The following is a 72089-nucleotide window of genomic DNA, read 5'->3' as shown; positions in this document are numbered from 1 at the left end:
CTCTGGCATCAGTCAGAGACTGAGCAGAACAAAAACACAGAGGCACAGTCCCACCACAGACATGACTGGTGTGTTACTAGCTAGCTTACTACTAATGTCTGTACAGTTGATATATTACAATGGCTGTTCAGGGTGAAAAATCCCAAATGGTGTAGGGGCCTCATTTATAAAAGGCAACAGGTATTATTCGGTGGACTAAATTTGGTGGACTAAACAGTCGGTTTACACAAAGCCAAGCACATGGCTTGGGACTGATAATTCCAATCACATTGTTCATTAAGCTAATGCAAAGCTCACCGCAGGCTTGGGAGCATATCCGTCCCAAACTTCATACCTACATGACCAGTAGGGAAATCACTTCAGGTCTCAATTCAATTCAATTCAATTTTGTTTATATAGCGCCAAATCACAACAACAGTTATCTCATAGCGCTTTTCATAAAAGAGCATGTCTAGACCGTACTCTGATGTTATTTACAGAAGCCCAACAATTCCCACCAAGAGCAAGCACTAGACGACAGAGGCAAAGAAAAACTTCCTTTTAAGAGGCAGAAACCTCGAGCAGAACCATGGCTCAGGGTGGGCGGCCATCTGCCTCGACCGGTTGGGGGTGAAGGAGAGAGAGAGAGAGAGAGAGAGGGGAACAGAGAGAAAAAGAGAGAGGGATGGAAGGAGAGAGAGAGGGGAGGGAGGCTGCCTACATAATATACACACAGCGGTACAGACAGTAAAGGTGATGTTGCTATAGACTAAATGAAAAATCGTAATGTTAATGATTATAATAACAATAAGACTAGTAACAATAGTTGTTGTAGCAGAGGGTTCGAGCAGGAACACCGGGGCAGCAGGTGACCCGCAACCACAGATCCAGACTCCACAGCTCCAGAGCCAGAAACACCTGCAGGAAGTGATAGGAGGAGAGAGGAGAGGGATGAGAAAGCACAAGACTACCGGAAAGGGAAGAAGTTGAGTTAGTAACATGCAATAATGGGATGAGGTTGCATACAGAGGGAGAGAAAGTAGAGGAGAGACAAGCTCAGTGCATCATGGGAAATCCCCCGGCAGTCTAGGCCTATAGCAGCATACCTAAGGGCTGGTTCAGGACTCACCTGAACCAGCCCTAACTATAAGCTTTATCAAAGAGGAAAGTCTTAAGCCTACTCTTAAATGTGGAGACAGTGTCTGCCTCCTGAACCCAAACTGGAACCTGGTTCCACAGGAGAGGAGCTTGATAGCTGAACGCTCTGGCTTCTAGTCTACTTTTGGAGACTCTAGGAACCACAAGTAACCCTGCATTCTGGGAGCGCAGTGCTCTGGTGGGGTAGTAAGGTACTATTAGCTCTTTAAGATAAGATGGTGCCTGACCATTTAGAGCTTTGTAGGTAAGAAGAATGATTTTAAATTCTATTCTGGATTTTACTGGAAGCCAATGCAGAGAAGCTAAGACAAGAGAAATGTGATCTCTCTTCCTGGTTCCTGTCAGAACACATGCTGCAGCATTCTGGATCAGCTGAAGAGTCTTAATGGACTTTTTCGAGCAGCCTAGCAATAAAAAATTGCAGTAATCCAGCCTAGAAGTAACAAATGCTTGGACTAGTTTTTCTGCATCATTTTTAGACAGAATATTTCTGATTTTCGCATTATTACGTAGGTGAAAAAAGGCGGTCCTTGAAATTTTCTTAATGTGAGACTTAAACGACATGTCCTGATCAAAGATAACTCCAAGATTCCTCACAGTGGTGCTGGAGGCCAGGGCGATGCCATCAAGGGAAACTATATCTTTAGATAATGCGTCACGGAGGTGCTTGGCCCCAGAACAATAACTTCAGTTTTATCTGAGTTTAACATTAGAAAATTACAGGTCATTCAGGTTTTAACATCCTGAAGGCACATTTGAAGTTTAGCTAACTGATAAGTTTCATCTGGCTTGATCGATAGATAGAGTATCATCAGTATTGCCTAAGGGAAGCATATATAAAGTGAAGAGGATTGGTCCGAGGACAGATCCTTGAGGAACTCCATGACTAACTTTGGTGTGCATGGAGGACTCATCGTTAACATGTACAAACTGAAATCGATCTGAAAAATAGGACTTAAACCAGCTTAGAGCGGTTCCTTTAATGCCAATGAAATGTTCCAGTCTCTGTAATGGGATCTCAGGGTCAATGGTATCAAATGCAGCACTAAGATCTAATAAAACCAGTACAGAGACAAGTCCTTTGTCTGATGCAATAAGGAGGTCGTTAGTAATTTTCACCAGTGCTGTATCTGTGCTATGATGAGCTCTAAATCCTGACTGAAAATCCTCAAATAAACTATTGCTCTGTAGAAAGTCACACAGCTGTTTAGCAACTGCTTTCTCCAGAACCTTAGAGAGAAAGGGAAGGTTAGATATAGGTCTATAGTTGGCTAAAACATCCGGATCAAGTTTGGGCTTTTTCAGAAAAGGTTTAATTACAGCTACTTTAAAGTACTGTGGTACATAGCCTGTTGATAAAGACAATATCTATCTAGTATAGAAGTGCTACCGAAGGGTAAAACTTCTTTAAGCAGCCTAGTCGGGATGGGGTCTAAGAGGCAGGTTGATGGTTTAGATGAAGAAATTATTGAAGGTCTAGACTGTGCTTAAAGATAAGATAATTTCCACATCAGAGTAATGTTTTATAAATAACTACTCATACATGGTTTTCTCCGTAAGTTATAGTTTGGATAATAATGTATCGTAAGTCAGTATTATAAATGCGCAGAAATGACATGAGGCGTATGTTTGCTTCATTTCAGTCAGAACAAGTGATTATTATTATTATTATTTTAGAAACAGATGGAAGCTACTGCTAGCAACTAACATAGTGTCTCCACAACGCTCACAGCTGCGGGTGGACCTTGGCTAAAACTGTTGCCCTGGCTCTGTGGCACACTACTCAATCCCTCTGCAGCTGTCTAAGCTTTTGGGATGACTCACTTCTTTTGTGCCCCAAAATGAGGTCAACACCCTTGCCTCTACATTTGACTGTCCAGTAAAACTATATGTATTAAGTTTAATAAATCCTTGCACGTGGAGTTATCTTCATGCTTATAAGATCCTACTCCTCAGAGTGAGTGTGCAGCCAGTTTCATCCTCAACACCCCTGTGTCTTGCAGGATATGTAGCCTATAGCTATACTAACTAGGGGACCACTTCAAACAGTAGCGCTGAATTATAATATTCCTATTGTCCCAGAGGAGTGATTTTTCTCTTGTTGACTGGACTAGGTCAAGGGCTATACTGAAGCTTTCTTCTTTATATTTGTCAACTCACTCAACCCGAACCACGTCCAAGTAATATATCACGGCTTGGACAGCGTAAATCCTTTTGAACTGGCCTTCACTTTCCTGTGGCTCATGTTTAAAAGGTCTGCAGCCCACCAGTGTATGCACGCTATCTCTCTCCATATCTCTGAAGGTCTTTTAGAAGTCACCACTAACTAGAAGCAGGGGAATAGACTGTCTGGCTTGACGAAGAAGGCAGCGGGATCCCCCCAAGAGGCTCCGTCAGTCCCCGACGCTCACACCTCATACAGATTCTCTTTCATGTGGACTATTAGCATCAGGTAACGCTGCAGCCCACCGCTTTGAAGTCAAAGCAGATATGAAAGGATCAGGAATAGATGGGGAAAGGGGACGTAGACGTGGAGCACGTTTAGATATGACTGGTACACTGCATGTGAATGAGCAGAGTGCAGCGTAAAACTTGCATGGACACACCATTATTATAAACACTGACAGCAGTCGCTAGTCTGTGCAATGCTCTCATTAGAAAAGTCAATTTTTCCTGCAAAGTTTTACTTTGCATAAAATGTGGACAGTGAAAGCTGGTTAAAATGGTATTACAGATGGATAGAGTGTAATAGAAAACACAAAATGTAGCAGAACAAACTAAATATAAAATAATTATCAAACTCAAATCTAAATAAACTGAAAAAAATGCCACATAAATCCAAGACACAGTCACAAAATGACAACACTGGCAGAACACAACAGTGTGGAGGGACAGCTGTGAACATGTCAGATATGCTGCTGTCACTGTGAAAGTTGATCTGCCAGTATTGCACATTCCCCGTGTTAAAAAAAAAAGAGGCTCATGACCTAGCACTCCAGATGATTCTCACACACCACTTTGTGCTAAGACTCTCCTCTGTGTGGAGAGCTTCGATCCAGAGCAGTCCAAGCAGCACGAGCACTGCAGGGGAGGGGAGATTTAGCTGAAGCGCTTCCACCCTGCTATGTTAATCCTGTGACTGCAAAGAGAAAGAAAATAAGAGAGAGAGAGCGGGGGAGACCAGGGGCTTGCATCTAACCAGGGATGGTTCTGCAGGTTCAGCCAAGTGGCAACACCACATATGTAGGGTACTGGAAGGAAGCCTGATAGCCCCATACCCAGGGTCTCTGTCATAAACACAAACGCAACTGTACAGTCATGCACACACACATATGTACCAGTGCATGTATAGGCAGGTGACATACAGGGCCAATTCAAACCTAATTTCAGCTACAAGCAGAATGTGTCACCCTCCATTATAGACTATAAATAAAGCAAGTCTCAGCAATTCCCCATTAAATGGTTGAATAGCAGTTACAGTAAATGCTGTATTTGAAACGAGATACCTACTGCAATATATTCCCCCTCTGCCTTTTGATTAGTTTAATAACAAAACTTGACTCTCCTTTTTTGTAGACACATTTTTGATGATCGTGGTCGGCACTACCTGCAGTGACAAATACACTGTGTTTCCGGAGACTTCTTCACAATAAGATCCACCTCGCGTTTTGCCAGACAAATACGTTCAATATGAAGGAGCAGCAGTTTGCATTAGCAGTAACTTCATACAGCTCACATACAGTGTGAAGAGACTGCAACTTAAACAATGAGGCTGTTATTAAATTACATTTTTAGCAGTAATCCTGCAATATGCACATGCACTGTTTCCTGTGAATCCTTTGTGTAACAATGAAAACCACTATGTAGTGAGGTCATTGCAGAATGTAAATATACTGAATGGCTATTGCAAATGTATCAGAAATTGGTAAAATGATTTGATTATCAAAATAGTTGCTGATTCATTTAGTATAATTTGACTAATTGATGAATCAGCTATATATTACAGCTGTATAACGTAAGTATGTAAATTATCACCATGGAGACAACACATTAGAGACTTTAAAGTTGGAAAGCATACTCGCATTTAATTCATTTAAGCTTACGAAGGTACCTTTTTTGCAACCACAAAAACCGCACAGCAATATGTAAATACAATGCAGAATAACGGCAGATAAAAACAATGAGAAGAATAGAAGCAAAAACTTTAAATAACATATTTGTGTTACAGGTTTGGTAAAGTTTGAAGACTTCAGTAATTTCCATTTGCAGTTGTTCCTGTTTTTGTAAAGGCTTTCTTAATTTGACTGCTTCCTGTTAAATTTCTGTGATGATGTTCAACTTTTGAGTCAATCTGATTGCATGTTAGACTGTGGATCCATCCTATAGTGTCTGAACCGTGGATTTCATGTGTTTCTTTTTAAAATTGCAGTGCTGCACTACTTCAATTTCCTAATCGCTTCGATTAATAAAGAGAATTGGGGTCAGACGTTCTCTCGTATGCCACTGGAAGTGAGTGTGCATGAGAAAGACAATGAGCATTGTGTGTCGGCGTGTGTTTTTGAGCTGCACTCATCTGCCGCTTTAAACAAACACACAGAAAATAATTTTGATGATTGTGATGTTAACCACAGCTGCATTAAAACAATGAGTCATTCACCAAAGCTGCAATTATTGGTATTAAACCCTAGTGCACCTAACCCGTCCACAGAGTGGTTCAACAAGTCATCTCAGGAAACAGTGTGTTACACACATACTATGTATAATTCAAGTGGCCCACTTGTAGCACTCTGAAAAAATAAACAACAACAATAACAGAGTATTACTGAAAAATGAACAAACATCACTGGCTTTGACTATGTGGTAAAAAACACACACAAATGAAATGGATTTCAAGCTACACCCCTTTGCTCTCGTTCTCTGCTGCCCTCAAGCCCCCACCCTACAGAAAAAAATGTTTTAGTTAAAGTGATATTAGGCGAGTAGCGAGTGTGGGCGGTGATTTTTGGTTAAATGTGGGGGTAATCAGCTTAATGCAGAGTTAAAGGGCCGATGGGACGCCGGCCAAATCTCTAGGCTATTAAAGTCGCACCGTGTCCCCAGCAGTGACCTCATCCTCAGCTTTAATTATGGCAATAGCGTCTATCTCCTTTGGCTCCTCTCGTACACCCCTCTCTCTGATTCTTTGTCAGGCTCGCTCGTTCTCACCGTTTCTCTTTCACTTCCTTTGCAGCCCTCTTCTGTTCAACATTCCTCCTTGTTCCCCACTGCCGCAAACTCGTTTAAACTCCCGCAGGACTCGCTGTACTTGCAGATGTTGCTTTGCTCTCTTGTCTTCCTTCATACTTATGTTGTGTTATTTCTGATCCGCCTTCCTTCCCCCCCCCCCCCCCCCCCCCCGCCCCCACCATGCACGCTGTCCCCCTTTTTCAACCTTTCCATCCTTCCCTTTTGAGTGTATTTTATTACTCCCCTCCCCACTCCTTTTTTAAACTCATATCTTCCATCAATTCTGCCCTTTTTTTAATTCTGGGCTGTCATTTTTGTCAGCGCATGCTGGAGTGAATGACAGCAGTGAGGTGAAAAGTGTGCTGCTGATTTGATTATAAGGAGAGAGGCCAATGGGTGGTCTGGTACTATGATGATTGTTCTGAGGAAAGGTTTTAATAATTACAAGTTAAAAACCAGCGTACAGTGGTAAATGCTGCCATCATATTTGCCCCATGGGAGGCAGCGGTTAGGGTTTCTCAGTTCTTGCATTTACTTTTTTTTTTCTCTCTCTCTTCTACTGTCTCTTGGCATTTCAATGACTCCTTTCCTGTATTTCCTGACATGGCTCAGTCTTTATCTATGTCTCCCGATCCAGATTCAACCTCATCCTTTTTGCTACCCTTTTACTCTTTCAGAAAAAAAACCCATAATAAAATTATATAACCTGTCTTTCTAATTCTTTCGGCATTATGATTCCACCTCTCCACTCCCTTGTGCCACTTCACTCCCTCCCAGTTTCACCCTCTTCAATCCCTCTGTCAATCTCTCTCTCACCTCTTTTACACTGCCTCTACCTTCTTCCCCACATCACCTTCTCATTTCTTATCATTATTTTATTCCCTCCTCTGTTTTATTCTGCCGAAGGCTTCACTTGTTTCCTGTTACAATGCGGTATCAATATTGCAAAGAGAACCACTGGCGGCTGCTCATGTTCAACCACTCACATAAATTCTTAATTCCTCTAATTTATCTCTATGGGCTAAACACACACACACACACACACACACACACACACACACACACACACACACACACACAAATAGCAAAGAACAGCCAAAGACAACAAGAAAATACACACAAATGAATGCAAGTGTGCACACATGTGCAGACTAGAAAACGCATACACACACAAGTAAACATACAGACAGTGTCACACATGCATAACATTGCTGCCAAACATCTGTTGGCACATCTATAATTTCAACAGAACCCCGGTATGCCATTGAGATGCACACATTGCCAGCTGGGCTAGCACTTCTGCCAGCCTCACAGCTGCACAGTGTGTGTGGAGGACACGGGTGCCGGCTGAACGTGTGTGTTTGTGTGTTGAGCAAGAAAAAACAACATGTGACTACTCTTTTGCATACTTAATTTCTGTCTTTGTGCATGTTGCTACATTAAAATCCATGATGTGTTACTTACTAGATCTACAATAGATCAACCAGGATCCAGCGGATCATTGAAATGTTTTGATGTGTAGCCAATTACCATGCATCAGGCCAACATGACTGCTAGTTCCTGTGATTAATGTATGTAACATTCGGAGATCTTTATGTATTAAACCCACAAGGGAAGTCATCCTAGACAGCCCACCAGATGAGGAACAATTTTCACTGTCCATCATTTTCCACAGGCTACATTATGCTGACCTAACCTTAAGATTCAATCAAAATCTCCAGGTCTGTAATGTTCTGGCATAGGTGCTCATGACTAACTTCAAAGTGGGGTGTATAGATTACGATATGATGACATGATCAATCATGTGATATAATGAAAGCTCCAGGATACCTACTAAATAGACCTTGCAGTAAGAATGTTTTCTATCTGCTGCTTCCAGAGCAACTTTCAACCTTAGTTTTTTAAGTGCAGTAGAATTTTCTTGGTACTCTTCAGAATGACCAAAATAATCTTGCAGAAGACAGATTAACCGTTATAAATATCTCTTTATTGCAACACAATAGTCGTATTTCCATCAATATTTTTTTATGCGCATTTTGAAGAATCGCATTAGAAAAAGTTGATGGAAACAAAGCAATTTATAAAAAAGTTTTCAGAATGACTTTGCAACCTCAGGCCATTTATTGTTTTCTTGGCCAGAGGTTTGACTTCTCTTATAAGATTTTGGAATGTATCTCAATTCGAAAGTTTCTTTGAATAAAACGTCTTCTTCTCAGCTGCGGAAAACCAGAATATGTTCATAATGGAGTACGAACGTCTTACATAATTGTCTTTTGGATATGTCCATGTTGGGTTGTTATTGGGAAATCCCTAACTTTTAAAAAAAATAACATATTTCTTTTATCAAAGGCAATGGACAGCTTGAGGAGCAAAATGTTAGCTAGATTACAGTCTTTAAAATATGTAACTGTAGCAAATTCACATGTTATTTCATTTCTCAGTTATTGATTTTACAATAGTTTCCTTTGCAGGGTTGTACATTGTTACAAAACTGTCACATTTGCCATGAAAAATCAACCTTGCAAATATAAGAATGATCACAGCCTAATGAATGTGAATATAACATATGTTGATATTGGAGTCTATATCCAATTATGTTGTCCAAATGCTCGTAGTTGTAGAGAATAATGACATGAGTTAATCAATATTGCACACAAATTTAACATCATTTTTCACTTCCATGCTATAGTACAGCAAAGATTCATTCTACAGTACTTTGTTTACGCTGCAAAACCTTTGACCTCCAATTTTTATTTTAAAATAAAAAAAATGTATCACTGCTTTGTGGAATCTGCAGCTAAAGGCTGGCTGTGGCAATGCAAGCCCTCTGTGGGCAATAGGATAAACAGTCATATTAATTGACTGAATAAATGAATTAATGATCTTCTGCACATGTTCCAAGCCTTAAAGTGCAAAGTAAATGCTGATCATCGTACGGTTTGGATATGGCAATTTATAGAACCCACAGTTGTGTCAAAATGCTGCTGGAAGACTAAGAATATTCATATCTCACTGAAAAGGCTTAGTGCTTTCCGTATACTTAAAGTTTGGAGAAAAACTGTGTATCTAAAACACATCTACATAAGTCAATGAACCAGTTCTTCCTCTTCTCTCTGTCTCTCTCTTACAATTACTTAGAGAGGTCAAAGCTTATGTGATGTGAGTAATATGGAGGTCAAGGCCTCCTTCCTAACATCAAGTTCTGGTGGGTAGATTGAGAAGCTAAGACCTACTCTGCTTGAAGGAGGCCAATTTATCACATTGTGGAAAACATTTGAATTTGAGTAGTTTTATAAATATGACTAATGTGGATGCCATCCACGTCCAAATTAACAAATTGACGTATTCATTGCAATGAAAGTAACCTCTTGGGCTGATTGTGTATTGGCTTGTTAGTAAGTTATGTACATACGATGGATTTGGTAATGCATCCTTATACAGATATTATGTGATTTTTCTTCTATACCATATACAGAATAAGGTAAGATATCGATTTGCATGAAGAGTACATAGCACCATCCATCAGTTCTAGAGCGTGTCTGTGTGATTGGATGGGTGTTTTCAGAGATATAAGTATTGATTTAATATCTCAGCATTCATACCTTGAGGTCCTTGCAAAGATTGGCAGGCTCAATTTTATTTTAATTACACCTTTAGGTGCTGCTGTCTGTATTTAATTTCAAAACATCTGAAATATTACATGCTGCAATTTGATCCCAACAAAGGATGTTCTATATTTAGTACGTTTTCTCCCTATCCAAAGGAGTAGGAAGTATTGTATTGTCCGACTTTTTGCAAGTCACGCAAGATAACCACAAACAATATATCGTACATTTGAAGGCTTTATCCTGATGCAACGAGGGCCCTTTAGTTTCTGTGTGGACATGGATGAAAACAGTAGTAACTACAGAACTGCAGGAGTCTCAAAGGAGCTGTGAAGTCTGGGCAGGCAGGAGAAGCTGAAGCAAGAGATGGAGGGAGACAGACCGTAGGTGGAGCGTGAGAAACATGGAGGAGGGGAATGGGGATAATTTTGCTATTTTAGTTATTTCTAACCTATGTTTACTATGATGAAATGCACTGCTGCCAGAAAATAGTTTAAACACCGAAAGTGTATTTAAATATTTAGAAGCCATCTTAATGTCAAAAATTGAGCAGGAAATGCCCCTTTTCCTGTGAGCCCTGTGACTTTATATCACGTCCTCCATCCTGTACTGCAGCATGGAGAGCTGACTGACTTAGAGAGAGAGATACAAACAGCATTAAGCCACATTAAAGAAGATTAGGGCAAGCAATCAAGTATTGGTCGTCATGGAAACACCAAGCCTAAACTGTTATTAAGTGGAGCCGGCTGGCTAGCCAAGACTAAGATTCTACAATGGGGATAAGCTAAATGGTATCTAACCCCCCCCCCCCCCCCCCCCACACACACACACCACCACCCCCGGATAACATGACAATCTACATCCCAGATAATCTTTGTCCTCTAAATGTATTTATACTTGCTCTGCTTATTTATGGTAACATGGATTGTAGAAAGACATCTTTCCTGTGGTTTGTATTGCATTCACGATTCCACGGGCAACACTTAAAAGTATTCATTTTCAATTCAAGTGTGAATTTTATACATTTTTTAAACTTAAACACTCATATTGTAATCAATAATATTTCCCTAAATCGCCCCTAGGTTCTCAGCATAAGAAACATCCTTTTATTTTGCGTGTTTGTGTGAACTACTGCCATGACGAGAACTGCCCCAATTCCTACTGAGCCAAACAAAAAAAGTGGGTGAGACGCTTTTCAGCCCTCCAATTGGGCTCTTGAAAGGCAGTCAGCTAAAATGCATGGCTTAAATACGAGAGCTAAGCCAGAGAGCGTCACGAGTCGAGTCACCAACACAGAGAGAAAGAGAGCAAGGGAACATAAGGACACCATTGTGTGCAGAAGTATAATTTGAAAAATGTTATTTCAAGCTAAGCACTTGTATTATACAACACATTATACACTCATTATACAGTCTCAACAAAATAGTGCCTCAGCTGGAAGTTGAATGATATCAAGTATTTAATACACATATATTTTTTGTGTGTCCAAACTGATCTCTTATATAGTTTATATAGATATAACAGACACATAATATTAGCTGGATGCAGTAAAAGAACAATAAAAAAGTTAAGGGCCATTAAAATAAAAACAAGTGCATAATGAAAATGGTCTGGAACTCTGTTCCATTAAAAATGATTAATGCAAGCTGCTAATACAACCTCTCCCAAAGTGTTACCATACTGTATCTATTGCTCCAGTGACCTAATGCATATTCGTTTATTTTATCAAAGCAATGATATGATGTTTTCGTCATGTGCCCTAAAGGTTGCAGAATCTGTGTCACCTCCTGCTCTTCTCCACCTGGTGTCCCCTAGCTTGTGTTTCAAAATAATGTGTCACTCCAAAAGAGAGGCTGGGGGCACGTTAACAGGCAACCTGTGTGTAGTGCTTGCCTGCTTATTATAAATATTTCCAGGTCGATGCATTTGTCTGGGAGTTTATTCCACTAACTTTATTCATCGTTCTGGTTGTTTAAATCTCTGCTAATTTCCGTGCTCTACATTTCGGGTTCCTGGTGTCACAAAACAAGGGTCCTGCCCCTGGCAGTGTTACTAAACATTGCACTGTCCATAGTGTTTCTCTGCCTTCTGGTCAGTGCATGCTGGGACCAGCCAGCCCCATGTGACAGTGCAACATGCAGGTATAGAAAATGAAGCAATGATCACACATAATAATCCAATAACAAAGGCAAGCAATAAAATCTGAAAACATGTACAGCATGGTATGTACAGAACGATGGCAGCGAGTGTGTACAGGAGCTGGTATCACCAACCAGTGCTTAAGCTGCTCTATTCAATCTTTTTATATCAACAAAGGATCAAATGACTGTGTAATGTAAAAGGGGTCCCTCACAGTCACAGACCCATAGAGAATTATCACCAGACTCCAACTAATCCAAATATTTCCTTCAGAAGTTGGTGGAGACCATATATCAATTTTAAAATAGTAGTGATAATATGTCAGTGTCATCTTTTCAGAATGATTCCGCTGTGCCCAAGTGGCAAAAAATCTGTTAATGCAGGTTAAGTGTAAGCTACAGGACACTTTGTCACAGTACTCGAGGGATTTTGTACCACTGTTGAAAGGTGTTCAATGTTAAGTTGCTGACAGTTTGCTTGGTAACATACAAAAGCCAAGGAGGCCGGTGTTTGGTGTGGTTTGTGTGCAACTATATCTATAGACAACAAACAGTACATACCAGTGCAGATCTGGGATGTTATGAAACACAAGACACAGCAGACAATAAATAGAATAAATGTCAAATAAAAACCACATATTCTTTATAAGGAAGAAAATGCAACAACACCAGCAGTCATAGTTCAACTAAGCTTTTATATTCTACTCCTACCTTGTTATTAGGTCAACAACACACAGTCCCTGCATGCTCGTCATCCATTACACAGAAGTGTCGACACTGCTCATCCAGGAAGTAGCTTTGGCTCCTGCAAATTGAATTGGGAATATTAATATTCCGCTCGGGGCCCCTGTGCACTCGGGCGGGGCTCTACACAGGGAAACGGAGAGAGACGTATAATGTTCTGTCAGCATATGTGCTGGGCCCCGTCCATCTGTGTGACAGGGCCCCACAACAGCACTAATATCCTTCTCCCCCTCCCCTTATACTGCTCTGGAAACCAGCACAGTCAAGGGCCCCCTGGGAGAAAGCAGGTGAAAGAGTTCCCTATATAGTACTTGGTGTGTGCTATCCGTGTGTATTCCATGTCCTGTATGGGTATGTTTCTGACCTGTGTTTGTTCTGACCATGTGCCAGCATGTGCTTGTGTCAAGCTCACACATGCAAATCCTGCCCTTTCATGACCATGTGAGTTCAGCAGCATACACTACAAAGCCCTGACTGCCATATTGTGACAGAGGTCACCTGTCTGCAATCTGGGTGCTGTTCTGTCATTCTTTTTCCTTCCATTCCTATTACCCTGTTAGATGTTTCCCCAGAGACACCTTATCCTTACTGCCATCTGCTGGCATGGCATGCATACTTATTAATTAACAAACACGGCTAAAAACAGGCTGGGCACTCATTAAATCACTCATTATATAGGACATCCGGGGGGCTCAGTGTCAGAAGTGTGTCGCCGAATTCCTCGAGTTTCTTCGCTTTGAGGTTCATCAAACTCCTTGTTTTCGCTTCCCTTGCTTTCTGCCCTCGTCCTGCGATACCATCGGGAGCAGAGCTGAAAAAGGGATGTACACCTCTAATAGGGGCCAAAAGGGGGGGATGAGAGAGGAGATGAGATTGAAGGAAAGGTGGAAGATTTGAGATCTAGCCAGTGATAGTGAGCCGCAGTAATGTCAGATCCGACAGAAGTACAAGACGATTAAGAGTGAGTTATGAACCTCGGGGGAGTTATTGGCTTTGGGATTTTTTATGGGCATTGTGACAGTCGGAAATTGGTAGGCCCTCCAATAAGATCTTAGCATTACTGGATATATTTCATAATTATGTGTGAGAGTGTGTGCAGGACTGAGTGCACAAATTGTTAGAGGGTAACCCCTCAAACCCCCTGCTACTCCTCGAGATTGAGATCAGGGTTAAGTACTGTCTTGCGTTTACACACAAACACACACGCACACACACTGATACACACACCGTGAGATAAAGCCCTCTCCTTAATGTAAGATCAGTGGATCAGAGATGAGGAAGGATGGATTAATTGCAACCGATGTGACCTGGGGGCATAAACCAAGACGTGAAATAAGAGAGAAAAAAAGAGTGGGAGTAGGTCTAAAACCAGCATGCTAGCATTATCTCCTAAACACACACACACACACACACGAAACATCTGTCTACCCTGTTGACCCCCCCCTCAGGTCAAATAAGGCCGATTACACTGTAGTGAGATGGATGGTAAGATACAGATTGATGTGTGTGTGTGTGTGGCGGGTAACCCTGTCTGTTTTATATGCTGCATAGTGTTATGTGTGTCATAGGCCAGAGGTCTGAAGCGGTATAATCGTGATAGTCACATATCTGCCACAGTAGGGCACACACAACTGGGAGGATTCCTTAAGTGTATTTTAAAAACAAAGCATCACACTGTAAAATGTGTTGTACTGTACATTAAAATGTTGCATAATGGAAAAGGAAAGCTGATTAATTAAAATTTTAATTACAATGACTAATCAGGTAGTGGCAGTAGTCATATTATGGTACGTTATTTTTTGTTTATCTGGACACCTGTGTGTATTACTTGTTAATAATATTAATCATACCTAGTCAGATTTGTCAAAAAAAAATTGGGGATTATGTTATTGTTAGCGTTGAATAATGAAGATACGAATAATGAAAATGAAAAAAACGTGTTTTTACCAATAAACAATACTGTATCAAACAGAATCACAAGCACATTCTGTGTGAAAAGAATCAAATAAAATGATAGAGGTGACTGTTGTTATTGTCCTTCTATGTCCGCCATTTGAGGCAAATTAAACTGCAGAGAAATGTCTTTAACATGAGTGATCTATGACATCGTTAATAAAGATGTAATAGATATTTTATCATAATAATGTATCAAATGGCAATGTGAAAACAATGTGACTATGTGAAAGGGGTCGCTGGTTGTGATCAACCAATAGAAAATTACCACCCAAACCTGCAGCTCCCCTCGGCTTTAGAGAGCTTTATAGTGAGTTTCATCTCATCGTAGCTGTCTGGAGGGCCAGAACCAGGACTTTGAACCAGGAGAGCGGTGTTCGTGTCCTGTGTGAAACAACAAACTTACGTCTTAACTGACGTACATAGTTATTTTAACCCAAACCATGATCTTTTCCTAACCTTAACCAAGTAGTTTTGTTGCCTAAACCTAACCAAGAACTTGTGTTGCCTAAATCTAACAAAATTGCAACATTTCACAACTTTAAGAATGCGCCGTTTGAAAATGGCGATATTCCAAAATGCTAGCGTTTTATTTTGAAAGTCTAATCAGATGTTGCATATTTATTCTTGCTAACTTTACTAGATGTTGCATATTTGCTGTTGCTAAATGTTGCTAACTTGAAGCCCTAAACGTCTAAAAGTGACGCCAAAGGGCCTTGACCAAGCGTCAATATGTGACGAGTTGGGAGTGAGATTGTGTTCCTAAAAACCCACTGTAAACTCCCTGCTCAGCACCAAACAGCAGACAGACACAGTTAGCAGCTAAAATGTTTGCAAACCACATGTTATTGCACTTTTATATTTATAGCAGTACATTTAAATTACAAGTGCGCAATACACTACTTTAGAATTCATTATTCAATTTTGCGCGTAACAATGCTGCGATTAATCACGATTAATCGCAAGAAAATCATGCGATTAATCGCGATTAAAATTTTTTTATTGTTCCCCAGCACTAGTTATTTTATTGTTTATTTATTATAACTGTGTGAACTACATATATGAATTCAATTATTTTTTTTGTATTTTCCTTTAGCTTTGGCAATACTGTTGTATTAACATTCATGGCAATAAAGCAAATGTCGTTTCGACCTGACTTCTTTTCTCCATGAGATGGAAGAATTTAGAAAGTTGCGTGGCGCTGCGGAGAGGCCCCAGCTGCAGTACCTGGATCATGGGAACGATCACCAACTGTTCACAGCGCGCCGGTCGTACATACAATATAACATATGATTTCCACATACTCAGGACGCAATGAATGAAACAAACCAAGGTTTTTACGCAGTAGCTGATTTCCCTCCCAACTTTCCATGGTGGAAACCATTAAAACACCCAAAACTCATTTAAATACTGCCACCTCCACTGTGTTTGCTCCTGTTGTCAATAATAATTCTTAGCAGATCACCCATAACAGGTACTACAATTGCATGTGCAATATTTTAGAATGCACAAGCAATTTAGTAATCTTTATTCGGGATGTTAGTAAATCGGGCCCTTTGAGTGCTAATAAATTCATAGGGTATTGTTTGAAGGTAGGTTATATTTCTATTGCAAAAAGCACATCCATATGACACACACAAGGGTATACTGTGTCATCTGCCAGTGTATGCGGCAGCTGGTGACAGAGCTAATAACACAATCTATAATCTTTCCAGACAGCATGGGCTAGCAAGAGCAGAAACGGACCACAGCATGTAGCATGTAAATATTAAACTGTTACAAAGGCACACTTCACCAACCAAACTATGAACAGGGATCATTATTCAGCACTTCATCATGCACTTGAACACCAAAAAAGTCCATTTCACATTTATGGATCATTGTCACAATCTCAGGGGTAAACCAGTGTCATCACTGATTGGCTAAATAAACTGTCTAAATTTGGTCAACAGTTTGAGATTATTATGTCCTCACAAATTACAATTAAAGTCTACATTTTAAGTTTGTGTTTTCAATACTTAACTAGCTGCTGCGCATATCTGATTTTGATGAAAATTTACAGTTGGGAGGACCATGCAACTGATTGGAAAAAAGCATTACCACCAAAGATTACCAGACAACGTATGAAACGTAAAAAATTTTAGGCATTTTTTCCCTCTCATGAACAAATGCAATTAAAAACATCTGACGCATGCACTTCATGATTGCCTTTTCTGTACTTGTATTTTGTTTCGTACACCTATACAGAATAACAAATTTAGATGCTTGTGCAGCCCTACTGGTCTGATTTAAAACGTTGGCAATCAAATTAAGTCTTAGCACTTAGAGCACTGGCGATCTGCCTGCGAAGACTGGACATTGCAAAACATGCAATAAGCAGGACCAAAAATCCTGTGCTCTGCGTTGTGGGATTGTTAGTTAAGGCCAAACGCGCAGGAGTCAGTGGAATATTTACAATCAAGCTGAACACAAGAGCTAAATATTAATAAACACCTAAAAGAACACATCACACATAATGATATCATGAACATCACTGCTTGACATATGTCTCCCTTAATAACACTTCTACCACCTCTGTAAAAAGATGGTATGGTGTCACGGTGTTGCCATTTTTGTTAACACCTCCGAGAAAAATTATAGAGTAATGAGTGAATTCTCATGCTGTGGCATTTGTATTATGGTTTTGATATGACTTATTGTTTCAACAGCTATCCATCAGAGATTGTGAATGTGTCTCACAGAGTTCCCCTGTGGCTCAACTGTCTGGCGCTCTGGGCGGCCAATACCATATACCCTGACTGCAGGGTTTGACTACCAACTCCTGCTGTGCCGTCACATCTGTCTTTATTACTCTGTTTCCTGCTACCACTTACAGTTGCTAGCATGCAACACTAATAAAATAAGACTAAGTGCTCATCCCACAGAGAAATACAGTAGAACAGAAACTGGAGTGTGTGGTATCCACTGTAATGTATTGTACAAGACTATGTTAAGCTGTGCCTAGTGCATCAGTGGCCCTCTTGATAATTTTCATTTGAGTCTCACTGTATGTGAGCTGTAACCCCTCAGGCTCAAAGCTGTGCATTTGGAACTGTTCTGCTAAGTGATTGCTACAAGCAAAGCGGCAGTCATGTCTGTGCCTATAGACATTAATGAGATTTAGCCTAAACAAGATATTAACTGTGTTGTCTGTGTTTGTTCACATTAATGTTTCTCACAACCCAAACACTCATCAAGCTGTAAATACTGCAGTCAAAATTCTTTAAGTAATGTACAGTCTGTATTTCTTATGAAGCCCATTGCATTATATTGATAAAGCACATTAATTTCCTTTGAATGTGCATTATTGCACGTATCGCTCTTGACATGCCGAACTGCCAAACTGTAGCTTTCTGCAGATCTGCAGTGTTCCTCATCAAGTCTACAGGGTGAAGTTAGCTGTGCAGTCAATAAAAGCTGATAGATCAAGCCAAAGGGGAGGAAGAAAAGAACAAAGATACATTCTTCATTATCTATTTAAAAGGCGCCAAAAAAGGCCAACGGAGCAGATGCAAATCATCATTCATAGTCACAAACCTTATGGAACCTGCCAGGTTGACATCCACAGCTGCAAAGCTTCAACTTTTATCACTACAATTTTCAGTAAAGCTTTTTTATGACCTCATGTTGGAAGAAATAATTTATCAAATGTGTCGACCTCTTTGTCACCAGGCCAGATTCACCTTTGAACCTGAAAATCCATAGTTTTCAACAGTCATGAACACACACGCACACACACACACACACACACACACACACACACACACACACACAGGAATACACTTAATAAGGACATCACATGCCTCGTCTGCCAAATCCGCATCAATATTTCATATTTACCACACTATTTATCCACTTCGTAAATCATTTATGAATGTTATTTAGTGTGTTAGAGTGCGCATGCTGAAGATTTTTGTGTGTTTATACGTCTTTTGTAAGTGTGCCATTTAGATAATGTCATGGTAGGCCATAAGCTTCTCTGGCATCTCTGAAAAGCTGGTATACAACTATCGACAAGGCTATTCTGTCTGAATAAACAAGTGTCCCCTCTCCTCAACACTCGACCCTTAATTATTCATATGGAACTGAATGGAACATTGTTTATCAAGGCTACGTCACCGGGGGACCTTGTGCTCTGGGCTATACACCTATAATTGTGTGGGTGTGTGTGTGTGTTGTATGAGAAAGCAAGAAGGAGTGTGAAAAAGATATTGAACTAGCTCATGCACAGGCAGCCAACTTTCTAATTGGTAATTAAAATACCTTTGACAAACTAGCTTTAGCTGTCTGTTCGCTATTGGTATGGTAATGAGGGTTGAAGAGGTAAACTGTGTTCCCACCAGAGGGAGAGAGAGAGTGTCTGTGTTTCCGTATGTGTCATGATGAACACTGCTTATTGCTGCATAAGTGGATGCTGAATTTCATTTTACCCGAACTGTCTACATACATTCACACAAAAATTCAAACACAAAATTAGCCCACATACACTCCCTGAAATTTCACTAACAAAAGTGGTAGTGAACAACAACAGTACATTGGTAATAAAAAGGAAGGAGGAAATGGCAGTGCTTTCTTAAATGCAATTTTACCATTCACTCAGTACAATTACCCATGAATCAAGTTACTCAAAACTGGTTACGCAGGAAATCAGTTACATTCATTACATTTATGCACAGGCTCTACTGGACTCTATGGGTACTACCCCCTCCAATCACACGCACACATATGCCCACTGAAACTTTTATTATACACGTAGCCGACCAATAGGATGTCGCTACTGATACATGCGTGACATATAAATAGCAGTGTCCCTACTGCCTCAGCATCCGAACGCCTCTTCAGCAGATGGCGTCGGAGCGGCAGGGCTCATTGGTAGAGGGCTCCGCCTGTGCTTAGGGTTACCATATCGTAACCTTCGTTCTCTATGGGTACAGTGGGTGGAGCCCGATGACTGTCCGCCCTAGCCGCAACAAGCCAAAGTCCACCACGCCAACCCGATCGGCCACAGGCCGGCCAAAGCCCCAACCACCACATCACCTAGTGACATAATGGGACACCCCTGAGAAGGTCGGCTTGGCCTGACCATTAACACCTGGACTGCCCTGACTTCTCACTGGAACGTCAAGCAATGCCCCTCTAAAAAGCCCTCACTTGACCCAACTCAAGTTGAGAACTATCGGCCAGTTTCTCTTCTGCCATTTTTATCCAAAACTATTGAATGGGCAGTCTTCAAACAGGTCTCAGAATTCCTCTCACGGAATGACCTCCTAGATCCTTATCAGTCTGGTTTTATTAGTGGCCACTCTACTGAAACGGCTCTTTTGTCTGTAACAGAAGCCGTAAGGTCAGCTAAAGCTGCAGCCCAATCCTCAGTTCTTATCCTGCTTGACCTATCAGCTGCCTTTGACACAGTCAATCACATGATCCTCCTATCCGCACTCTCAGCAATGGGCATCTCAGGTAAAGTTCTCCTGTGGTTCGAATCCTACCTCTTGGGGCGTTCCTACAATGTTTTGTGGCAAGGGCAATTATCCTCCTCCCACTGCCTTTCCTCAGGGGTACCCCAAGGCTCAGTGCTAGGGCCCCTTCTCTCCTCAATTTACACCACCTCACTGGGGCCAATCATTCGCTCGCACGGCTTCTTTTACCACTGCTATGCAGACGATACGCAACTCTACCTATCCTTCCTGCCAGACGACCCCGCTGTCTCGGCGCGGATCACAGACAATCTCTTGGACATATCTGCATGGATGAAGGCTTGCCACATTCAACTAAACCTCTCTATGACTGAACCCTTGGTCATTCCAGCCAAGTAATCTGGTTTTTGATCAGCCCAAAAGGACGCATGTCACTCCATTGCTGTGTGACCTCCACTGGCTACCCATGGCCTCCAGAATCAGATTCAAGTCACTAATGCTTGCAAACAGAGTGACTCCATAATACAAGTTTATGTTCTTTCTCGGCCACTACGCTCCTCCAACGAAGGTCGCCTGGCTCTGCCATCCCTTCACACAAAGCAATCCCAGTCCCGGCTGTTTGCATCTGTGACACCACGATAGTGGAATGAGTTACCACACGCCATCAGAGCAGGGGCGTCCCTCTTTAACTTCAAGAATCTCTTGAAAACTCATCTTCCGAGAACACTTCCTCTTATAACACCTCTAACTCCTAACATCTAACATGCACTTCCTGTGCTCTTCTTCTTCTATCCCCTACAATTATCTTGTATTGATTGCACTTTTTGCTTCTTTCCCTAGGTATTTACCCCATTGATGCGATATGTGCTATTAGCGCTTTCTAGTATTTACTGCTGCTTTTATTATGTATTGTCAGTTGTAGATCTCGTGCTGTATTTTATACTAATGTTAATGTTGATCCTCAAATGTAAGTCGCTTTGGATAAAAGCGTCTGCCAAATGAGTAAATGTAAATGTACACCCAGTAGTCACCAGATCCTCACTTTACAGATCTTAGGTCGCACTTTGCAAGCAGGATCCTGAAAAGGAGCCCGACATATCCAAGAGATGGAAAACACAGAAATGGGCACGGTAAGGGCCAAGATGCCATTGTGCAGATCTCTTCAACACACACCCCGCTGAAAAAGGGTCGTAGACACTTCCACACTTCAAGTGGAATGTGCACGCACCGCTAAGGGTGGGTCTGTACCCGCCCGTGTACATGCTTGGGAGATTCACTCACAAAGCCAGCTGGCCAGGCTCTTCTTGGACAGGGTTTTACTGACTGCACTATCACTGAAACAGACTAACAGCTGACCAGTGCATCGAATGGGGGCTGTGTGCTCTACATAGGACGTTAGCATAGCACACATGGGCACAACAGATGCACTCTCACCCCCCTGCACCCTAAATGGGGTAGGGGGGTAGAAAGCATCCTGATTTATTGTCCTGGATCTGAACATGCTCCTTTTGTTCTTAAGAACAAAGGAGGTGTGTTGTCTCAATCCGGCTGCACTGTGGACACCACGCGGCCAGCCTACATTTCTCTCCTGTCACCAAATCCCCCCGTGACAGGAGAGATAGCTGCAGCGCGACAGCCCCTTCTCCATCAGACCTTGCAGGAAAGAGAAAACGGATCCCACCGAACAGGTAGGCAGATCCGTCTCCCGCTCAATGCATCAACGCTGAAAGCCCAACCACCTAGCTTTACAGCAAGATGTGGTGGAGACTGCCCGCTGTTTGGATGGTCTGTACGACCTCCGCAGATAGACCAGCCTGAGTCTGCAACTCGCTTTTAGGAGAAAAATCTGGAGAGGCTGGTTAACACCAGCATTGTGCATAAGAAGCCTCACCTTAGTAACAGAGCCCCCCAGACCAGAGGTACAAGCCAGGGCTCTGTCACTGTAGGCTGCGTCACTTCTACCAGAATGACGAACGACCGTTCCACCTAACTGGGTGGTTGGCCATGGTGCATGCACAACGCATCCATCCCCAGGGGTGGGCTGTCCTGTGGCTGAATCGAGAACCACAGCGGGTGGATGTTGTGCCGGTTGGCAAACAGATCCACCTCCTCTCTCCCGAAGCAAGCTCAGGTCTGCTGAACCACATTGGTGTGCAGTCTCGACCTGCTCTGTTAAGGGACAGCCCTCGACATGAGGTCAGCCACCCCCGTTCTCCAAGCCTGGGACGTGCAGGGCTTTTGAGAGGTGCAGGTACAGCAGGTGTTCTGATGCCCACGTCCATAGAGTCCCTGCCAGCGCCAACAGAGCCGTGGATTGGACTCCGCCCTGTCTGTTGATGTACGCGCTGGAGGAAATGCACCACCACACTAGAAACGCAACCTGGAGTGCATTGTAGTTGTGTGGTGTGTGTGGCCCCCTCAGAGGTCCCTCCCCATCCAGTCAGAGAATCATCTATCTATCTAATCTATCATCTATGAAGACTGACACAGATGAAGACACCCTGCCGAGCAGCACCTGCGCTGCCAGATAGTGAGAAGACCCCCAGAACAGCAGGTCCTCCTGCACTAGAGTTGAAGGCGGGGGGGTGGGGGAGGGGGGTCACTTTTGCCTCTTGAGGTCCAGATGCAGGCTGACAACCTAACATTGTAACCGTCACATGTGCAGCAAGCCCAGAGGGACCCCCTGATGGACTGCTGCCCTGAGGCCCAACAGCAGCATCACTGACAGCGCTGTCACAGCTGTCCCCTGCTGTCCCCTGCTGCAGCCTGTGGACCACCAGGCAACGCAACAACAAATACGCTCTTGGGGTGGTGCCGTTGAGCACATCCTCCTTTCCACTGCAGCGAGCGCCGTGGGACGCACCGCTGGAACAGAAATGTTGTCTGGTTGCGTCTCCGCGGCTATAGCTGACCTAGATTGGAGTTAGCTCGGCTCGTGCCGTCACAGCTAGTCAGCTGAGCGCTGCGCTGCTTTGGTTGAGCATATGTTGACAGTGTGGTTTGTGTGTTATAGGAATACATGCACTGTCAGTGAGCTAGCAGCATTCCCGTGGACACTGTTGTGAGTGCACAGGGAATGCAGAGTTAGCTTGCATTGCTGCATTGCATCACTGGCTTCATGCAGCTGCCAGGCGATGTAGGCAAGCCATTGCGCAGGCCGGACAGCCTGGCTAGCGAGGTGAAAGCCCAGGTCCTACTACCGTCTCTCGGTTGCCACCAGGAGAGCAACGTGGGCCATGGCCATCTGTCTCAGTGGTTTGACTAGTGCAGCAAAGACCCGGGCCTTACCACTGTCTCGCTCGTACTTAGCCAGGAGAGCAGTGTGGGCTGTAGGTCGGACCATTAGCTTAGCATTGGTGAAGGTGCAATTTTGTGAACTGGAGCGTGTCACACAGAGCTGAAGATGGAGGGGGTTCGGTGGGGAGGAGAATGCTCTTTAGGAATGGACTGTGTTTAATCAGTTTAACATTCACAGAATTTTCAGTTTGTACACAGCAACACATTATTGTGTTTTTTTCTTTGCACAGTCATGAAACATTTTGTCAATAAAGTCAATAGTACATATCACTAATCAAAATTATTTCTTTTGTGTGTTATTGTGTGCTGTCACTAATATGATCGTGTTTTCATGTGTGAAGATGCGCTGTCACTTGTTAAGCCTATATTTTTCATGTGTGAATGTGCGCTGCTAGTTTTTCTGTGCAGTGCGTTTCACTGTTGCTGGATGTTCTAAAGATACGTGCTTTCACTACTTGAATCCGTTGCTGACATTATTATTACTATGATTGTGATTGGAAGGCCTGCTGTGACCATCTTGCATTTAGGCTGTAATGCAAATGTAATGTGTCTAGCTTTGTTTCCTGTAGTCCTGATTGTTCTTAATGTGTTGAACCTGGTTTTCCAGTCAGTGACAGTGGGGGACCCGGGCCTTGGCCTTCTTGAGGAGGCCAGCAGCAGACGGGAAGAAACTGTTTATGTGGCGTGAGGGTTTGGTCCTGATGGACCACAGCCTCCTGTCGGAGGGGAGTGTCTCAAACGGTTTGTGTCTGGGATGGGTGGTGTTGGCCACAATCTTTCCTGCTCTCCTCAGAGTCCTGGAGGCGTACAGGTCCTGGAGGGCTGGAAGATTACAGCCAGAGCGAACGATAGGTTGCAGTCTGCCCTTGTCCTTGGCAGTGACAGCAGCGTACCAGATGGTGATGAGGAGGTGCGGATGGACTCAATGATGGCAGTGTAGAACTGCACCATCATTGACTTTGGCAGGCTGAACTTCTTCAACTGCCGCAGGAAGTACATCCTCTGCTGGGCCTTTTTGGTGATGGAGGTGATGTTCCACTCCCACTTGAGGTCCTGGGCGATGATGGTGCCCAGGAAGCAGAATGACATCACAGTGTCGACTGTGGAGTCGCACGGGGTGGTGGGGGTGGAATCTTTCTGAAAATCCACGACCATCTCCACTGTCTTCAGAGTGTTGAGCTCCAGACTGTTTTGGCTGCACCAGGTTACCAGATGGTCAATCTCCCACCTGTAGTCAGACTCATCCCCAACAGAGATGAGCCCAGTGAGGGTGGTGTCACCCGCAAACTTCAGGAGCTTGACGATATGGTGGCTGGAGGTGGAGCTGTTGTTGTACAGGGAAGTGAAGAGCAGAGGGGAAAGAACGCAGCCTTGAAGTGCCCATGCACCTGGAGTCAGAGATATATTGTCCCAGCTTCATGTACTGCTTCCTGTCAGACAGCAAGTCTGTGATCCACCTGCAGGCGGAGTTGGGCACGCTCAGCTGGGAGAGCTTGTCCTGCAGCAGAGCCGTGACGATGGTGTTATAAAATATATGATAATGGCAGAGCTGATGTATAAACATTAAAATAATAACAGCCAGCAACTTATGTAAACATGAAAACCATATCAAATGCGCATTAAAATTAAAGATGTTAGAAAGTTATAAAGGATATGCAATGATCGTAAGCACAATTTACATAAATACAAATGAGTCTTAACAATACAGTAACATAATTGCATTGTGCCCAACAACTGACATAGATACAAAGTCTTGTATAGCATTTCTCCAGTTGGATCACTTTTGCAACCAATTCGACGGTACTTAGAAAGGCAAACCATGAAATTTACCCCATTTCAAAGTCCCCACATCATGTATGAAGTTAACTTACCCTGCATTCGCTTTAAAGCAATTTTCTTTGATGAAGTTTCCCTCAGCACTCTTCTAAAACCAAAATATAACCACACTTTAGACTTCAGACAGGCAGAAAAATTTCTGAACCACTGTCACTGCGTTCTGTCAAGTTGTTTCATTGACCCAAAACAAACCCACATTGCATGTTGCGCCTGCATCTGGGAGACTGTTGCTAACTTTGGTTGATGCTGGACAGCACTTACTGTGAGTTCTTCAAAGCACGATAATCAGTTTTATGATAATTTAAATCTGAAACATTCATACTAACAGTATGGAATTTAACCGTGGTTTATCACAGGCTGTTCACATCACAGGGCATCCAATACTAACGCTTTTAGAAAAAGTGACAAAACGTAGTTATTTGAATGTAGTGTGAGATGATTATTTGAATGTAGTGTGAGATGCTTCTCTATGAGACACTCTGGGGCGTCCTGTACAGACCGGAAGTGCTAAGCCCCTACCCTTACCATAACCATCAGAAATGTTAGTAACTAAACCTAAGTCACTGACTTTATGCACAGCCAATGTGCTAACAGGTAGGGTTAGCCTCCCTTGTGTTGCTGCAATGTAGCAAATGGGGGCGTTTCATACAGATGCTGAAGGGTACCATTAGCGTAAAATCCTTACTTTCCTTTCCTTGCTTTGTCACACTGTCTGAAAGCGTCAGTTGCATTGTTTATCATTAAACCAGTAACCCTTTCATCCTTAGTATCCTTTGGGCTCTGCTCAGGCACCTCACCTAAACATTATCACTGATAAACGGGGTATGTGTACCAATGATGAGTAGTTTTAATCAACCTCTGCAGAGCCCTCCGGTCCTGGGCTCTGCACATCCCATGCCGGTTTGTCATGTTTCCAGCCAGATGCTTTCTATTGCTGTAAAACATAACTGGAATTTTGCCTTCTTCCGTTTCCTAAAGAAATACAGCCATTTCTGGGCTTTCTCTATTAGCGTGGAGATGTGTGATGACCATGTCAGGTACTCTGTGATGCTGATTCCTAGGAACCTGAAACTGTTTACCTGCTCCACCTCAGCTCCACTGATGAAAACAGGAGTGTGTGTCTTTATCTCCTTTTTCCAAAAATCAATGATCAGCTCCTTGGTTTTGCTGAAGTTGAGCAGTAGATGTGCACCACTCTGCGGGATTGTAGATTTCCTCCTGATATGAAGTCTCATCGTTGTTTGAAATCCGGCCAATGATGGTGGTGTCGTCTGCAAACTTCACAGCAAAGTCGGGTTTGCAGTGGGTATACAGAATAACAGGAGGGTGTGGAGCAAACAGCTCTGGGGGGCTCCGGTGTTTGAGCTCTACAGTGGAGGAGGTGTGACTGCCAATCTGAACTGTCTGGGGTCTGTTTGCGAGGAAGTCGAGTTGCAGAGGGTGGTACTTCAGCCAGAGTGCTCAGTTTGCCATTCAGTTTCATGGGGGAGGTTGTGTTGAATGCTGAGCTCAAATCGACAAACTACATTCCCATGTAGATGTTATTTTCAAGATGTGTGAGGGCTGAGTGGAGGGCAGAGGAGATGGCATGCTCTGAGTACGGACAACAATATACTGTATACCAAATTAAGTCAAAAGCCATTACAACAGATATATAAAGCCTGCGATTTTAAATATTCTATGTTTGGTAAGGGCTGAAATAAGGCGTATCATTTCTTACATACTACCAACTGAACCTGCACTGAAGCATATCAGAATAATAAGTAAAGTAAGTAAATATCTAATTTTACTTCTGTTCCATGTCTTTTTTGTGAATGTCACATCCCAAAATATGTGGCATTTCAAGTCTAATAGCATGTCATCATGTTTTAGCGACTCAAAGGCCATATTAGTAATAACAAAGGAAATGGCAATGCTTTTATGCTACCGGTGTATCTTTAAATTTAATGCAGTGCAGAGTTCCATAATTACTGGGTAAAGTTTGACTAAATAAAGAAGAAGTCTTTGCTCTTTACAAAATGAGATGCCACGTCAAGCATTATTAGGGGACAGGATAAACAACTGCAAACAATTATAGTGCAAAAATTTCATTTATATAAACACTGTAGCATGTTAACATGTCTGCTGGATGTCTTGACTGTGTTGCATGCATTTAATTAGTATTCTCTTTGTGTGCATTTATCTAGTATGTTGCTTTGACATCCTTTATATTAAGTGATATATTTGCCGAGATGTTGACATTGAACAGGCCTGTAATAAACCTCCATCTCCTCCTTTTTCCCATCAGGATCTGCGTGAATTACAAAGCACTGTCAGCAGGGTTGTCAGTGTTGCACTGAGGAGTGCAGGGCATAGGCAGATGCATGGCTGTTTGATCATTCTCTCCACATCCACGCAGAAAGCCACCCTGGATAAGCACACACTTTAGAGATAACGCTCTTGTATCATTTAAATGTTAATAGGCTTTCTATGGGCTCAAACCTACATTTATTATTGTGCAAATGAGCCAATTTCCCCATATCTGTGCTGTCGTTAGAGCTGGCATGTTTAGTTGTCTGAACATAATTAGAATTATTGTACTGTAAGGAAGAGAGAAGAGGATGGGGCAGAAAAGAAAAGAGAAGAGAGGGAGCTCATCATCTGTTCTAAGTAGAGTGGGACAAGCTCTTTGGTGAAAGTTTCCTTTGAAAGAAAGAAACATTCTCGCTTTCTTTGTCATCCCACAGATTTACTGGATCATCCCAGTTTTTTCTCTGCTTTCATTTTTTTCAGACGAGAAACACGTTGCTTCTGTGGGGTAGTTGCTTTGCTATAAGCGGGGGTTGAGGAGTGAGCGAGAGAGACAATAGCAAATAATGTACCATGGATATACAGTTGGTGGAGAGAGTACAATCAATGTTAGACAAATCAATTTCAATATCAGGGATCTGTTGGGGGCCCTCAAGCCCTGATGCAGCGAACTCAAAATGGCTGTGATTTATACCCCTCAGTGAAACAACGCCGTGCTGTGTGTGCGTTAACAGTGTGTCTTTTGTTGACTGTAATCTGAACATTTAGATGTCATTTAGATGCTGTCACTATTACTGCAGGTCATCACTAGTTTCTCCTTTCATATATAAAATTTCCATATAAAAGCTGAATCAAATTCCTTGTATGTGTACACATACCTGGCAAATAAAGCTGATTCTGAATACCAATGGATGTCTGTTTACAACTCATCCACAGTCCCATGTCGTCACATATGGATGCTTGGTCAAGACACCTTGATGTCACTTTGTAACACTTGGTACTCCTTTAAGGGCAGCCAAGAATGAACAGTGTGAAACGTTCCAAAGAGGAGCCAAAAAGGGCAGTCTAAAAATGCTCACAGTAGGAGAAAAGTATTCAAACCACTTCCACAGGCCCGATAGAGGAGAGCGTATGTGAGTGAGTACGAGTATCAGTATGTGACTGACAGATAAGCTACACAAATGTGGAATTTTGTGTTTCACTTTTAAGAGAGAAAAGGCTTCAAGAATGGATTCAGGAAATATCTTTGGGAAAATGTTCTAACAAGCCCAGTCTGAAGTGTTCCTATTATTCAAGTATTTTCTTTTTTTTCTTTTTTTCTTTTTGGTTGGAAAGGGGGGGTCTTATAGTCAGGGTCATCTTATTTATTCATCTCTGTCCTCAGTCTGTAATACTGTATGTTTTATATAAGCACAGCTAACGTCAGCTTGGCATATAGCCAAATGTTAAAAACAAGCTAAATAGAAGGCTGTCTGTGGTATATACTGGTCTGTAGTCCTAAAATTTGGCACATTGTTAAAAACTCAGCTGCTGGCTGAGACAAACCAGCCGCTCCTCCTTCAACCAGGTAACGTTACCTGCAGTCAGGTAGGAGGAGGAGGAGGAGGAAGATGCTGACTGATGTCTGAGTTCTTTCATTCTTTCTAAACGTCACTCAGTGTTGTGGTGTCAGATATTGAGTTAATTTGCTGTTGTCAACTTTAATGTTACTGCTCTAGAAACAACATCTAGCTGTATTTAAAATATTAAAGTCTAATCCTATAAATAATTTATAAAACAACCAGGCAGCTAATATGCACACTTCAATATTTATTTATCACAAGTCATATGTCACCTCAATATAACAGTGTTATTGCACATTGAATATTTTCCTCATACTGTGCAGGCCTACCTCATGCCCATTGGGTCTTGTCTTACCAAATAACCGGCACCAAATAATAATAAAAATTAAAATTAAAATTAACAATCCTCATCCCTATTCACAGATGAGAATTCGATCTATGTTCCAACCCCCAATTTTGGTCAGGAGCTCTGGGTAGTCACAAAAACAATGAGATCATCAATATAATTGGCGTATATGATTTTTCTTCACAAGCTGTCAGTCTCTCCTTTAGAGATAGGTGCGGAGCTCAGATATCCATTAAGAGCTCAGAGTAGAACCACTGCTGGCCTGGCCTAGAGCCATTTGAGGTGATTTGAATTCCTGAATATGGTGCATCCCAGTGGAGATTTTCCAAAGTACTTCCAAGTTTGAGGAGACCTATAGGGACAGACACAGAACACACTGAGGGATTAGATATCTCATCTGGGCTTTGAATGCCTCTAGATCCCCACGAAATGGCTGTGGAGAAAAATGGCTGAGCTACCTTGCTGCCAGCCAAGCCAGACCTGGATATAGGACCGAAAATGGATGGACGATTAGATGGGATTAGACAGAGACAAGTAAGAGACAAGTGAGTTAGAAATTCCACAAGTGCCCACATCCAGAGACGATGGTATCAAACAAGATGTGTAAACATACCATGTGGAAAGATCATCATTGGAGATACAATGGCTCTTGTTTGTCAGTGCCAGTGCCTTTTAGATTTGACATGACAACTACACATTTCACATATCCATATTAAGACATGAGTTGCAGTGGGCTGTAGCTAAGAGGACAATATCATATTCTGCTGTCAAAGCTCACAATCCACAGAGAAGTCAATCATCCTTCTCCCTAGCGACAGATGACCTCCATCATATCCCTCTTTCTTCTCTGTGTCTGTACTGCACTTCTCTTTTCTTTTGCTGTCATTCTATTCGTTTGCCTGTCTCTAACCATCTCCCATTGTACCTGCATCCCTCTGTCTACCTTTCCATCATATTTTTCTCTATTCCCGTCATCATTTCAGCCTCTCTCCTTCATCCTGCTTTTTCAGCTCACCTGCTTATGTTTCCCGTATGTTTCCTTTCCACCCCAGATCTGTCCTACACTCCTGTTCTCCTAATCCATTCAAAACCATCTTCACATCTCCTCCTCACCCTCTGTTTTTTCTGTTTGATTTTGCCATTACTACCTGCGGCACCACTCCCACTCTGCTGTCCCTGCATGTTCTCATCACTTGTCATTGGATTTCGTCTCATTCTGGAAGCACTGTGGCAGGATCTAGCCCGTTGAAGGCCATCTGTTAGCCGATCTGACAGGGCTGAGTGTGGCTGTAACACTGGCAGTGGCCACTGGCACTGGCGCAGTCCAGTGTCTGGCTATGGCAGCACAACCAGACAGCCAGCTTTCACACTGTGTTTATAAACAGTCTGATTGTTCATTTGCAGGCACCTGGCGAAGATGCTTAAGATGAATTGTGGTTTAGAACACGGATGAGGTTAACTGAAATGGGACAAGCAAATAGCTCCTGTACACATTTGGTCCCCACTTCCCTTCATCCTCCTTCACACTTCCTCTGTCTCTACCTCCTCATCCTTTCCTCCAGGAAAGCAGTACCTCGACAACAAAGTATTACACACTGACACAGTGTCCGTTTCGCCCTCCTTTGCAATCAGGTTAGCCGAGCAAAAAGGTGTGAAATTGCTTACTGCTTTGTGAACCAAATCTGTGTTCTTGTGTTAATCCTGGTTTCTGGAGCCAAACCTGCAAGAACTGTTTTCCTTCATAACACAGAGAGCATGGAGCATGCAAATATGCATATGGCTGCAAATAAAAAGTATTCAAAGCCAAAACAAAAAACTGGCACACATTGTAGGTTAAGTACATTTAAGGAATTCAAACTAGCTTTCTCTCTCTAACATACATACAGCATAGTATGAACTTACACTTTCCCAATTTTTCAACACATTCTGTTTGACAAAGGGGATTTCTCCCATCAGTTTACTCGTCATGGGGTGCACTACTCAAGCTGCAATTATACTTCTCCAAAGGTACACATAAACATTTCTGTGAACCTACACATTGAAGTGTGTTATGGGTAGCCTTCAGTGGCAGAAACTGGCAAAGGCGCTAACGTGCACACCTCCCAAAACTCAACGCGCTGTGCAGATAGTAGCAGTTCCAAAACAGAGACAAAAACAAAAATGTATTACATACAAGTATAAAAGCCATGCGGACTTATCTGAGTGAATCCTGTGCACATTCATTTACTGTACATAGACCAGACAAGAATTGTTCAAGATTTAGCCTTGAGAAAATAACCCAGATCAGGGCTGGACTGGTAATCTGGCAAAATGCCCGGTGTGGCGACAAACCTTTGGGACCGATGTAACGTAAATTGTGCATTTATATAACTGTTTTTGAAAAATGGGCCAACGATAGGCCCATAAAGCCTGGACAGTGGCCCATTGGGTAATTTTTTATACTAACACTGGGCCGGCCCAATCATATCTCTTACTAGCCACCACCCCCTCTGCTCTCTGTTTCTTGCGTTACGCCCCCCCCCCCCAAAAAAAGAAATCTTCAGACGGCTACTGCCAAATGAGCGAAAATAACCGATATGCTACCGGGGCTGCGGTAGCTTCAACATCAGCTGCCCTACCCAACGTAGTGCGGGCACAGGCACTTGAAGGAGTTAACTAGGCAGAGGAGGAGGCGTGTGTTAGCGAGTGACAAAGTGACAGGGCTGAGAGAGAGAGAGAGAGAGCAGGAGGAGAGAGAGTGCAGGTGAAGCATGGAGTGGCTCAACCTGTAGGGAGGAAGCAGGGAGGTAGGGTCATTTACACCGGGGAACATGTAGCCACCACTTTTTGAAAGCATTTGTTAAAAATGTTCTGAAAAATAGCTTGCACCAAAAAATATTAATTTGCAAATAAAAATGCTATGTTAAAAGGAGCAGAGCAAGCTAACAGGCAGGGTTAGTGACTTTATTCTGTCAATTTCTCACTTTACAAAGTGTTGTAATATGAGAATCTTACCTGAAGAGAGGCTATAAATTTGAGGCTACAAATTTTTCCGGGGGTGCATGCCCCCAGACCCCCTTAGAGGATTGATGTCCACCCAACATAGTCTCACAAAATCCTGTGGGAAACACTGTGATGTGAAGGATAACTTGGACTGGGCCACAACATGAAATCACCATTTCATCACTTTTTTCTGGTGACTTTATAAAGTAAATAAACACTGCCTTACAAGCTAGTGTGTACAGTTTCATAGAGTTTTTACCAGACATAGAGGGTCTAAGGAAAGTTGCATTATGGACATTGTAGGAGCTGTTTCCTGAGCTTGACCATCAAAACCAATGAGTTTCATCAGGTGAAACACTCAAGTTCAAGTGTCATCAACTTGAGTGATGTGGCTGCCTAAACTGGGCGCTTAGAGTTTAAAGCACATGGGCATTTACCAGGCACAGAAGGTCTAACGAAGAGGTGCCATGGAGTTTGATTATGGGAAGTGTAGGATCCAGGATTTCAGATACCCTTTGAAGCCCTTTGGATGAAGCATACTGGTATCTTTAGTCTTTAGTCTGCTCTAGTCGTGTAAATAAATCAAATCACTAACATTACATCACAATGTAGGCCATAACCAAGGTAAACAAAACTCCTGAACAGCAGCATTCCATTACTAATGTGCAGGTAACAGAAATAATTACTGTTCTTTTTATGCTCTTCTAATTAGACTTTGACACGATTTTATTATTCATATTAGACTCTACATAATGTGATTAAGGGTTGGATTAAACATTGATTATGTTGCACATACGTACTGTAGCTTGTTAACAAAGTGGGTTGGATTCAGAAAAGACAAATGAGATCTTACTTCTGTGGGACACACCATCTCTACCGCTGCCACCACACACACACACACACACACACTTTAACAAACTGGGCGCCCTGTTAGAGCATGTGCTTTGTCTCAAGGCTGAGTCCTCACTGTGGTGGCTGGGTTCGAGTCAAGCCCAGCCCACTGCTGCATGTGAATCCCTCTCTCTCCCCTGCCTTTCCTGTTTCTCTCTACTCTCACCATCAAATAAAGCAGAAAAGCCAAAGCAATAAAAAAAACAAAATCTTAAAAAATAACAACAAACTTCAAACACCCCAGAGGCCACTGGTGACTTGTTTGAAATCAGCTGATTTGGCAATTAGCATGGCCAAGTAGCTGCTGGAAAGCTTTGTATTGATTTGCTTTTATGTGAAGTTGGAATTCACATCACAAAAGATTATAATCAGTGCTTCCATGATTGTATGATTTGCATGTGACTGCCTTTAATTACAGCTCAAATATAGATGCTGTGTCTAAAAAGCCCAGTGTGTGTCATTGATAAACTAAAACAGCTTCCAACTGCCTAATCAACCTTGCTCATATCAGTTTCTTCCTGAGGTAAATTTCGATTAAGAGAGGAGAGATTCGTGCCTCGTTATTAAAAATGTTGACATTTAAACTGCAGTTTCCATCTAAAGATAATTACATTCAGTGTCTTAAAGCTCTTAAGGTAATACTGTGTACTTTGTCTATTACTAAACGTGGCTTCAATTCTACATGTGATACAGAATCCAATTTAGTGGAGGGAACAGACTCACACGTTCCATGTGATCTTTAATAACAAAATGTCTCATAATATGCAGTGCTTCTGCAGGTTATTTTAGGCAAGAGCTGGGATTAACTGTCACAGGTGTTCTCACAAGAAAAAAAAAAGCTGACGAGTGTTTGTAGATCTTTTTATAAAAAGATAACCATGAAAATTCCATAAGGACTATTATCAGAGATCCCATGTTGCTTCAGTCATCTGATTTATTCACCAGTTAATATGTATAAAAAGGAACAGTTGCAGAATAAAGTTATTCTTCCTTTTATTTAGGATCAAAATGGGCTTTTATTGAATTTGTTTACCCCCCAGGTTGAATTAAGTTATCAATGAGCTACATGAAAAAACACGGCCTTGGAAATAGAAACTGATGGCTGTGGTAGAAGGAAAAAAGTTAAAACTATTTTAGCTCAGGGCATGCATGCTTGCCAGCAGATAGTGTAACACCATCAAATGACCAACTATTGAAAGTCAAGTCAAGTCTATTCATACTGTCCAAACGTTTGTCTCAGAGGGCTTTATAATCTGTACAACTTATTATACCCTCTATCCCATAAGCAAATGTTTGCCATTAAATATAAGACTACAACCAGCACCCAATTGGCTGCTTAGCACAAAAAGTAAAGAGGGGTAATAGCTAGTTTAGCTCTGTCCACCTTCCAACAATTGACTGTTTAATCAATACTAACACAAGGTGTAAAAACAAGACATTTTGGTTTTACACAATTTCTTGGCCAGGACCAGTGACTTGTTACTACTATAACCAAAACCATATATTGTAATGTTTACACTTTGGTTTTTGTTCAGGTTAAACAAAGCATATAACATGCTAATGAGATAGTTTTAGAAGTGCTGGTATGTGGATTTTGCTACCTTTTGGTCAGAGCCAGGCTAGCTGTGTCTCCGTTTCCAGTCTTTCAGCTAAGCTAGGCTAATCAGCTGCCGCCTGTAGTAAACTTGAGGCTACTGCAGGAAATTTAAAACATGCCCTACCTTCGTTAAACGTTATGTTAAAATGAAAATGTTCCTGTTTGTCCCTTGTGAGCACAGGTTTGATTCAGTGGTCGTTGCAAAACTGGACTCTGTATCACCTATACAATGTTAAGGACAACACAACATCCCCTTGTAGAATCACCTAATGTCCTCCTGCAAGGCTAGTGGGGACAGAAGCTGTAGTGCTGGTATGCTTCTTCTGGCTATGTCCAGACTGCTCTTCATTAGATGAAGGCAGTTTAAATTTATATGTAAAAAGGGTTTATGACAATGTTCCTAATAATGTTGGCCGCTGTAGTATAAAAAAATATCTTGTCTTGCTTTGCCTCAATGCAACACTGTTGCTTCGCTGGCATCTCCCAGGTGTTTTGCATCAGTAGCTAATTACTAGTCAGAATGGCCCCCTCTGTGTGATGTCAGTACTGACCCTCCAGTCTCTTGCTACACACACCCTGGGGCCTGTAGTACGAAGCAGGATTTGAGGAGAGAGAGCTGACTTCTGGATTAACCCTGGGTTTTCAGTTGTACGGCAGTGGTTGATGTTTTACTGGGATACATCGCCATGGTAAGTAACCTGTGGCTGGGGGAGGTACTATCCTTTAGTATCCTTTGAGAGATCAACGACCTGACCAATTACTTCTCTTGGAAAATGGCGTCACCGTTGATAGAATATCTTGCACGCTGTTTAATATGCTGTGGGAGATGTTTCTGTATACCGATATCATCCTCCAACAGAGACTGATTGAAGCATTAAAACCTAGTAGCCTACTTGTTATACTTTTAAGATATGAACGTAAGCAGCTCACTGCTTTGAAATATGTTTTTATATTAATTTGGCTGTCTGCCTAACACATCCTGTTGCAGCTGTAGAAATGTTTTTTTTTTCTTTTAACGTTAGGCTAAATATTCTGAGTATATTTTGGTATTCAAATTAAATTTAATATAAACGTGTTTTTTATAACTTAAGGTTGCACATTTACAATTACTCATTTGGCAGATGCTTTTATCCAAAGCGACTTACTTATTTGAGGAACAAGAAGCATCAACAAAGCATCAAATACAGCACAAGATCTACAACTGACAATTCATACTAGTAAGGGCAGCAATAAATACTAGTAAGAGCCAATAGCACGTATGGCATCAATGGGGAAGGAAGTAAGAGTTAACAAAAAAAGTGCAGTCACTACAAGAGAATTGTAAGGGGATTGAAGAAGGGCACAGGAAGTGCATGTTAGAGGTTAGGGGTTAGAGGGGTTATAAGAGAATGTGTTCCCAGAAGAGATGAGTTTTCAACAGCTTCTTGAAGTTAGAGAAGGACGGCCCTGCTCTCATAGCATGTGGTAACTCGTTCCACCATTGTGGTGTCATAGATGAATCAGATTTTTGAAGCGAGAAGTTCTTGAAAGTGGGTTGGACTCCACTTTTAATATCAAAAAGCCAACAAACAAAAAGCCACAGCTGAAAGATCTAATTCTAAAATTGTCATACACACCATAAGAAGTCAGATTTACTCTTGCCCTAATGATGGGGCAGTGATGTTATAAGCCCATTAACTTACACATTCCTTCCAGCTGTCCTTCCTGCATTTGGCAGCTGCAGCTGTGCTGTTTTATACCTAGATTATGTGTATAAGTTCTTCGTATTTGTCTAATATTATAGTTTGCGCTTAGTTTCTAAAATATGCTGCCAGTAGACTTGTTTGCAATTGGTTTTACGCCCCTTTTATTTGAACACGCTTACGGAGTTGATAACCAGCGTCGTGTGAACCTTTAGCTTGATGTCACAAAAATATGGCATGCTTTGTTTTTCTTCAAGTCTATTATTAGAAATAGTATTATTAGTATTATTTGTAGTAGTATTATTTGTTTCAACGCTCCTGGCGGTGGGGACATACGTTCAGTGTCTTGATCAATGACGAAGACAGGATACATTGCTTAAAATTGTTTTTTTTTTTAATTGACCTAAAGCTTGCAAGGTTCAATTGAAGAAACTGTGTAAACACGTTCCCGTGACTCCTGAATATTCTTTTTGTCCATCTGGCATCCGGCAAAGGTCAAGGAGAGCAAGGGAAAGGAATGGTGTCTCAGCTGACTAACATGCTCTGTGGCTACATCTGTATTCCTCTAACCTCACATGCTTGGCTTGTGATATCTGACTCTTGAGTGGCAAGTGTAATTCTTTGATTCGAAGATGTTTCTCCCCTCTGGGTGGTGGGCTGCTCTACAAAGTCATAACACAGCACAATGGGCTCCTTGTTGTCAGATGATTAGGCAGACTGGTGTGTGTGTGTGTGTGTGTGTGTGTGTGTGTGTGTGTGTGTGTGTGTGTGAGAAGAGGGAGTGTGTGTGTCTAGTTTGTCTGACAGCAGTTTCAAATAACAATACATGTCAGAGCCGGTGAATAAGCAGTCTGACTGGCAGAGCCTTTTGTCTTCCAGACCTTTTCAATATTGTGTGAGAACGTCAGTGTGTTGATTGGGGATTTGCCGGAAGGGGCACATATTGGAAGAAAAGTGAGCTTTAGTCAGTTAAAAAAGCTTTTCACATTTTTTCTCATCTAAAACCACTTTGCTTTTTCTGTATATAGTGCATAGGTGTGTGTGTGTGTGTGTGTGTGTGCATGCGAGTGTTCTCTCACACCCTGAGTACTGGGTTATTGTTAATGACAGCATGTGTGGCTATCAAAGACAAACAGGTGAATGGGTATCTTGCTGTGACTGATCTCTTTCTTTCTTACTCATGCCTTTGCCATTTTCTTTAAAAGGACAAAAATCTAGAATCAAATATGTCCTTCAAAAATGGGCTCAACAGCTAATAACTAGCTAAATATTAATTTGCATGTTTTTGTTTTAAGCGCATGGTCGCAGCAACTCCTCTAGCATTATTACATTTCAAACTAGGTCAGCGGAGGGCAAGGGAAGCACTACATGGAAGAAAACCCCTTTTTCAAAGACAAAAGGGAAGTGAAGAAAGAAATGCAACAGAAAAAAGGTGATTGTAACTAAATAAATTAAACATAGCTTGGCTAGAGGGCGGCTTCAGGAAGAAGTGCAGGAAGACAGGATGTGAGAGGTGGGGCTGGGAGTTGAAGCAGGATATTTAACTGCATATCAGGTCATAGAAATCAAAGCCCTGGGGCACAACTAAACCAAACATGTCCCTCCCGATGAAGTGCGAGCGCCGAGACAAGCTCTGACCTTTGAACTTCAACCTCTCCACGTTTTGAAAGCGGTCACAGAGGCACATCTACCTCTCTGTTTGGCATGTTTAGCCCTAAGGGGAGTGTTTTTAAGCTGACAAAAACGTATTGACAGGCAAGGATATAATGGTTGATAACACTTTTGTTAGTGTGTGTAATTTTTACACGGAGCCCTTTAGGCATTTTTTAAGCTCTGCAGGTGGCCTATTTTGCATACAGCGAAGGAGAATGTTCATGCCCGGATCGTAAAATGAGTTGAAATATAGCTAAAGAGAAGGGTTCTGGTAAATGTTATTTCCACTCATTTCTTTTCAGTTAAGGGCTAATAGATAGCATTGTTTCTACTTGTATATATCTGGCTATTACTGTTGCTATATCCGATTCACTGAAGCAGAAGTATATGATGCAGGCCACTTAACCAGCATCCCCTTCAATTTATTGACTTTCATAATGTTTCCCACCGGACATTAAAACTGATATTTAGCAAGCAAAATGTGAGCCACAAGTCCCTTAGGACTCCACATTAAGGAGAAATCCTGCAAGATTTAAAGCTAAGCACTAAAATAGCAAATGGCGATAAAGTTCATTTTGTTAAAATTAGTTTCATACATGCTTTTTTCTCCAACGATGACCTTCTCTTCTCATTTCCATTCTTGTTTCATTTTGTCTCCCTTTGTATTTTGCTCCAGTCTCCATCCCACGTATCAGGAATCACCCGTGTATGTCCAAAACAATAAGATTCTCTTCTTCTTTTTGCAAAAAGCGTGTGCAATTAGGACTGCTGAATTTTACTCTGTGGCAGCACTGTGTCTGCTACAGCCTCAGGGCTTTCTTGATATGAATGGGATTATTTTAGCGTTGACGTGCAACCACTCGGTTCTTGCAGAAACATGCACAACCCCAAAACAAATGCACACTCACTAGATTTATTTTTCGACATGATTATTGCCAAGGTATGAAGCTACTTTATTTTGGCATTATCAGTTATCTGCCGGGTGGGCTCAGTGGAGTAGAAGTAGGCCACAAGAGACAGTTTGTGTGTGTCCGTGAATGCGTGCAGGCTCCTGTTTATGTACCATCAATGCAGGTTGCAGGCCCAAGGCCACATTTAGTCATCCTACTAAATAAACTTTCACTGAGCACACTGCATGATATCTGACCTGAAACAAGACTTGAAAATAGGAGAGGCAGAAGGATAAGGAAACAAGTGACTGGAGATAATGGAAAAGAGAGGAAATTATTTTTTGCACTGCAATTACTGAGAAAAAATTAAGAATGTAGAGACAAGCCTACAACCTAGTATACAGTTTAAGGAAGCACTAATTTGGTGATTTGAAAGTAAAAAAGGTCCAGGCACCAACGAAAAAAATGGGCTAAACTACTTTGAAGGTAACAAAATCCACAAACAACATTATACAATTACCTTTAAAGCTCGCTAATTGTAAAAATTGTATTATGTTTGTTCAATGTGTACAACAAGTGTAAAAATGACTCATGGTTTTACAGAGGGGTGTGTGGTCTCAAATCCATAAATTTGACAGTAAGAGTGGATAACAACTTTGCATGTGCAGCAATCGTCAGTTATGATCAGAATAATGAGTAGTCAGGGGTGAAATGCCAGAGCAAGAGAGAGGAGGTGGTAACGAGGAAAAAAGATCATAGCTGACTCAAATTGTAATTCTCAGGCCCTTTCTCTTTCCGTCTCTTTTTCTCTCATGTTTCACTCTCTTAAGGCGCTCTTACCACACGTCCACCTCATCTCTCATCTCTTTTATCTGCCTGTTTCACCCGCTCATCTTCACCTCTGCCTCATTTACAATTGCTCCTCTGCTCCAGGGAGCGTTAACCTCGGTCATCCATTCGCTGGGCCCTGAGGCCATGATTAGTGAGATGGGAGAGAGAGACGGATAGACAGAGGAAGGGAGTAATGCTGAGGAGGTGGGTGGCGGGGGAGGGGCTCAGCAAGTCTGCAATGCGCACAAGCCAGACGCAGCCAGTGACCCACCAATCAACCCCAAAACAGTGCTGTACATACACCTCACTTGCAAAAAGCGCTGATCTCCCACAGGGCCTGTTATTTCCAAAAAAAGGGAATTAAAAACACCTTTCCAACATTCACACTGCATAGCTGTGACAGAACTATTGTCAAACATCTCAAGTTGTAATCTGGTGCTTTGCTCACACATTTCCTGCTTCTGGCTGGCTGTCAGTTTCCTGCTGGACTCAAGCCAAACAGCATCTACAACCACAAACATACTCGAGTTTCAGATCATGGATAATTGGGAATCATGGTGTTAAAAGTGCTAAATGTACTGTTTGGGATTGACTGTCAAAGTGTGCATTGGTGCAGTGGGTGTGACAGACACAACACTCCCAGAGGCTAAGGGGGTGACTGGTATTTAAGCAAATTAAGATTAAGATTTAATGTTATAAAGATTAAAGCATTGTGCCTGTGAACCTCTTGTTAGTGTTACCCAGCTAACTTTTTTTGTGTTAGCTAGCCTACTGAAATACTTAAGCTAGTGTTCGTTTATAAAGTGATGCCACAGCAGTATGAAGTACAGCAAATAGAGGATTTACATTACCCAAACTGGCCGTGCAAATTTTACAATGAATGTAAGCTTCAGCTAGATATCTATGTAAAAAAGGCTGGTGCTATATATCATGGTGTGTTTAGTTAACAGTCGTTTTAGTTGAGCTAGCTAGCAACACACAATACGTTTGATTGCTTCACCAAATGTTACAAACTCTGGACCTTTCACTGCTCTAGACATGCATGGACACTCCTATCTCATTAATACATAAGCAAGAAAAATTGGAAATGTGTGGATTAAACAGAAATGTTGCTTGAGGAAAATTTCAAAATTTGTCAAGATGCAAAACAAGGACAAGAAAGTATTTGAAAAATAAACTGACCAAGGGAAAATTAAATACAGTTTAGCTTATTTTACCAACTTATTGCTAGTAAAGGAAAAACATCTCTCTCTCTCTGTATTTCTTTTTGTGCATTATTTTCTTGTGGTTTTTTCCTCACATAACTGATAACCTTTTACTACATTCTGTTAGTTCCAGGGCTCCATAAGCAATGTGTGAATGATTTGGTATTGTAAACAGTCCTCCTCACCTCCATCTATACCATCCATTTTTTATTTCATGGCTCACTTGACCTCCATACTCTCTCCTTCTCCCAATTTACCCTCAGAAAATAGATACAAGATAAATCAAGATAGACTGATACAGTGGAGTCTTTTTACGACATGACATCATCACACACCTACCTTCAGTCCTGTCGCCCTCCATCTTTTCATCATTTCCCATCCTTTCTCTCATCCCCTCCTTCAACTTATTTTAGCTTTCCCTTTAACCCAAACACGTGTCAGTCCCTGACATCCATCCATCCATCCCTCACTCTTGACCGTTGGCCTCTGTTCAATCTCTCTGTCCCTCCTTATACCCAGTTTCTCTCTGACCATCATCCCTCTTTCCTCTCCTCTCTGATCCTTCCATCCCTCTTATCTACTGCATAGATTCCTCCATCCCTTCCTACAGCAAAGTCCCTGCAATTAGACCTCTATTTCTCTTGTTCCATTCTCTGGCTCTTCAGCTCTGCTTTCTTCACCTCTCCTTGTCTGCTTGCAGACCTCTCGCCCTCGCGTCTGATCACCCTTTTACGTTCCAAAATATCAATCCTCATTTCAAACCTCCTTACATCTCCTTGCCTGCCATCAGGCCACTCTGATCATTCCTTCCAGCTTTCGTCCCCTGCCCCCCTCCGTCCCTCGCTGGTTCCTGACCTCCATCCTCCCTGTGATCATCCCTCCAGAGTTGAGGCCATCTGTTCCTGCAGGAGAACCGAGTGCATCCTAGCCCCCGACGTCAGCCAGGATGTGTGTATTTATGCATGTGTGCCAATTTATCTGTCTGCATGTGTGTGTGTGCGTGTATGTGTTAAAGTGTGAGTATGTATTCGTCTCCCAGACTGTAAAAAATTGAGAGTGTTGCATATTCATGACACCAAAGGTGTAGTACCATTTCTACCTTTTATGGAATTATCTTCCAGGCCCCATCAGTGATGGATTGCTGCATAAACAAAAACACTTTGATATCTACTGCATGATGGATGCATATGGATTATATGTAGATGATTATAGCTAATAAAGCTGATACCTGTGTGCGCTCTTTCTCTAAGTATGTGTATGTGTGTGTGTGTGTGGTATTGTGTTTGCGTGCGTAGGAGAGTGGGTGTGTGTTAGTGTATGCGTGTGTATGTGGTAACAGTGAGAGTTCAGGCCCACAGTGCTCTCCCTGCTCGATTAGGAAGTAAACAATGTTTATTCAGGAGCAGCTGTCTAAGGCAGATTTCTGTGTGCGCATGTGCCAACATTCACTCACACACACACACACACACACACACACACACACACGTGCATTCAGAGGGATAACGAAGGCATGGAGAAGAGAGAGATGGGTTTGTGGCTGTGTGAAGCCAAGGAGGAGAGGCCCCAGTGGAGTGTACACACACATACATGCACACACAACCAAACACACAAAGAAAGAAATGAATGCAATTGGTTCACAGGCAGCTACTTCTGCAAAGACAGACAAGCACTTAAAATGACACCTGTGAATAAGTTTTGATTCTGAGAATCATGGGTGTCATTGTAAAGAGGCATGCATGGCCGCGCTGACTCTTCAGCCCTTAACTGAAACAGAATGTGGAACTCAAAGTGAACTCTACCCAGACCTTAAAGAAAGACCTCACTGTGCCTTTTACTCTTCATAGAAAGCACATGGGAAGCTGCACTGTTTTTTCCCCTCCTAGTCATTTTGGGCTCTTAAAATGGCCACTTGTTTCTTTTATTTAAAAAAGCAATACAGTATGGCAGCTAGTATTTTCATTTTGTTGTAAAAACAATAAAAGACTGTGTTATGTCTAACAGATGTCAGAGAGTGAAGGTGTAAAAGGAAACCTTGCTGATTTCTATTCTGAGCCACTTTATAGACCTTTCTCTGAAAAAATAACACGCAAACTTTACAACCAAAACCATCACGATTTGCCGTCTAGTCCACCCACCTCCCTCTCTTTCAGCCTTGCTGATTCTCCCCTCTTGTCTCAGCAGCAGCTGTGCGTATTCCTCCTCAGGGTGAATCCGCCACGAGCAAGAAGGCCTGCTTTAGAAGAATGACCCAATTTATCAGACACAGCACTAACACTGTTGATGGATCTAATTAAAATCTGTTTACAAATCTTATAAAGGCCAGTGGTAATCATATTTATGGTGTGAGCTTTCAGTCATTCTTTCACAATGTTAAACCAGGATAATCCATTGCATACAGTATAAAAGGGTATTTTCTAGCAAGTTTGAGCCTGTCGCTGTTTACTTTTGTGTTTTGTCTTTGCTATGACATTTCTGTTTTCATTCATACATTTTCAATCCACACTAATCACTTAACATTGACTCAGGCATGTTTAAGAGTACAGGGGCCAGATTTAAAAATGATATATATGCACAGAAACTGTGCTCACGCCATTTCACCCACATAAACTGGTATCCAGTATCTAATAAAATAACGGCAGGCGTGCACACAGTTTTCTTAAGATTGTTGTGGGTGCTGTAGTGAAACATTGCTTGTTTAGGTTGCATTCCAATTCCAGGTTAGGTTAGGTTGTTACATCTGAGCCACAAATTCCCTGTTAATGATATTTCGATTTCATTCTGAATTGTAAAGCAGTTTAAAGTCTGTTTCAATATGAGCTCTATGAATTAATCATTGATCGTCTTTCTGATGGGCAAGTACTGACATGAAAACTGATGTTTAAGGATGTTTCTACACCCATTTATGGTGAACGGTGGAAGTGAAAATGAGGCTTGTGCATTGTTCATCCTGTTCCACAATGTCTGAGATTTATAAAACAGAAGCAGGCGTACACACAGCTTTATAAATCTGAAAGAAAACGTTTGCATATTTCTGTCTTTGCTCGTGCACACAGTTTTAGTCATAAATCTACACAGTTTACAGGGTTTTATGCATCTGGCCCCAGGAATGTAAATATGGTATTCATTACAGTCTCTGGAAATAATCAATATCCAAAAAGCTGTTGCATTGTGCACAAAGCAAACAATTGATTTTGTTCAAAATCTCTCAGAGTGGCTCTGTGTGAGCCTCATATTGGAAAACAGTAGGGCAGCCACAACCAAGGCCACTCCCTGATCTAAATGTATTTTAAAGACATACATTTGTTTTAACAGTGCCCACCTCCCTCATCGCACCCCTGCTATTAGCACATTTTATTGTGCCACAAATATATTCTGATAGGGTGAGCCTCTTTCATTCTAGCAAATGCTATTACCAACCCCTGTATAATACATTAACAGTGTGTGTGTGTGTGTGTGTGTGTGTGTGTGTGGTGAGACTGGAGGTACTTTAACTTCATGTGGAAATGAGCTGGTTTCATCATACCCAATGTGGATGGAGTTGTTCGAAATGGACTCTGAAACTAGCTCCCAAAGCTTAAAATTAAACTCTTCTGTCTGCATCTGAAAATATAAATTTTTGGTCTGTGAAATATCGACGTTACAATATTACCATATTTCTACCCTAGTTCTAGTCCCTTTAACCCACAGGCGCACAGGTGGACTCTATGGTTACTACATCCTCTAATCACACGCACTTGCCCACTGAAATTTTAATTGTGCACGTAGCCGACCAATAGGATATCGCTACCGATACGTTCATGATGTATAAATAGCAGTGTCCCTACTGCCTCAGCAGATGGCATCGGAGCAGCAGGGCTCATCGGTAGAGGGCTCCGCCTGTGCTTATAGAACTAGGGTTACCATATCGTAACCTTCATTCTATCTCACACAGGCTCCGCCATCTACTGGACTCTATGGGTACAGTGGGTGGAGCCCAATGACTGTCCGCCCTAGCCGTTCAAGCCAAAGTCCACCACGCCAGCCCGGTCGGCCACAAGCCGGCCAAAGCCCTGAGCGTAGACACTTCCACACTTCAAGTGGAATGTGCACGCACCGCTAAAGGGTGGGTCTGTTCCCGCCCGTGTACATGCTTGGGAGATTCATTCACAAAGCAAGCTGGCCAGGCTCTTCTTGGACAGGGTTCACTGAAACAGACCATCGCAGCTGACCAGTGCATTGAAAGAGGACTGTGTGGTCTACATAAGACGTTAGAGTAGCACACATGGACACAACAGATGCAATCACACCTCCCTGTACCCTAAGTAGCGTAGGGGGGGATAGAAGGCATCCAGATTTATTGTCCTGGACCTGAACATGCTCCTTATGTTCTTAAGAACAAAGGAGGGGTTTAGTCTCAATCCGGCTGCACTGCGGTCACCATGAAGCAGCAGACTGTTCTCTCCCTTTTAGGAGAAAAACCTGGAGAGGCTGGTCCAACACCAGCATTGTGCAACACTGTGGCTGAATCGAGAACCACAGCGGGCAGTGGATGGTGTGCCGGTTGGCAAACAGATCCACCTCCGCTCTCCCGAAGTGAGCTCAGATCTGCTGAACCACATTGGTGTGCAGTCTCCACCCGCTCGGTTGGGGGCCAGCCCTCGACATGAGGTCAGCCACCCCCATTCTCCAAGCCTGGGACGTGTAGGGCTTTCAGAGACAGCAGGTGTTGTCTCTGTGTCAGTGTCATCTGTGTCAGTCTTCATCGATGAAGACTTCATCTATGAAGACTGACACCCTGCTGGGCAGCACCCGCACTGCCAGACAATGAGAAGACCCCCAGAACCCTGGTGTCTTTGAACGCACCACGGCTTGCTGCTCAGTGGTGTCCTTGAACACCCCACAGCCCGTTGATCCATGGTGTCCTTGAACGCACTTTCGCTGCTCTGATGACAGCCCAACGTGCGAAAGTGTCACAGTGAGTGCATGGAGCTGGGAATGCAGAGTTACCAGTCCAGTTTCCACGGTAAGCGCAGCTTGTTGTGGACCAGGCGGACAGAATTAAAATTGTTAAAATTGTGTAACTTAGCGGTCTGATAACTTTAAACAAAGAAAAGAAAAGAAAAAGCAAGTAAGTTGCTGGAAACGAGGGAAAAGCCGAGGTCGCGGCACTTCGCGTGTGTAGCTTGAAAAGAACAAAGAATTTTCGTGGCAAGCTAGCGTGCCGAAGTCCAAGGGAAGAGCGAACAGAGCCAAGAGAGCGAGCGAGCGCGTGTCGCTGCTTTTATTTGTTGGGGCGTGTTCCCAGGGGGCTTGGCTTTGTTCCCCTGAGGGCTTGTTTCCGGTTTCCTGAGAGACTGTGTTTTAACTTTTAATATGTCTATTCTAAAACCTATTTGCGTGTATTGTAATCAAATATCTTCCCACAATCAAACCTTAATTGTCAAACGGTTATACCATTCTTGGTTTCAAGCATTTGATAAAAAGGAAACAATTACTTAATCGTTGTAATGATTGGAATTACAGTTTGCAATTACCAGTTAAACACATTTTCGGGATTTCAGAATGAATTACTTACTCAATGTTTCCTGGATAATATTGTTACACATTCTTACTTAAATATATGAGGGCAAGTTATACGAACATGGCATCATATTATGAACGATAAACGGTAAGATTAAACAGCATTTCAGAACGATGGCATGTAATACTTATTTTGTCCTCTTGGGGGAACTCTGGTTCCATTAGGAGAATGAAGCAAATGATTAGTTCTTTAAACAATGATTTGCTCAGGAGCTGGGAAAATTAGTTATTTAACATTAAATTAGAGCTGTAAAATTAATCAAGTAGCATAGGATAACATTTCTTTATCATATCATTTCTAAAGGAAGTGTCAGAAAGTGTTGGGAACAAAGCATTGGTTACAACATAAATTGAAGAAATGTCAGGGATCCTTGCTGAAAATTAAAGCACTGCAAAATTAACTTGTTTATGGATTCTTCTTTTCAACAACAACATGGTAACATAACTACTCAAATGGAGTGGAGAGACCTGTTAAGTAACTTAAAGATTATTTAATTAAACAAGGTAATGCTTTGAGTTTTGAGGAGACAGTATTCCTTTGGTCTTTCTCTGGCGTCTGGAGTTTCTCGTCACATCAAAGAATATCCTTTGATGTGAGGTAATTAAACAAAGAGGAATGTCATGGTTACGGGGGGTGGGGGGGGGCAGTTTAGAGTTTCCTGCCCTCCTGTGTTAATTTGTCATTTTAACAGTCAGGCCCCGAGTCTTATCTCGGCTGCTGCCAAAGTTTTACGATCGAACTGCCCAAAAACAGCACTTAGGGAAAGCAAACCTTTCACCTCCTCCTTTGGGTCGCTTCAGCTGTCTGTTGAGGGTTGATATCTCAAACCTCCTCCTTTTCTTTCTCTCAGGGAGAGAGAAAGAATTTGGGATCTCCAAATTTATTTGATATAAAATGAACCAATCCACACTGGCTTGTTCACTACAACAGTTTTGAGCTATATTTGTCATTGTTATTTACTCAGAACTAGTTTAATTTCCCTAGAAAATTTTCCCAGGGTCTGTCACACTTTTCCCCACTCACATTTTTAAGTGTTCATGTTTGCCAACTAGACACTACATTCTGTTACGGGGTTGTGTGTGTGGGGACAGAGAAGGCCCAAATGCAATGTTCAGAGGGAAGGAGGTTTATTGAGGGAGAAAGGGGTAGAGGGACTGGAGTGGAGGAAAAGGTGGATCTCGGGGAAGCACAGGCACGGGGAACCAAGGAGACAGGGGGCCAGGGAGCCGGGGAACACTGGGGCTGAGGAAGCGAGGAGCGGTGGGAGAACAGGGAGGACGCCGTGAGGGAAGTCTTAGGAGGAGAGGGCCGGTGGATGAGCCCAGCCGACTGAACGGAGGACGAGGGTGAGTGTACCTGGGAGGGAAACAGACAGAGAGACAGGGTTAGGGATGACGGCGATAAGGTACAGGGAAAACGTGAAAAAACAAGAAACATGAAAGCCTGAACGCGGAGAGGGCACCTGGTATGGAGCAACGACGATCAAGCGAGGATGGTGTGGAGAACCGGGGTTGAAATACAGGCAGGCATGAGGTTGATTACTGGCAGGTGTGGCAGGCTGACGAGGTGGCTGATGAGATGCAGGTGCAGGTAGTTGGCTGGGCTCAGGAGCAGAGGGAGAGAGAGCACACAGGGAGAAAACACAGAGAGGCAGGCAGGGAACAGAAAACCAAGGAAAAAGCAGAATAACTGATAAAAAGGAGAAAAAAACCAGGACACTCACCGTCAGCCGGGCTGCCACCACAACACATTCGGTTTTTCAGGTTAAGCTGGAGCATAGTCTGTTCTCTCACATGCAGTTTGGCTCAGTCTTTACGTTAAGTTTGAAAGCACTAACTTATGGCTGCTGTTTGATTTAATGTCAGGCGGCTCTCATGACTTATTTTATCCTGCAGACTCCAGTTGTCCATGTGGTGTTGTCACTTAATCTTGTGGTTTACAAATCTAGGTTTTGGTTGCATAATTTGAGTCTTTACATTTGTGAGAAGAAACTGATTGCGATGGTGTTTTTTCTTACTTATTATGATTTTTAAAAAAAAATTTTTTTATGCTGTTTGATATTTCTGGCATCAGAACCTTGTGACATTTACCACAGCTGGGTCTGGTCATATTCAGTTCTTTTTTTCTGTATCTCTTGTCCTTTCTTGCTATTTCATCCCACCCCCACCCTCTGCAAATATGAGTTTGGAGCACAACTGAACAGTCTTAATTAAAAGGGTTGTTTGCACAAAGGCTAAAAGCCCTGATAACACAATGTTTTCTATCCATCTAAAATGAATGCCGCTCAGCGTGATAGCACAGCTCAGGCTGAAATTAAAAATTATTATGAAAGACAAAAAGACAGAAGAATAAATAAGTCAGTGGCCCAACCAACATGTGCTCTATTTCTATACACTTATGTGCCAGTTAATTTAATTCAATGCAGTATTTAAGATGTCAATTAAATATTCGGATTTAAGCAAAATAGTCCAGACATCCTTCTCCCTGGCTGAATTATCCAGCTCTTCCTGAAGGATCCCAAGACATTCCCAGGTCAGGTAGGATATCCCTCCAGTGTGGATTGGGGTCCACCCCACTGGTCTAATGTCAGTGATGTGCCTCCACAACGAAATGTCCAGAAGGGATCCTGACCAGAGGTCCCAACCACTTCAACTGGTTCCTTCCAATGCGATGGAGCTTTGGACGTTGTCTGAGCTCACTGTCTTAGCTCCTCACCCCATGTGGCCCAAATGCCCTGTGAAAAAAGTTCATTCAGCTTCCTATATCTGCAATGTCATTATTTTGGTCACTACGCAGAGCCATTTGTGAGGTTTAGAATGTACCTCAACTGGTAAACTGAAAGCATTACCTTCAGACTCGGCTCTCTCTCAGTCTCTCAGATATTAAACCATATCATTGAGTCCCCTATAATTGATCTTGCACTCAACTTTAGCCTCACTTGTGAACAAAATCCTGGTATTTTCTTGGGGCAGAAACTTGTTCCCAAACTAAAGGAGCCTCAGACTTGGAGGTACTAACCCCAATCCCATCTGCTGCACAATTAAGTCTCGAATATACTCGGGAGTGGATGCGGACACGGACAGCAGCGGACCCCGCGGACGTGGACTACTTTCTGCAATCAGCTTGGTGGATACGTTGTCACATACGCAGTAGATCGGTTGTTGCCCTGGTAGCACTAGTCGACAAAAAACGGGAGGTACGCAGACGTCCACACAGACTGATGATGCGTATCATAACTGATGATGATTTTTTCGTCATGCTGGCCCTAGCGGAGCCTCGCATACGCGGAAAGTATAATCCTTGGCAACAGAACTGGTAAAAAGGTACAGCCTTTATGAAGGTCATCAACCAGAAGAACGCACATGGCTTACCAAGAATATGGATACAGCTTTCTCTAGTTATCCACTTGGAGACTATACTACTAGACACCTGTCACACTCTGCCTGTCAGCCTTGCCATGTTTTGCACTTTTGAGTTTGGTCAGTTTATTATCTGTTATTTTGGTCTGTTGGGTATTGGGGTTCTGTCTTGTCTATCTTCTAGTGTTCAGTAACCTGTGTCATGTCTGTTGCCCCAGTGATCCCTCTGCATGTCAGTCTCTCTGTTTTCCCCCGCTCTCTCTCTGCCTGCCTGTGTCTCGTTAGTCCCATTAGTATCACCTGTGTACCTCCTCCCAGCTCGTTAACCCTGTGTGTGTGTGTGTGTGTATATATCCTTGCTTGTTTCCCTCAGTCTTTGTCTGGTCATTTTCGTGTGTATACGCTCTGTCTCATGTTGTCTGCCTTGCTCGTCGTGTTTCCCTGCTTCCTTTGGATTCTGTTTCGATTACCTTGTTTTTGGACTCAGCTTATCAGCTACTCTGCCAGTAAGTGTGCTTGCCTTTTGTTTGGTTAAATAAATCACTGAACTCCACTCAGTCTCTATGTGTCCTGCTTTTGGGTCCACCAACCTGCCTCACCACAACCTGTGACACCTATTTCCTTGAATAACGCCTAAAATAACGATTCATAATAATGAATTAATAACTCCTCAACCATTAGGCCTAAATGCCTAATTCTGGTCTCCTTTGATAGGTCAGAAGCTAAGGAATATGAATAACTGTAGATGAACCTATTAATTTTTCTGTTAAAGAGTAAATGGAGATGCAGTAAAGGAAAATATTTTCATCCTCGCCTGGTATAAAATCTATATTTTAATATCACCATCAAAACCATCATCCAACTCATTGCAACAGACTTCTAATACACCTGGAATACAACTGTGACTCTAAATTTGATGAAAAGAAACTAATATACAAGAGTTATTACACAATTTTTCAAAAGTATACCAGGCGAATGTCCATGTTTTGGCCATATTTACTGTTTATATGTACTATATAGTAATGTATAGTATATGTTTATACTTTAATTGGGAGTTTTCTTCAAAACACTATTTCTGTCCATACAACCACGTTCCAAATAACATAAAGCTTCCAAAACATTAAGATATTGATAAAAACAGTGAATATTGATCAACATTCCTGTGACCAAAGGTCACAAGATACCCAGAGGGATCGGGTCATAAGCCTTATGTGTGCAATTTAGACTGGATGTGACATCAAGTATACTGGCAAGGGCTGAGGAGCTGGTCCACTGCAATCAGCATTACTCCTCTTGAAGCCAACGTTTGTAATCAGTTTGTCTCCTGTCCTGTATCAACAGACTGGCTGAGAGAGGCCGAGCAGTGTGAAGCCACGATACATTGCTTGTATAGCTGGAGCATAGTGTCCAATGCACCTTTTTGTACCAAAGTATAAATGTGTAAATATACAGTATATAAATGTTATATAATGTTAATGCCTCTTCCTTATACCTACACTTCTGTAGCTTTGTCAGCTCAACTGACATACCAGTTTATTTTATTCCACCCCCCACCCCCCTCCACTTCTCGCTTTCTTCCTCGCATACCTCAGTCTATACTTTACTAATAAAGTCACTAAGCAACAGTGCATTTCTTTTGCACACAGGAATACATATTCACCTCTCTAGTTATCTCCCTCCTCTCTTAATGCTCTTATTTTCTCTCTTTCATATGACACACACACACAAATGTGCGCACACTTCAGATATAAAGCAAAAGTGTTGATCCTTGTCTCTTCCTACCTCAGAAGATTCTCCTGGGTGTTGATGTATTGATATGTACGTGCTGGCATGAAGTCTGGAACCACAGATGGGGAAAATTCTCCCAGGTGTAGTAAATATCAGAGGCCCTTTCTAAGAGAACATGGAGAGAGGAAAAAAAAATGAAATGAGGATTGTACACAGATACATAAAAAAAGTGATATATTTGAAAATCCTATTAAAAACTCTGCTGATGGAAGCTCACTACTCAGTATTTTAAAAATGTCTTTAAATCACCATATCTTTTTAAAGTGAATTACTCATTGGGAATACTGTTATTTTTTACTGTTGTACCAAAAAAGGTACAACAGTACCTTATAAATAAATATATTAAATTTCAGATATTTACCTTAGCTAAACATTCAAAGTGCTGAATAATGCAGATAAAGCATATACAAACAAATATGGGGGATTTCAAGGGATAACATTACCTGTCCAATAGCAGACTCCTCAGCTGGTATTCCCAGATGGAGAAAATACACACCAGGATCCATCAGCTTTTTCTACACTGACAATAAGTTATTCCCTAAGCTTGTAGGATTCAGGAATATTAATCCTCTGTAGAGTAAGCTCACAGCTACAATGCCTTAGCCCTAAACTGCAGCGGATTCTAAAATCTAAATCCAGTAATAAAATCAGCTGTTACATGTGTTAGCCATGTTGGCATTTAGGGATGCACATTTGGCATTAAATCAACTTCATTTCCTATAGTTCTGAACGCTGCAATATCCCACTTCCCATTTTTTTTTATGTTTTAATAACCATGACCTTTTGCCAATTGGATGAGATTCAGGAATCAATCTGCTAGTTCTGATAAAGCAACTGATATATGGATTTTGTGGGAAGGTGATGGCCAGCTGGTCTCTGTGATCAACACAAAGGAGAGCATAGTGGTGGGAGCTGCACTGTGTTTGTACGACTCGCACCGACCTTGGATTATTAGCAATAAGGAAGGTTTCTCCTTCTCTCCAAAATGGGACATCAGAATGGCTTGACAATGTGCACACATTTTTGCCTTCTCTGAGGCTCAGACAAATAAGATGAACACAAAGCTACTGGACTGTAACCCGGTTCATTACTGTTTGTACATGACTGGGAAAGGCTGACATTTTGGGAGATAGACTTATTCATTTTCTAGTCAAGAGTTACATTAGAAGATTGATACCATTTTGTCCATGACAGTGGGGTAAATGTAGAGCTAATGCCAACAGCTGGCTAACTTAGCTTAGCTAAAGTCTGGAAAGACATACAATTTTCATATATTATGTAAGGAACTATTCCTTGACTTCTTCCCTAAGCCTTTAGCGGGAAGACTAGACTTCAGCAAGTCTGCCACATAACTACAATGTGTTTTGTTTATTTTTACACTTTTTATTATGGATTAAAAAGGCTAGCTGTTTCTCCCTTTTGCCAGTCTTTATACTAAGCTAAACTAACATTACAGACATGAGAGTGGTATGGTTTAGGTTTTCAGTTATTGGCTGCATAAAACAGGCAATTTGAATGTTTTATAACAAGCATTTTTCACTATTCTGATATCTTTTTAGATGATACAATCAATTGAGGAAATAATTGGCTGATTAATCGATAATGAAAATTAACATCGGTTGCAGCCCTACTACTGTACTGTGTACTGTCTCAGAGCATTGTCTCCGTCTTCCCTTAATGTGTACCAAATTACATTCTCTCTTCAAGAAACCTCCCATTGATTCCATAATTATGCGACCTGTAAAATTAAGTGGTTCTCTCACCGGAGTAATAACTTAAGCTTTTTTTTTCAGTGGCCTGGAAGTGAACAGTATGAATTCTACTTCTACCTGGCCTTGTTTTTGTATCAACATGTAAGCTCAAAGTAATCCTGTTTTTGTCTTGTAAGAAAAAAAAGGGACCACAAGTTTGTCTTTTGTATTAGATTAATGAAAAGCAATGTTTTGTCACTGACACTCTTACTAAAGTCTATTTTAGTCTATTTTAGCATACAAAATGAATATTAACCACATGGGGGCAAATGGTAAATCAAACTGTGGCATCAGACATATTTATAAATTTAGGGGTTGAGAGTTGATTCCTCATTAAAACACCTAGCCTAATAAATAAAAAATAAAATAAATGTAACAAAAACAAAGGAAGAAATACAAAGGATGTTGCTTGATTTCATCATGACAGCTGAGTCAAACAGCTTAAGTAAAAAACCCAAACACAACCCAGTGTCAAGCTAAATTCAGATGTTGACACCATGAAAATGCAAACTCCATTTTATTTCATTTTTATGTTTCTCGCTTTGTTTCCTGCAGAATGTTGTTCGTGATTTTTCTTTAACCTCGCCTCACCTTGCACAAGTGTTTGTCTTTGCTGTCTTAAGTAGACTGACTCACAGGTCGCCATGAAGTGGATGTTTTTACTATCTCCCTGAGAGAGATTATTCAGTCTTTGCATATTCAGGCACTTTGTTCAAACAGGGAATTGACTTTGTTGGGAAAATATGGGAACTACAAACAAAACAAAGCTCTGGATGCCATTTCTGTTTACCATGGGACTAACAGTACGGTACAGTGAAGGAACAAACTGTAATGATGCATTTTGGACACCCAATCCTTTTAATTAATGAACAATCTGGTCAGCCAGTGTTATTAATGGTGCAAGTTTAGATTTTGTTACAATAAAATCACCCTATGATAAAAACAAAGCAGTTGTTTTATGGGAAATACAGATGCTGCAAAGTACACCCCAAAATGCATCATTATTATTCAGGAAGCTGCATTTTTCATTAACACTCATTGGCAGTCATGCTGTTTTTGAATGGCATCTGTGACAAAGAAACTGAGACTTGGTTGAGCTATGCTTTCCTGATTGCAGCGTTTATCTTGAAATAAACTGAAAATTACCCAATCAAAAGCCTTCAGCTGTTAAAGAAACAATTTCATCGTAATTATTTGGCGCAATTATAATTATATTCTGCAACTAACTTTGGATTTCAACTGAAAATGTTCACAGCACCTACACCTCAGTGCAAAGATGCTCTCATCGCCATGAAGCAGACACTGGAGTGTAGGCCTCTGAGGGAGACGGGGTCTGTGGCTGACAACTGAAGTGTTTTGTATGTAGCAAACTGAGTAATACACACAAATGTGTTCTAACAGACACTCAGTGACACCTGCACTGACTCGCAAACAAACAAATGCAAAGACAGATTGTGACAGGTGAGGTCATGTGACACACACACACACACACACACACAAACACTTCCCCAGCTCCTGAGTTGATCAGAGACTGTTACAGTGTCACCTCACTCCCCAGCTCAAACCCCCCAGGAGATACCTCTCTGTCACTGACGCCACTCTGTAGACAGCCTCACACAGCCCCTGTCTGCTACCTTTGTGCGTGTGCGTGTGTGTGTGTGTGTGTGTGTGTGTGTGTGTGTGTGTGTGTGTGTTTGTTTGTCTAAGGAAACGAGAGAAATCATTCCTCCGTGTGGAAAATTTAGACTATTCTATCAAATCTTGAGAGTTTGAAAAGTGTTTGCAATATGAATCCAGCAAGCAACAAAATGTTAATTACATCAATATCTGTTGAACTGCCTATGAAATAAAACACTAAACAGTTCAAATATAGCTAGCATTAATGCTTACTTTTGAAAAAGCTGACAAAGTCAACTTTAAATGAAGAAAAAAACATTGTTCCCAGAGCTGCAGTTCAAAGTGTCTAAATTTACATCTTGTTTTACAGTTTTGGCGACACACACACACACACACACACACACACACACACACACACACACACACACACACACACACACACAAAAGAAGGCTGGTTGCAGTTAATATTACATTGTTTCCCAGCTGAGAAGGACATAATTCTTTTCATCTCTCACAAGGCCCGGGGAAATGTGGATTCTACTCACAGAGCAACAAAGAAACAGCACAGACTCTTGTAGTCCCTCTGTTTTGACATCTCCAGGCAGAATGCCACAGCTGAGCTAATGGTGTGGTAAGCGATAAAATGTAGGTTTATGGGGGATTATTTTTGTGTGTGTGTGTGTGTGTGTCAGCCAGTGCGTGCGCGAATGTACACGAGATTCCCCAAGTTTAGCGATGCATTAGTGGTGTTTACGACAGCTTTGAGTGGAGCTTACCCCATGCTCCTGCACGCCCCCCCCCCCCCCGCTTACCCCCACTACCACTGCTACACACACTCATACTTGGTAGCTGCAGAGACCAGTATGACGGGGGTTTAGTTGAAGACTGGAATTCTCAGACACAGATGGTCAGGTCACTGAGAGTGGGAGGGTCAATGTTGGTGGTTGGGGTGGGGGAGGAAGGGGGGTAGATGCACTGTGTGTGGTACTTAAAAGGGTGAGGTGGCAGAGGTGATTTAAATGGATGGAGAGAGAGGGAGATGTGGTTGGTGGAAGACAAAGTGGATGAGGTGCTGATGATGATGATGATGACTAGACTAGAGGGTGAGAATCGCAGACATAAGGATGCCTGAAGAGAAGGAAAGCTAAGAAACTAGAGACAGCTTGTGAAAAGTAGGTGCTGTACACAGGCAAACAACAAAAAAGTGAGCTGCACATGGGGAAAGAAATTATGTTAAGCAGAAATTAATTGGCTTTTCCAGTTTTCACTACAGTAATCTTTATTACATGCATTATTGATCTATTATTAAAATCCCAAATAGCCTGCATTTAGCAAAGGCACACACACTCATGCAATCTGACAGTCCAAGGCTGGGATCTTCAAGTGGTCATAGCCTGAAGCACTTCTTAAAGCAGTCTGTGCTCAATGCCACAAAGCGCCTCATTTACTATAACAGATTTTGTGTCCATCGAAGAGATGCTTTTTTTATGTCTTGTCTCTAAGCTCAGAGAGAATTGTGTAGTCTGTCTACAAAGTACATATAGATATGTTTTCCTGCTGAGATACAATGAATAAATGTGTGTGTTTGTTATTATGTGGATACCTTTGAGTTTTGGTACTCTAGAGGTGGGATTTGTATGTGTGTGTCTGGGGCGTTTTGGCCATTCATTTCTTCCTAGCATGACGGAATACGTAGCCAAAGATGTGCATTGTCATGTCTATACATAGTTATTCTCGACACAAAAACACAAAAAAGCAAGTCAAGTGACAGATTAAACGTGGTGTCTTTATAATGGAAATGGTTTTTTTTTTGGTATCTAAGAGACGAGCTGTGCTTGATATAGGACACACACACAGACACACACACAGTGGAATCTTCTTAAATCTATACTAATCCATTATCCTCTGGGTGCACTGTTTCCATCTATCTGTGGGAGGGGCCTCTCTGTGTGTGTGTGTGTGTGTGTGTGTGTGTGTGTTGTGCTGTACTGATGTTGTTTGTGTTAATGTGTTTGTGAACCATAGTTCTAGTCTATAACTTCATATACTGCTTCATATACTGTATGCAATACTTAAATGAGATTTATATTCATTTTACGTTCATATCCTCATTGCAACTAAGCTGTGTTTTGTTTTGTTTGTTTGTTAGTTTGTTTGTTTGTTTTGGGGGGGGGGGGGGGGGGGGTACTGTATACACAAAACCTCAATTAGCCACCTCATTTAAATCCAAAGCAAAAATAAATAAAAGCAACAAATTATCCATCCCGCCCTCTTCCTGTGCACATTCTTGCATGTGTGTGTGTGCATTCAGACAAGACGGTATGGGTAATGAGGCAGCATCTGTTGTGTTCGCTCTGCAACGAAACACCAATCAGAGATGATTATGATGTTGACAAAGTTACCCAGCAGATAGCACTTATTCAGCCTCTGCAGGAGTCGACTGTTTTAAATGCAGCCAGAGAAAACATTTTTATTGGGTAGGTTTTCGGTGGTGTCGGTGTGTTTGGTGTAATAGAAATGGTGTTCGAGCTGTTGTACTTATTAATGAGTTCAAAATGCCGCAGACAAATAATTCATTAATGGACTATTATTGGATACAGAACCTCATTGATGAAAAGCACTCTAACTCCCAGAGCAGCTCAAAAGAAGTGAGTGAATCCTGCTTGTCTGTAGACACTACACATTGCTGTGATTCCTAATCACCACTTTGACAGATAAGGTCACACTGACACTGTGTGAAAAAGTAAATGATGAAATGATTGAATACACAAAGAATGAATGGGTATTTAAACACAGAGTTCTAGTACAATAATTTATGTCAGGAGATTGTTTCTAATTATGGCTTAGATGATAAAAATGGACATTACACTTTCAATTTATGATCTAATGTAATATACTTTTCCCAGTGTTTTTAACACCAATCAAAGATAATTATGCTGCAAAGCACTTTGTGTGTGAAAATCTCAAGACTGGCTTTCACGAGACAACAAAGATAAATCTTTAGTGTTATTGTACTGAAAACCCTCACGGCTAATGGTCTGATTCCATGAGCTTTAGGCAGATACATAGTGGATCTCATTCCAGCAACACATGTTGTTAAAGGATTGCTGCTTTATAATACCCAGTTGTTATCTAGGGATGGCGTGAGCCCCAAGTGTTTAGGACAAACTCTTAGGACTGATATTGCTTGCAATGGAGCCATTATCCTGACCTTTAGGCTAAAAATTAGTGTGAAATATCCATAGGATTACAATAAGAGACATTTATTTTTTATTCCACTCTCTCATTAAGCCTCCTTTTTTTTCCCCATCCTGCTCCACTTTTTATTTTACTTGTCCAATTGATTTGTGTTAACTATGATGCACTCAGTATGCAGGGCTTCACCGTTAAATGTACACTAATCCTGAGTGTATTTAAGGTTATTTAAATACAAAATATAAACTAAGATATGTTTTTCCTCTGGATGAAAGTTTTCATCTTTTGAAAAGCATCTCATCTCTGCTTTTACTTCATTATGATGTACACTGAAAATTCCATCCTGCATCTATCTGTTCTTCCATCCCTGCCTCATCCATTATTCATCTCCCTTTATACTTTATCAGTCTCTAACATAAACTGACTCCACTTGAGCTGTAAACAGATACATGTTACCTCCTCGTACATCTATTTACCCATATTTTCAACAACCTGTCCTTTCTATACGAAACTTATTTGTTTTTCACAATGTGAATCATCTTTTTTTTCACTCCATTATGGAGCTAGATAAGTAACTATGCTATCCATTTACACAGCAATTATAGGCCACCTGTGCCACAGTGCTGTTGCTGCTTATGCTATTCTTACATTTATCATCACATCTGATATTAAAGGAAAATCAATTTGAGATGAAGCTATATCACAGTGCCAACATGGGAAAGCCCGCTCTGTGAAAAGCTGGAAAGCTAAAAGAAATCTTTCCGATACATTACAGACCTGAACGAGCACATCACTAATCTTTTAGTCAGGAAATTGAACGAGAACTTCTAGCACACTCTAAATTTGTGTAACTACAAACATCAGTTGCTAGGTTAGCTTGATACTCATCAACTGTGTGCTTTCATTTAAAGGTTTGACATTTTGGGAAATACGTCCACTTGCTTTTTTGCCAACCAATGAAAAGATCGACAACACACTATTTTCTGTATACCAAAGAGATATACCAAAGTAGAGCCAGCAAGCAGTTAAACTGCTAGCTTTTTACTCCATGGCTCTCAAGGAACAGCTACTGGGTTATTCCAATGTTCCCAAGGTCCTATGTTCCCCAGATTGATATGGCACATAATGAGAACATGACCAAGGGTCCTATGTTCCCCAGTTCAAGGGTTAGGGTTATGCCTGGTGCTCACTAAAGGATTTTCAAATATGATTTTTCATATTTGAATCGTGAGAACGCACACACCAGGCAATTCAGTCAAGACGTTGGACCCCACACTTGGGGTTTACTAAACAATTTCATAGTGGCGATTCTAGGGACTTGTGGTCTCACAGAAACTTGCATGATCAAACACCAGCTTGTTGCACTTGTGTGGATAAACTTCTGGCTGAAAAGACAGAATCAGCATGGCTTTTACATTTGCAGCGCAAGCAAGTATACAACATATGGTTGGTGACGTTTCCTGGTCAGTTCACTTTCATTGGCTTCTGCTCAGTATTCCATCGCAGTTCCTTTCACACTAGAGATAATCTGTTATGATCAACTGCTAAGACCCAAGAGCAGACACAAGACAGGGGCTAGGTTCAAACTTAGATTGATTTATTGACAAACTAAAGAAATGTGCAACAATGTAGATCTGGTGAGAGATTGGGCAGACAGATGAAACTAACTTCACACACACAGGGCAGAGATCCGAGTCAAGGCAAAAAACACAGGCAGTTAGTTGAGGAATCAAAGACAGTGAATCAAAAACTCTTACTTGAAACTAGGTAGCACTTGTTCCCCAGGGAGGTCAACAGACGATCTGGTAAAGACTGGATGTTGAGCCAGGTTTTTATTGAGCAGGTTGATTGCTGGGATGAGCTTCATGGGTGGGATGCTGCTGGCGATCAGGGGCGAGTTCAATCTCAAAAGGTTTTGCACTGGTTTGCAACATTTTCAGGTTGAACAACACTTTTCCTTGCAACGCTGTGCAATCTTCTGCAACAGGCTTCAAGGTATGTTCTCTCCCATTTGGTGGGCGTGTCACAGGTGTTTTGACGGTGTTAAAAAGGCAGGGAAATGCAATGCACTTGCATACACCACAGGGTGTTCGAGGCACCACCGTTACTGTTGAAAGAAACGTTTTGCTACGTTTTGTCAGCGCTGAACACACGTCCACAAAAACATACACACTAGACAGATAATGACTGACAGGAACAGCAGGAAAGGGAACAGAAAAAACACAAGGACTCGGTAGGTGGCACGGCCAGGTCATGACATAACTTGCTCAGACCCTCCTAAAATCCCAGCGATTACCCCCTCGATTGTCAATTTTAGGTAGCCTTGCCTTGTCTACTTGTACAGAAAATGGAAAACCATGAGGAAGCACAAAGCACAACTGCTTTTGGAAAATTAGTAAAACTCGCACTAAAGCTCACATCATGTCTTTTTCCTCTCTCTTTTCAGACTTTTTATTTGGCATCCTCTTTTTCGCTCTTCATTGGAGTCAGTCACGAGTTATAAAAGCACATACAACTGGGCACACAGATGCACAGAAGACAATAAAAAGGAGTGTGAGGTTGCCTCAGAAACATAGCATCATGGAGTCTTCCAGTGTTTTGATGTTTGCCTCTTTGATCTTGTTGGCTGCTCCACTAAACTAGATGGCACTCAGTTGAGACCCTACCTGTGCCAGTGCTACGGAATTGTCAGAATATGCCAGTTTCACTAGTCAGAGTTTCGCCAAACATTAATCATGTTTTTCCAGGCCTCATTACCAGCTTGTTTCGTACCAGGAGATGCATACATTTTTATGAATATACCTGGGACATAAGATATGCCTCTCCAGGGATTATCACTACACCTCATCACCACACAATACTTCACACCACAGCTCTGTATTTCCTTTTAGAGCTGATCTTGTATAGTATTATCATTAGGATTTTGTATGTTGCACAGTTTAATACAAAGGTTAATCCATCCAAGTCTTTTTGTAAGCCCATTGCAAGTCATTCTGTAAGTAAGTCTGTAAGTCATTACCACTCTGCAGCCATTTAGATTGGTTAACAGTTTGTCAGTTTGACAAGCAAGTTTTTTCAGCCCTGTTTTTTGCTTTTTGAGATCTCCAAACAGAGACAGACAGGCCTGAGATGAAAAGAAAAAATACATGCTCCCTCTGTTCAGCTCTTCAAGCAATACCCCAATATAATATTTTAAAGGACTAATCCACAGTGAATCACCATCAGGACACAGACTGCTGCTACACCGCTCTTTTTTGGCTTAAACTTTGCAACATATATGGCAACCCCATGCTCAGTGATGTCAGCCTGTGTTTTTACATCTCACCTGCTGTGACATCACCAGTTGGGGTACTGACAGTAGATCTCCACCACCAGAGAGCATTGGTTATGATCCAATGCGGATTTAGGCAAACAAATATGTGACCGTGAAGGGGAAATCTTTCACTCGTACCAAAGAGAGGAAAGATACTGTACAGTTTGTGGCCTATAGACAACTTTAGACAGATGTTAAGTGTATAGAGTACATCATGTGAAGTATGTGCAGCTGAAGAGGAGCTGCACAGTAATACATTTACTGTAATTATATTTATTACATTTGTTAGACTGATACTAGTGCTGTGTCTCATTCACTCACTCACTACTCCCTTTATAATAAACACTTATTAGTACATACTAGGGGTGCATTGATACAGTGGTTAGTACTGCCGCCACACAGCAAGAAGGTCATGGGTTCAAACCCTGGCTTTTCTGTGTGGAGTTTGCATGTTCTCCCCGCGTGGGTTCCGTGTGGGTTCTCTCCAGGTGCTCCGGCTTCCTCCCACCATCCAAAAACATACAGGCTAGGTTAATAGGTGTGGATGTGAGTGGTTGTCTGTCTATGTGTGGCCCTGCGATGGACTGGCGACCTGTCCGGGGTGTACCCCGCCTTTCGCCCAATGTAAGCTGGGATTGGCTCCAGCCCCCCGCAACCCTGTACGCAGGATAAGTGGTTGACGATGGATGGATGGATTGTACATTCTACAGCAGGCACTTTGAGTCGGGCTCTTATGAATAACCATCATTTTGTGTCACCACTGACAGGTGTCCCGTGATTTATCTATGCCATAGAAACTATTCTTTTCATTGCATTGCATTTTTTTAGCCCTATATAGTGCATATATTTTGGGAATTCTGACAGTCAACCAAAATAGGGGGAATTTCTGACATGGCCCAGGATATTTAATGAAACATCCATTTATAAAAGTTGACATCTAAACTTACATATCTGACAGAAAAATGTATGGAATACAATTTAATGGCAGAATTGCCCATTGTTGGTTTTAGGGTATTGCTCCAAGAGAGTTTTTTTTTTGTGTGTCTTGGAAGGATAGATCTGCCACAAAAAAATCGTACATCTAGGTGCAGTGTAGCACTTTATCTTCCTGAGCTTTAAAGCACTTTTAGGCCTTCAAAAATGCTATAAATTTGAGAGAAAACTTAAGAAAAAACAGGAAAAAAAGAACAATTCTTTGCATTTCATAGCATCCTTGCTTGATTTTATTTTTAGAAAATGAATGTATGTGTTGTAGAACAGGACATTTTTAATAGCCAGCTGTTGTGTCACATATAGAAAATTAGCATGGTAAACTGCACAGATGAACATCTTCCTTCTCATGGATAATGTATGAGACTGCTTCTTACCCTCCAAAATCAACTCCAATTTTCACCAGATTTTCCCTGAAATGGACTAAAAACAGTGTTGGGACTCAATGCTGACATCATGCAGGGCCAGTCTGTGTCTTACTTTTTTGTCAACGTAACCTACTCTGTCTGGATCTGTATATTTGGTGGCCAAATGTATACATGTACATACACATAAATATGCATACCATATATACATAGTGACCTGTGACACATTTAGCTGGTCTCACGTCAATTCTCTGGAAGTAGTGTATTAGCACGAATGCTGCTTAAATATAAAGCTTTCATTCATAGGTCTGTCTGTGGAAGAAAAAACTTGAGCACTGTGTGTGTGAGAGTGAGTGAGAGAGAGAGAAAGAGAGAGAGCAATTTAAAGGTCATTGTCACAATGAGGCCTTCTAAGCAGTGTCTATTGCACACACCCTGACCCAGCATAAAACCAAGGCAATTAAAGCAAAGCCACGGACAAGGGAATCGACATAGCACAGCAGTGGAGCAATCCAACATTGCCCCAGTCGCACAGAGTAAACAGAGTCTGAGGGAGAGGCTGACGCGACTGGCAGTGGGAGAGGGGAATAGGTTATGCAAATGACCCTGGCCTCCGACAGAAGGGAGTCAATGGAGTTCTTCCACGCTGACGGGAGCAGAAAGTTAACTACACAAACAAGTCACTGGAGCTCTGCACCCATTCTCTCCTTCAGTCTGCCTGCCTGTTTCTCCAGCATGACTTGTTTAACTTCACTCTGTGCATCTCCCTGCTTATTGTAAAGTTTTGACTGGGTAAAAAGACACTTGGCAATCTCATAATTGCACCTTTGATTCTGGATTCAAACCTGGCACAAAACAATTTCACCTTAATTCATTTCAAGTGTATTTTCACCCTCAGAAGCCACATTGTGCGTCTCCACGGACCCATCAAATTCCTCAGTATTCCATTCAACCCACCAACCCTGTTATCTTTGCCTGTAGTCTGCGGCTGACATGAGAGAGAGCGACAGGGCGGCTGGGTGTATGTGGGTATATTTTCATGCCATTCTGGTGGGAGAGACTTGGCCTGGTTTTCAAAGCCTAGTGCCAGATGGTGGGAGCAACTTGCGAGGCAAAGGAGGAGAAAAAAAGGAAACAAGCTTGACTCCATAATGCCAAGACCAGATGAGAAGACGTAACCCAAATCACACACACTCATAGACACACTCAGACATCCAATCTTGCATCCTGATCACAACTTCAAAGACCACTTTAAGAGATGTTCTTTTGCGGGAGCATGAGATACGCTGAGGCATGTGATTGTTGGATTATAAACAAAACTGTCTGTTCATCCCACTTAGAGGATCACACATTTACATTTACAATACAGTTGCATTAGTAGGTACAACACATCTACATTTTCTCTTTACATCTGCATTACATAATCATCTGTTCCTGCTACGTACTACTCTGTTACTTTTCATAGTGGGGTCTATTATAGTAACTGCATGTTTCAGCATTGGGTTATGTAAGTAGCTCTCTGTGGGAACAAAGATGTACAATGCAGTGTTCTACATATTCAGCTTAGCTTCCTGTTCTTCTTCAACATGTTTACTAGTTCACACTGGCACTAGAAGTTGAAGATGTTTCTGTAACCCATGGAATCCATTTGGTGGGGGAGTGGCAAGTAGCAGGTAGCATTCATATACATATGAACTGTTTCCTCCTGACATGGCAAGGGCGTGGGGCTGGATTTTGGGAGGCTTACAGCTTAGCTTAATAACCCCCAAATGTTGTCTTAAAAAGTCTCAGACCACTGAGACCATTGGTTTACAACCTCAGAAATTGTACAGATGGGTCACAAATTAAAGAAAAAAACTTTATTAATAAGTAGAGAAACATGAGTACAGAGTAATCCGTGCAGGTCACAAGACTCCAATAAATGGCTTAATCAGTATAAGAATGACGGTCACCTGATCTAAACAGTTGAACAGCTTCCTGTTGCACAGAGTAACATACTAAAAAGCCATTATTGTTTGATTTGTTTGATTTATGACTCTCTTTCCTTATTATTTACCAATTTTAGGCGATTTATAGGCAACGGTTATGTACAACTTGTGTTTAGAAAACATGTAAACACAGGAACTTTGGCTTTTGTTAAATGGAAAAAAATGGGCTATCTCAGATGATTTGGCAAATGGTTAAATTAAATAATTTTTATCCAAACACTGTGTGCAATTGTAAAATCCTCATTTTCTTACAACATTGTACAATATTGCAACCCAACCATCATAACCTCTCAAAAATAAATGTTTCAATTTTCCGTAATCTTGCATTGTCATAACAGCAGGTGGGTCTCTAAATTAACATGTTCAACAGCTCAATTCTAGTGCAACCTATCACATGCTGTCGAATGTATTTTAAAGGTGCACCTCAAACACATTTACACCACACAGGGCGAAAATATTTTTATAGGTACCGCCCTTTCCTGAACATGGACCAGACAGACATCAGAGGCCCTCTCTGATGTCTCATACTGAAAAGCTGGCTATTTGTGTCATTTTGGTCAGGGAGGTGGACTCAGAGGAAGGAACGGAGTGGGGAACCTGCCCGTGAGGATACCGTAGCAGAGATATTTTTTTGAGGGTTGCAGTAAACCAAAAGATTTGTTTGTTATATTTTACTACAGTGCCGATATCACATAAAAACACTGAGTAGAAAGAAGTGTTTGGATAGCCAATGAGGTGTTGAGGGGATTTCCATTTTCTAATTCCTAATTTTCATACATTTGTTGTATTGAGACTTTTTTTTTGTATTTTTTTAGTTTGTATAGCATGAGTTTAGTCAGTCAGCTGTAGCAGATATTTTATTTTATTAATGGGTAAATCTAAATGAGAAATGACATGAAATGCAATTTAAACGTCTTCTGTCTTGCTGACAGTTCCTTAGAAATTTGGCTGGATGATTTATGAAAGGTACATACATGTCACTTTGGCAGCTGTGATGAACATTTTGATGAAGTTATTTTCTTTTGACAGACAAGTTTAATGTTTTCCATGAGTGACTGGCTTTTGCAAGACGTGAAGTGAAGTGTTGTGCTGCTTAGTATGAACTGATGTGGTGGCCTTACTGAAACACGTTGTGCCAATTTTCCCTTTAATTTGTCACATGTAGAAGAGATGAGGTTGTGGTGGAGAAAGGCCACATACTGTAACCAGGCAAAAAGCTCATATGTGGTGCAAATCTGCCTGTGAAAAGCCTGGGTAACTGCTCTTATTTAAGACCAGGTCTGGATTCTGAGGTAGGGGTGAGTGGGACCTTGGTGGCAGAGGTGTTGTTCACTGGCATATGGTGGGGCCAGACAGCTTAGACCCTATTTGGACCAGTAAAGGAGTACAAGTCAGGTCAGGCAGCCCAAGCACAAAGATTGTGCTGACATGACCTCACGAACAGATGATCCTGACTTGCGTGCTCTGCTCACAGCTCAGTACACACACACACACACACACACACACACACACACACACACACACACACACACACACACACTCAATGTATTTAGACCTGGTCGCTGTGTACTTTAAACAACACAACCAAACACAAGTGTTATTGCATGTAGTATTTGAAGGCCTGGCATGAACTTGTTTCCACAGATGACTGGGAAAAGACAAATCGGATGATTGGTTTAAGGTTGTCTTAATGCTGGTTTTGGATAAACACGTTGACATGTATTGTGTGCTTTTAAAGAGGTAATTGTATCAAGTGATTGCAATCTATAGCAAATGTAATTAAAAATTAGATTGCAATTGGATAAATTAAAGTTATATGTAGTACAAATGAAGCAGACCAGCAATGCAACTGGAGGCCCACATATTATGTGCATGATTTAATAATAAGGAACGCTGTGCTGTACAATTGTCTTTGTAGTCAATTGTTTACTGCCACATTCAGAAAGCATAATGTAAATGTATTTATTGCTCTCCAGTACAGAAACAATCCAGAGCAGTTTTAATCACAGGAGCTCATTGCCACTGGATTTTTTCTGTTTAGTAATTCGATTAGAAACAGAGATCACTGAACCAGTCAATGAATTGTATGCCACTTACAGTAGCAATATGTACACTCCATGCATCCGACACAGAAAATGACCCATTTACCACTGAGCTAAACTGAACCAATGGTTGGTAGAAAACTTCAGAAGCTAAGACTATGAGTTCACGTAGGGTTGGACGATAGACAAAAGTCTTATCACGATATCTTACAACATCGGTAATTATGACTTTTTTATAAGTATCAAATTGTTATTTATTTTTGAGTTTAATGACTCCTGAAACCTGATGGTTAATTGTGTTTTAAACTTTTCTTTATGGTCAGAACATGACAAACACTTGATGCCAAACAGTGAACCATGTCACAGATCTAAGTTAGAACATTCAAAACAATTATGATAAAATCTTTGTCAACAAATATGCACAAGTAAAATTAAATAAAAGCTTTTTTCAGTCCTTTTTCCTCAACAAAATAAACATCCTAATAAAAAATTAAGTCCTAATTCATGTATGATTCAAGTGAATAAAATCAAAAATTTACTGAACATTTGTTATAGGAAAAAAATATATATCGTGATAATTATTGTTATTGTTTTATTGTCCAACCCTAAGTTCAATTACAATAGTCTTCTCAGTGTAAAGCAATGCAGAGAATGATTGGCCCATGACCATTATCTGATTTTAAGTTTGATCGGGGCAAGACTGATGACTGGGGCCAATCAGTGTCACATATCTGATCCTGTGCCTGTCAAATTTACACACAGGCTGCGCTTCACAATGGTTCACGTCACAAAGAGTAACCGACCATTGTCACAGCCACACATCCACACACGTGCACTTAAACATGGCGTCAACAGAAGTTCTGTGGAAGTTCTTCACAATGAGTGAAGACAACACAGAAAAGCTCACACTTTTGTAATGGCAAATTAAGGCGTGTTTCCCCACACAGACTTTTGTTGTGGGGCAGCCCTGGTATATTAACGGTCGCCAAAGTAAGCTATCTTGTCACATTTTAGCATTATGCAAATAAACACAGAGACAGCCTATCTGGTATTACATTGGAAGCCTAAAATAACATACCCAAAATAAATCAGTAATAACTCCTCAACCATTAGGCCTAGATGCCTAATTCTGGTTTCCTTTGAAAGGTCAGAAGCTAACTAATATAAATCCATTGCACATTAACATATTTATTTTACCATTACAGATAACATGGAGATGAAATACAGAAAAAATATGCTATTTTCATCTTCACCTGGAAAAAAAAGCTATATTTTAATGCAATAAACCATCAAAACCAGATTATAGATTTAATGCACCTGAATATCTTCTAATACACCTGGAATACACCTGTAACTGTAAATTTGATGAAAAGAAACTAATATTGAACTAAACATTGTAGTAAGTATTCATAAAAACAGTCATGACCAAAAGCACTCCCATGCTTTACAGGCTACAGCTTGAGAACAGGGCTGTAAGTGGGCTCTTTCTCTTTGTCTTGACGAGACAAATTCATACATATCCTGTGTATGTCTGTGTAGCTCCTACAGGTTGCCAGCAGAGGCCAATAAAGACTGCCTCCGCCTAAGCAAACTCTTCTTCTCTACTTCAATCTGATGACAGAAACGAAACTTAGAGCTAAGGCGACCTCATCAAGGCGGTCTCTGCTGACACACAAGGCCGCTGTTTTTGGACGGAAAACAGCTAGAACAGCGAAAACTGATTACATCCCCCCTATCGGGCAAGTGCCTCCTCCGCGGACCTGCAGCTGGAAATGGAATCGCGGGTGGAAATTGTGAGTGCTATGTCATTTTGGCCACTTCATAAAACATAGCCCACTGCTGAAGGTGAAAGTCAACAGGGTTGACAAATACAGGGAGAGAGAAAAACACAGAGGTAGGGCAAGCCGCTGTGTTTGCAGCAGAGGTGTATGTGCAGTTGTGGGGATATTAACTGAAGGCAAAGTGAGCAGATTCAAGTAGACTGGTGAGTAAACACTAAAATAAAGGTTGAGAAGTAGAATTAAAATGGTTAAATATGAAATAACCTAAGCTACGAGATAAGCTATCATTCTGTGTGTGGCAACAGTGCCAGGGCTGAATTTTTGTCCCAATCCACCCGTGGGCAACATCTCATCCACATGTGGCTCACCTGCTGCTGTGAAAATGTCTTTCAAAAGGTGAGTAGTGTTTTTTGGGTGACTTTATAAAACATTGCTGACAGAAAGTCAACAGGGCAGTGTTGTGAGTAAACACTAAAATAAGGTAGAGAACAAAGCAGAATTAAAATGGCGAGATAAGAAATAACCCACTAGAAAAGTGTAACATATTCTTTCATATATTTTTAAATAAACTATACAAATACTTCCCCCCCGGTCCCCACCACAGTTACACATCATTCTGTGGAAAACGCTGAGCCGTGTTATATTGCAATTTATTTTCAGGTGGATTTTATTTATACAAAACAGCTCCATCCAGGTTTACATTAATTGAACAATATTATATCACAGTGACAATGCTAACATGCTAATGTTTAGCAGGTATAATGTTTACCACGGTCACCCTCTTGGTTTAACTTCTTAGCATGCGAACATTTGCTAATGAGCGCTATGTGTAAAGTACAGCTGTCATTAGTATTGGGTATTGGTCAAAGCATTTGCCAAACATTTGAACATTTATTTGATGATCACTAAAGTTATTACAGTTCATTCTGAGGGTGACAAACGGTGATCTTTTCCTACCTATTGCGTGTGTATGTGCTGATCTGGGTGGTGAGCTGCTGCTCACATTGTCCTTGCAGGAATAAATGAAGATGTATCGGACTGAAATGAGTTGAATGGCACTGAAGCACATATCTAATAATACAAACTTGAATATTTACTGTGATAGATCACATTCACTTTCAAGTGTGTTTCTTGATCTAACTACCATTCACAAATGAATGGAAACCAGTGGATGTCTGGGATTGTGTTAGAAATACTTTTTTTAATTTTTTTTATTCTATAGCTGTTCAGCATGTTTTTGAAAAAAGGTCAGCAAATATGTGAAATATAAATGATGAATATTTGAGGAACTAAAACATACGCTGGTATGGTCCTTTGAAGAAGCCCGGTCAAATCTTGAGTGATGGTTAAATTAAGGAATTGGCAGCTGAATTGTTCAGGTATGTTTAACAGTGGGAGCTACTACAGAGCCTAATTAGATATTTTTATTAGAATAATTGGGTTAAGAGGTCCAGAGCTAAGATGTTGAAACATCAGAGACTTGGAAACTTAGCTGTACTTGATTTGAGAAAGTCTCTCATTACTATCTCTTACTATTGAGTCTGTTGTCAAAGCATTCACGTAATTTATTATCAGTTTATAGCTCTGCTATGTGAGGGCTTTGTCTTCATTTCTATTCAAAGTGTGCTTCTGTGTTCAGCAAGGCAAATACAGCCGAGCTGAGAGACTCTCCAGTCTCTCCTCATTTAGCTCTATACGACAAAGGGAGATGAGTTGCATTTTCGGATGCATTCATTATTCCTCCTGTCTCTCTTTCTCCCTCTCTCTCTCTTTCTCTCACACACTATCTGTCCTTGCTATTAAAATCTGTGGGTATTTTTGTTCCCATTAAATGAATTATACCCATTACTCTCTCTGACAACTCTGCATTGAGTGTGCGCGCCCCGATTTAACATTGTTCTAATTCCTCTCACTATTATTGCAATAAAACATTCATCATAATAATTAACCATTTTGACATCTAATTTAAGCTAATTAATTTGAGAGAAAGAATGCTTGTGTTATACGGAGCTCTGCGAATTGCCATGAAACTTCTGCTAATCATGGGAACGGCAATAAGCTTTGAGTTTCAACATGCTCTGGGAATGGACAGAAACGCCCATATGCACACACACATGTTACATGGGTCACCTGTCCTTTAAAAGACAATGACAATGAGGATAGCTGAGGGCGGCCGTTCTTCTGTGTGCCAAAGTAATGATAGACACTTCACTGAAATGCTCTATTCTTACATTGTTAGCAGTGTAAACTATCTGGATAGAGGCACTCTAGCATTTCAAAATCAGGCTATTGGTTTTCTCCTTATTGCTCTTGTGTTATGAATCCCTCTAGGCAGCACATTGATACACTATAATTTGCGTGTCTTTTTTCTCTGTGTTTCGCCAAAGGCTTTTTTGTTTTTGAAGACACATACGAGCGCAAACAGCAGTTGGCAGATATTGTTACTGGCACATTGTTTTCTTTATGATGAGGAAAACTCTTGCATGGAGTGCATTTTGAATTAATGTATTGATTATGTCTTTGAAACTCCAGCCCAGAGAATATATAGTTATTTTGAAAGCCTGTTTGTTTGCTTTTGCATTGCTAGGCATTGAAACGGGTGCCTAGTGCAATAATAAAATACATTGATGAAGACATTTTAAGATATTTTCTACCTACCTACCCAACCATCCATCCATTCCTTCATCCACCCATACATCCTTACCAAGAAATGACATGCAAATCTTACAAAGGTAATTTATTACATTACGCTAAATTAACTGCCTAGCTGCGTTGGATTTTTTAACATTTCCTGCCAGTGAGTCCGCCAAAATATACCTCTTTTTGCAGTAACATTAGGTAGGATCCCTCGCCGCATGCATCCACCACAGTGACACCATTAGATGATATTTAATGTGAAATATCTTCAGCAGTACTCCGACAGGTATATTTATCATACATGCTAATAGAGTGTGGAAACACTCATTTTGTCCCATGTACTACAAGTCATTAATAATATGCGCTTCCCAAGAGATTTGTTA

General features: G+C 41.4%; 2 long non-coding RNA genes across 2 annotated transcripts; one reads left to right on the top strand and one right to left on the bottom strand.

Annotated features, from left to right (window-relative positions):
* The first annotated feature begins 35643 nt into the window (after window positions 1-35643).
* LOC119898569 lies at window positions 35644-42553 on the top strand. The gene is made up of 2 exons (XR_005443598.1): window positions 35644-35748; window positions 42111-42553. It is a non-coding gene; the product is annotated as an uncharacterized LOC119898569 (long non-coding RNA).
* A 6201-nt stretch (window positions 42554-48754) lies between these two features.
* On the bottom strand, window positions 48755-50357 carry LOC119898568. The gene is made up of 2 exons (XR_005443597.1): window positions 49729-50357; window positions 48755-49614 (listed from the first exon to the last, which is right to left on the bottom strand). It is a non-coding gene; the product is annotated as an uncharacterized LOC119898568 (long non-coding RNA).
* Window positions 50358-72089: the final 21732 nt, after the last annotated feature.

The sequence above is a fragment of the Micropterus salmoides genome, unplaced genomic scaffold (genome assembly GCF_014851395.1).
Source record: "Micropterus salmoides isolate LMB-PRFRI ecotype aquatic unplaced genomic scaffold, ASM1485139v1 Ms_hic_scaffold_12, whole genome shotgun sequence".
In the NCBI taxonomy this organism is placed as follows: domain Eukaryota; kingdom Metazoa; phylum Chordata; class Actinopteri; order Centrarchiformes; family Centrarchidae; genus Micropterus; species Micropterus salmoides.
This window is presented reverse-complemented; position numbering and strand designations above follow the sequence as displayed.